Source organism: Melospiza melodia, chromosome 1 (assembly GCF_035770615.1).
Source record: "Melospiza melodia melodia isolate bMelMel2 chromosome 1, bMelMel2.pri, whole genome shotgun sequence".
Taxonomy (NCBI): domain Eukaryota; kingdom Metazoa; phylum Chordata; class Aves; order Passeriformes; family Passerellidae; genus Melospiza; species Melospiza melodia.
The window spans coordinates 70,277,081-70,348,632 of NC_086194.1; positions in this window are offsets into that span (position 1 = coordinate 70,277,081).

Genomic DNA, 71,552 nt, shown 5'->3' on the forward strand with positions numbered 1-71,552 from the left:
TATCGTAGCTTTTCAGGAGCCAGCCGGTCACTCCCAGCCATAGGCCCCCAGACACAAACCTCGGCCCGTTTCCCTGGCAAACAAAAGTAAGCTGCCCCGCTTCTGGATGGCAGATTGCAGGAGCCACTTTGCACCATCAAACTAGCCCGACTTGGCACTGGTGCCACCTCATGTCTGGGAACCATGCTGCGTATCGTGGATTCTAATTAGCCAGCCGGTCACTCCTAGCCCTAGACCCCCAGTCATAAACCTCGGCCCGTTTCCCTGGCACACAAAGGTAAGCTAACCCGCTTCAGGATGGCAGATTGCAGGAACCACTTGGCACCATCAAACCAGCCCGACGTGGCACTGGTGCCACCTTGGGTCTGGGAACCATCCTGCGTATCGTGTGTTCTAAGGAGCCAGCCGGCCACTCCCACCCACAGTCCCCCAAACACAAACAACGGCGCTTTTCCCTGGAAAACAAAACTCGCCTGCCAACTTTTTGATGGCAGATTGCAGGAGCCACTTGGTACTATCAAACCAGCCCAACTTGGCACTGGTGCCACCATGGGTCTGGTCACCATCCTGCCTATCGTAGCTTTTCAGGAGCCAGGCGGTCACTCCCAGCCATAGGCCCCCAGACACAAACCTCGGCCCGTTTCCCTGGCAAACAAAAGTAAGCTGCCCCGCTTCTGCATGGCAGATTGCAGGTGCTATTTAGTACTATCAAACCAGCCCGACCTGGCACTGGTGCCACCTCAGGTCTGGGAACCATCCTGCCCATCGTGGATTTTCAGGGGCCAGACGGCCACTATCAGCCATATGCCCCCAAAAACAAACCACGGCCCTTTTCTCTGGTAAACAAAACTCAACTGCCCCTCTTCTGGATGGCAAATTTTAGGACGCACTTTGTACTACGAAAACCGCCCGACTTGGCACTGGTGCCACCTTGGGTCAGGGAACCATCCTGCCTATCGTAGCTTTTTAAGGAGCCAGCAGGCCACGCCCAGCCATATACCCCCAAAAACAAACCACGGACCATTTCTCTTGGAAACAAAAATCCGCTGCCCCGCGTCAGGATGGCAGATTGCAGGAGCCACTTTGCACCATCAAACCACCCCGACTTGGCACTGGTGCCATCTTGGATCTGGGAACCATCCTGCGTAACGTGGATTCTAAGCAGCCACCCGGCCTCTCTGAGCCACAGGCCCCCAAACACAAACAACGGCGCTTTTCCCTGGAAAACAAAACTCGCCTGCCAACTTTTTGATGGCAGATTGCAGGAGCCACTTGGTACTATCAAACCAGCCCAACTTGGCACTGGTGCCACCTCTGGTCTGGGAACCATCCTGCCTATCGTAGCTTTTCAGGAGCCAGCCGGTCACTCCCAGCCATAGACCCCCAGACACAAACCTCGGCCCGTTTCCCTGGAAAACAAAAGTAAGTTACCCCGATTCTGGATGGCAGATTGCAGGAGCCACTTGGTACTATCAAATCAGCCCAACTTGGCACTGGTGCCACCATGGGACTGGTAAACATCCTGCCTATCGTAGCTTTTCAGGAGCCAGCCGGTCACTCCCTGCCATAGGCCCCCGGACACAAACCTCTGCCCGTTTCCCTGGCAAACAAAAGTAAGCTGCCCCGCTTCTGGATGGCATATTGCAGTACGCACTTGGTACTTACAAACCAGCCCGACTTGGCCCTGGTGCCACCTTGGCTCTGGGAACCATGCTGGGTAACGTAGATTCTACGAGGACAGGCGGCCACTCCCAGCCACAGGCCTCTAAATAAAAACAACGGCGCTTTTCCCTGGAAAACAAAACTCGCCTGCCAACTTCTTGATGGCAGATTGCAGGAGCCACTTGGTACTATCAAACCAGCCCAACTTGGCACTGGTGCCACCATGGGTCTGGTCACCATCCTGCCTATCGTAGCTTTTCAGGAGCCAGCCGCTCACTCCCAGCCATCGGCCCCCAGACAAATACCTCGGCACGTTTCCCTGGCAAACAAAAGTAGGCTGCCCCGCTTCTGGATGGCAAATTGCAGGACGCACTTGGTACTACGAAAACAGCCCGACTTGGCACTGATGCCACCTTGGGTCAGGGAACAATCCTGCGTATAGAGCTTTTTAAGGAGCCAGCCGGCCACGTCCAGTCATATACCCCCAAAAAAAAACCACGGAACTTTTCTCCAGCAAACAAAAATCCGCTGCCCCGCGTCTGGATGGCAGATTGCAGGAGCTATTTAGTATTATCAAACCAGCCCGACTTGGCACTGGTGGCACCATGAGTCTGGTAACCATCCTGCCTATCGTAGCTTTTCAGTAGTCAGCCGGTCACTCCCAGCCATAGGCCCCCAGACAAATACCTCGGCCCGTTTCCCTGGGAAACAAAAGTAAGCTGTCCCGCTTCTGGATGGCAGATTGCAGGAGCCACTTGGTACTATCAAACCAGCCCAACTTGTTCCCAGACCCAAGGTGGCACCAGTGCCAAGTGGGGCTGGTTTGATGGTGCAACGTGGCTCCTGCAATCTGCCATCCAAAAGCGGGGCAGCTTACTTTTGTTTGCCAGGGAAACGGGCCGAGGTTTGTGTCTGGGGGTCTATGGCTGGGAGTGACCGGCTGGCTCCTGAAAAGCTACGATAGGCAGGATGGTTCCCAGACAAGAGGTGCCACCAGTGCCAAGTTGGGCTGGTTTGATAGTACCAAGTGGCTCCTGCAATCTGCCATCAAAAAGTTGGCAGGCGAGTTTTGTTTTCCAGGGAAAAGCGCCGTAGTTTTTGTTTGGGGGCCTGTGGCTCAGAGTGGCCGGGTGGCTTCTTAGAATCCACGATACGCAGGATGGTTCCTAGACCCAAGGTGGCACCAGTGCCAAGTCGGGCTGGTTTGACACAACCAAGTGGCTCCTGCAATCTGCCATCCAGAATCGGGGCAGCTTAATTTTGTTTGCCAGGGAAACGGTCCGAGGTTTGTGTCTGGGAGCCTATGGCTGGGAGTGACCGGCTGGCTCCTGAAATGCTACAATAGGCAGGATGGTTCCCAGACCCATAGTGGCACCAGTGCCAAGTTGGGATGATTTGATAGTACCAAGTGGCTCCTGCAATCTGCCATCAAAAAGTTGGCAGGCGAATTTTGTTTTCCAGGGAAAAGCGCCGTTGTTTGTGTTTGGGGGCCTGTGGCTGGGAGTGGCCGGCTGGCTCCTTAGAATCCACGATATGCAGGATTGTTCCCAGACCCAAGGTGGCACCAGTGCCAAGTCGGGCTGGTTTGATGGTGCAAAGTGGCTCCGGCAATCTGCCATCCAGACGCGGGGCAGCGGATTTTTGTTTCCAAGAGAAATGGTCCGTGGTTTGTTTTTGGGGGTTTATGGCTGGGCGTGGCCGGCTGGCTCCTTAAAAAGCTCGATATGCAGGATGGTTCCCTGACACAAGGTGGCACCAGTGCCACGTCGGGCGGTTTTCGTAGTACAAAGTGCGTCCTAAAATTTGCCATCCAGAAGAGGGGCAGTTGAGTTTTGTTTGCCAGAGAAAAGGGCCGTGGTTTGTTTTTGGGGGCATATGGCTGAGAGTGGCCGGCTGGCTCCTGAAAAGCTACGATAGGCAGGATGTTTACCAGACCCATGGTGGCACCAGTGCCAAGTTGGGCTGATTTGATAGTACCAAGTGGCTCCTGCAATCTGCCATCCAGAATCGGAGTAGCTTACTTTTGTTTTCCAGGGAAACGGGCCGAGGTTTGTGTCTGGGGGTCTATGGTTGGGAGTGGCCGGCTGGCTCCTTAGAAACCACGATACGCAGCATGGTTCCCAGACAAGAGGTGCCACCAGTGCCAAGTTGGGCTGGTTTGATACTACCAAGTGGCTGCTGCAGTCTGCCATCCAGAAGCGGGGCAGCTTACTTTTGTTTGCCAGGGAAACGGACCGTTGTTTGTGTTTGGGGGCCTATGGCTGGGAATGACCGGCTGGCTCCATAAAATCCACGATACGCAGGATGGTTCCCAGACCAGAGGTGGCACCAGTGCCAAGTCGGGCTGGTTTGATAGTACCAAGTGGCTCCTGCAATCTGCCATCAAAATGTTGGCAGGCGAGTTTTGTTTGCCAGAGAAAAGGGCCGTGGTTTGTTTTTGGGGGCATGTGGCTGGGAGTGGCCGGCTGGCTCCTGAAAAGCTACGATAGGCAGGATGTTTACCAGACCCATGGTGGCACCAGTGCCAAGTTGGGCTGGTTTGATAGTAACAAGTGGTTCCTGCAATCTGCCATCAAAATGTTGGCAGGCGAGTTTTGTTTTCCAGGGAAAAGCGCCGTTGTTTTTGTTTGGGGGCCTGTGGCTGGGAGTGGCCGGCTGGCTGCTTGGAATCCACGATACGCAGGATGGTTCCCAGACCAGAGGTCGCACCACTGCCAAGTCGGGCTGGTTTGATACTACGTAGTGGATCCTGCAATCTGCCATCCAGAAGCGGGACAGCTTACTTTTTTTTGTCAGGGAAACCAGGTGAGCTTTGTGTCACGGGGCCTATTGCTGGGAGTGACCGTCTAGATCCTGAAAAGCTACGATAGGCAGGATGGTGACCAGACCCATGGTGGCACCAGTGCCAAGTTGGGCTGGTTTGATAGTACCAAGTGGCTCCTGCAATCTGCCATCAAAAAGTTGGCAGGCGAGTTTGTTATCCAGGGAAAAGCGCCGTTGTTTGTGTTTGGGGGCCTGTGGCTGGGAGTGGCCGGCTGGCTCCTTAGAATCCACGATCGGGAGGATGGTTCCCAGACCTGAGGTGGCACCAGTGCCAAGTCGGGCTAGTTTGATGGTGCAAAGTGGCTCCTGCAATCTGCCATCCAGAAGCGGGGCAGCTTACTTTTGTTTGCCAGGGAAACGGGCCGAGGTTTGTGTCTGGGGGCCTATGCCTGGGAGTGACCGGCTGGCTCCTGAAAAGCTACGATAGGCAGGATGGTGACCAGACCCATGGTGGCACCAGTGCCAAGTTGGGCTGGTTTGATAGTACCAAGTGGCTCCTGCAATCTGCCATCAAAAAGTTGGCAGGCGAGTTTTGTTTTCCAGGGAAAACGCCGTTGTTTTTGTTTGGGGGCCTGTGGCTGGGAGTGGCCGGCTGGCTCCTTAGAATCCACGATACGCAGGATGGTTCCCAGACCAGAGGTGGCACCAGTGCCAAGTCGGGCTGGTTTGATAGTACCAAGTGCGTACTGCAATCTGCCATCCAGAAGCGGGGCAGCTTACTTTTGTTTGCCAGGGAAACGGGCCGAGCTTTGTGTCTGGGGGCCTATGGCTGGGAGTGACCGGCTGGCTCCTGAAAAGCTACGATAGGCAGGATGGTGACCAGACCCATGGTGGCACCAGTGCCAAGTTGGGCTGGTTTGATAGTACCAAGTGGCTCCTGCAATCTGCCATCAAAAATTTGGCAGGCGAGTTTTGTTTTCCAGGGAATAGCGACCTTGTTTTGTTTGGGGGCCTATGGCAGGGAGTGACCGGCTGGCTAATTAGAATCCATGATACGCAGCATGGTTCCCAAACCTGAGGTGGCACCAGTGCCAAGTCGGGCTAGTTTGATGGTGCAAAGTGGCTCCTGCAATCTGCCATCCAGAAGCGGGGCAGCTTACTTTTGTTTGCCAGGGAAACGGGCCGAGGTTTGGGTCTGGGGGCCTATGGCTGGGAGTGACCGGCTGGCTCCTGAAAAGCTACGATAGGCAGGATGGTGACCAGACCCATGGCGGCACCAGTGCCAAGTTGGGCTGGTTTGATAGTACCAAGTGGCTCCTGCAATCTGCCATCAAAAAGTTGGCAGGCGAGTTTTGTTTTCCAGGGAAAAGCGCCGTTGTTTTTGTTTGGGGGCCTGTGGCTGGGAGTGGCCGGCTGGCTCCTTAGAATCCACGATACGCAGGATGGTTCCCAGACCAGAGGTGGCACCAGTGCCAAGTCGGGCTGGTTTGATAGTACCAAGTGCGTACTGCAATCTGCCATCCAGAAGCGGGGCAGCTTACTTTTGTTTGCCAGGGAAACGGGCCGAGGTTTGTGTCTGGGGGCCTATGGCTGGGAGTGACCGGCTGGCTCCTGAAAAGCTACGATAGGCAGGATGGTGACCAGACCCATGGTGGCACCAGTGCCAAGTTGGGCTGGTTTGATAGTACCAAGTGGCTCCGGCAATCTGCCATCAAAATGTTGGCAGGCGAGTTTTGTTTTCCAGCGAATAGCGCCCTTGTTTGTGTTTGGGGGGCCTATGGCAGGGAGTGACCGGCTGGCTAATTAGAATCCACGATACGCAGCATGGTTCCCAGACCTGAGGTGGCACCAGTGCCAAGTCGGGCTAGTTTGATGGTGCAAAGTGGCTCCTGCAATCTGCCATCCAGAAGCGGGGCAGCTTACTTTTGTTTGCCAGGGAAACGGGCCGAGGTTTGTGTCTGGGGGCCTATGGCTGGGAGTGACCGGCTGGCTCCTGAAAAGCTACGATAGGCAGGATGGTGACCAGACCCATGGTGGCACCAGTGCCAAGTTGGGCTGGTTTGATAGTACCAAGTGGCTCCTGCAATCTGCCATCAAAAAGTTGGCAGGCGAGTTTTGTTTTCCAGGGAAAAGCGCCGTTGTTTGTGTTTGGGGGCCTGTGGCTGGGAGTGGCCGGCTGGCTGCTTAGAATCCACGATACGCAGGATGGTTCCCAGACCAGAGGTGGCACCAGTGCCAAGTCGGGCTGGTTTGATACTACCAAGTGGATCCTGCAATCTGCCATCCAGAAGCGGGACAGCTTACTTTTGTTTGCCAGGGAAACGGGCAGAGCTTTGTGTCTGGGGGCCTATGACTGGGAGTGACCGTCTAGGTCCTGAAAAGCTACGATAGGCAGGATGGTGACCAGACCCATGGTGGCACCAGTGCCAAGTTGGGCTGGTTTGATAGTACCAAGTGGCTCCTGCAATCTGCCATCAAAAAGTTGGCAGGCGAGTTTTGTTTTCCAGGGAAAAGCGCCGTTGTTTTTGTTTGGGGGCCTGTGGCTGGGAGTGGCCGGCTGGCTCCTTAGAATCCACGATACGCAGGATGGTTCCCAGACCAGACGTTGCACCAGTGCCAAGTCGGGCTGGTTTGATAGTACCAAGTGCGTACTGCAATCTGCCATCCAGAAGCGGGGCAGCTTACTTTTGTTTGCCAGGGAAACGGGCCGAGGTTTGTGTCTGGGGGCCTATGGCTGGGAGTGACCGGCTGGCTCCTGAAAAGCTACGATAGGCAGGATGGTGACCAGACCCATGGTGGCACCAGTGCCAAGTTGGGCTGGTTTGATAGTACCAAGTGGCTCCGGCAATCTGCCATCAAAATGTTGGCAGGCGAGTTTTGTTTTCTAGCGAATAGCGCCCTTGTTTGTGTTTGGGGGCCTATGGCAGGGAGTGACCGGCTGGCTAATTAGAATCCACGATACGCAGCATGGTTCCCAGACATGAGGTGGCACCAGTGCCAAGTCGGGCTAGTTTGATGGTGCAAAGTGGCTCCTGCAATCTGCCATCCAGAAGCGGGGCAGCTTACTTTTGTTTGCCAGGGAAACGGGCCGAGGTTTGTGTCTGGGGGCCTATGGCTGGGAGTGACCGGCTGGCTCCTGAAAAGCTACGATAGGCAGGATGGTGACCAGACCCATGGTGGCACCAGTGCCAAGTTGGGCTGGTTTGATAGTACCAAGTGGCTCCTGCAATCTGCCATCAAAAAGTTGACAGGCGAGTTTTGTTTTCCAGGGAAAAGCGCCGTTGTTTGTGTTTGGGGGCCTGTGGCTGGGAGTGGCCGGCTGGCTCCTTAGAATCCACGATACGCAGGATGGTTCCCAGACCAGAGGTGGCACCAGTGCCAAGTCGGGCTGGTTTGATAGTACCAAGTGCGTACTGCAATCTGCCATCCAGAAGCGGGGCAGCTTACTTTTGTTTGCCAGGGAAACGGGCAGAGCTTTGTGTCTGGGGGCCTATGGCTGGGAGTGACCGTCTAGGTCCTGAAAAGCTACGATAGGCAGGATGGTGACCAGACCCATGGTGGCACCAGTGCCAAGTTGGGCTGGTTTGATAGTACCAAGTGGCTCCTGCAATCTGCCATAAAAATGTTGGCAGGCAAGTTTTGTTTTCCAGGGAAAAGCGCCGTTGTTTGTGTTTGGGGGCCTGTGGCTGGGAGTGGCCAGCTTGCTAATTGGAGTCCACGATACGCAGGATGGTTCCCAGACCAGAGGTGGCACCAGTGCCAAGTCGGGCTGGTTTGATAGTACCAAGTGCGTCCTGCAATCTGCCATCCACAAGCGGCGCCGCTTAGTTTTGTTTGCCACGGAAACGGGCCGAGGTTTGTGTCTGGGGGCCTATGGCTGGGAGTGACCGGCTAGGTCCTGAAAATCTACGATAGGCAGGATGGTGACCAGACCCATGGTGGCACCAGTGCCAAGTTGGGCTGGTTTGATAGTACCAAGTTGCTCCGGCAATCTGCCATCAAAATTTGGCAGGCGAGTTTTGTTTTCCAGGGAAAAGCGCCGCTGTTTGTGTTTGAGGGCCTGTGGCTGGGAGTGTCCGGCTGGCTCCTTAGAATCCACGATACGCAGGATGGTTCCCAGACCTGAGGTGGCACCAGTGCCAAGTCGGGCTAGTTTGATGGTGCAAAGTGGCTCCTGCAATCTGCCATCCAGAAGCGGGGCAGCTTACTTTTTTTTGCCAGGGAAACGGGCCGAGGTTTGTGTCTGGGGTCTATGGCTGGGAGTGACCGGCTGGCTCCTGAAAAGCTACGATAGGCAGGATGGTGACCAGACCCATGGTGGCACCAGTGCCAAGTTGGGCTGGTTTGATAGTACCAAGTGGCTCCGGCAATCTGCCATCAAAAAGTTGGCAGGCGAGTTTTGTTTTCCAGGGAAAAGCGCCGATGTTTGTGTTTGGGGGCCTGTGGCTGGGAGTGGCCGGCTGGCTCCTTAGAATCCACGATACGCAGGATGGTTCCCAGACCTGAGGTAGCACCAGTGCCAAGTCGGGCTGGTTTGATAGTACCAAGTGCGTCCTGCAATCTGCCATCCAGAAGCGGGGCAGCTTACTTTTGTTTGCCAGGGAAACGGGCCGAGGTTTGTGTCTGGGGGCCTATGGCTGGGAGTGACCGGCTGGCTCCTGAAAAGCTACGATAGGCAGGATGGTGACCAGACCCATGGTGGCACCAGTGCCAAGTTGGGCTGGTTTGATAGTACCAAGTGGCTCCTGCAATCTGCCATCAAAAGTTGGCAGGCGAGTTTTGTTTTCCAGGGAAAAGCGCCGTTGTTTGTGTCTGCGGGCCTGTGGCTGGAGTGGCCGGCTGGCTCCTTTAAACACACGATACGCCGGATGGTTCCCAGACCCAAGTTGGCACCAGTGCCAAGTTGGGCTGGTTTGATAGTACCAAGTGGTTCCTGCAATCTGCAATCAAAATGTTGGCAGGGGAGTTTTGTTTTCCAGGGAAAAGCGCCGATGTTTTTTTTTGGGGGCCTGTGGCTGGGAGTGGCCGGCTGGCTCCTTAGAATCCAAGATACGCAGGATGGTTCCCAGACCAGAGGTGGCACCAGTACCAAGTCGGGCTGGTTTGATAATAACAAGTGGATCCTGAAATCTGCCATCCAGAAGCGGGGCAGCTTACTTTTGTTTGCCAGGGAAACGGGCCGAGCTTTGTGTCTGGGGGCCTATGGCTGGGAGTGACCGGCTGGCTCCTGAAAAGCTACGATAGGCAGGATGGTGACCAGACCCATGGTGTCAGCAGTGCCAAGTTGGGCTGGTTTGATAGTACCAAGTGGCTCCTGCAATCTGCCATCAAAAAGTTGGCAGGCGAGTTTTGTTTTCCAGGGAAAAGCGCCGTTGTTTGTGTTTGGGGGCCTGTGGCTGGGAGTGGCCGTCTTGCTAATTGGAATCCACGATACGCAGGAGGGTTCCCAGACCTGAGGTGGCACCAGTGACAAGTCGGGCCAGTTTGATGGTGCAAAGTGGCTCCTGCAATCTGCCATCCAGAAGCGGGGCAGCTTACTTTTGTTTGCCAGGGAAACGGGCCGAGGTTTGTGTCTGGGTTCCTATGGCTGGGAGTGACCGGCTGGCTCCTGAAAAGCTACGATAGGCAGGATGGTGACCAGATCCATGGTGGCACCAGTGCCAAGTTGGGCTGATTTGATAGTACCAAGTGGCTCCTGCAATCTGCCATCAAAAATTTGGCAGGCGAGTTTTGTTTTCCAGGGAAAAGCGCTGTTGTTTGTATTTGGGGGCCTGTGGCTGGGAGTGGCCCGCTGGCTCCTTAGAATCCACGATACGCAGGATGGTTCCCAGACCCAAGGTGGCACCATTTCCAAGTTGGGCTGGTTTGATAGTACCAAGTGCGTACTGCAATCTGCCATCCAGAAGCGGGGCAGCTTACTTTTGTTTGCCAGGGAAACGGGCCGAGGTTTGTGTCTGGGGGCCTATGGCTGGGAGTGACCGGCTGGCTCCTGAAAAGCTACGATAGGCAGGATGGTGACCAGACCCATGGTGGCACCAGTGCCAAGTTGGGCTGATTTGATAGTACCAAGTGGCTCCTGCAATCTGCCATCAAAAAGTTGGCAGGCGAGTTTTGTTTTCCAGGGAAAAGCGCCGTTGTTTGTGTTTGGGGGCCTGTGGCTGGGAGTGGCCAGCTGGCTCCTTAGAATCCACGATACGCAGGATGGTTCCCAGACCCAAGGTGGCACCAGTGCCAAGTTGGGCTGGTTTGATAGTACCAAGTGTCTCCTGCAATCTGCCATCCAGAAGCAGGGCAGCTTACTTTTGTTTGCCAGAGAAATAGGCCTAGGTTTTTGTTTGGGGGCCTGTGGCTAGGAGTGGCCGGCTGGCTCCTAAGAATCCACGATACGCAGGATGTTTCCCAGACCCAAGGTGGCACCAGTGCCAAGTCGGGCTGGTTTGATAGTACCAAGTGGCTCCTGCAAACTCCATCAAAAAGTTGGCAGGCGTGTTTTGTTTTCCAGGGAACAGCGCCGTTGATTTTGTTTGGGGGCCTGTGGCTCAGAGTGGCCGGGTGGCTCCTTAGAATCCACGATACGCAGGATGGTTCCCAGACCCAAGGTGGCACCAGTGCCAAGTCGGGCTGGTTTGATTACACCAAGTGGCTCCTGCAATCTGCCATCCAGAAGTGAGGCAGCTAAGTTTTGTTTGCGAGAAAAAAGGGCCGTGGTTTTTGTTGGGGGCCTGTGGCTGGGAGTAGCCGGCTGGCTCCTTAAAATCCACGATAGGCAGGATGGTTCCCAGACCCAAGGTGGCACCAGTGCCAAGTCGGGCTGGTTTGATAGTACCAAGTGGCTCCTGCAATCTGCCATCCAGAAGCGGGGCAGCTGAGTTTTGTTTGCCAGAGAAAAAGGCTGTGGTTTGTGTTTGGGGGCCTGTGGCTGGCAGTGGCCGGCTGGCTCCTGAAAATCCACGATACGCAGCATGGTTCCCAGACCCAAGGTGGCACCAGTGCCAAGTGGGGCTCGTTTGACAGTGTCAAGTGCCTCCTGCAATCTCCCATCCAGAAGCGGGGCAGCTGAGTTTTTTTTGCCAGGGAAACGGACCTTTGTTTTTGATTGGGCTCTGTGGCCGAGAGTGGTTGGCTGTCTCCTGACAATCCACAATACGCAGGATGGTTCCCAGACCCAAGGTGGCACCAGTGCCAAGTCGGGCTGGTTTGATAGTACCAAGTGTCTCCTGCAATCTGCCATCCAGAAGCGGGGCAGCTGAGTTTTGTTTGCCAGAGAAAAGGGCCGTGGGTTGTGTTTGGGGGCATATGGCTGGGAGTGGCCACCTGGCTCCTTAAAATGCACGATACGCCGCATGGTAACCAGGCGCAAGGTGGCACCAGTGCCAAGTCAGGCTGTTTTTGTAGTACCCAGTGGCTCCTGCAATTTGCCATCCAGAAGCGGGGCAGTTGAATTTTGTTTGCTAGAGAAAAGGGCTGTGGTTTGTGTTTGGGGGCCTATGGCTGAGAGTGGCCGGCTGGCCCCTGAAAATCAACGATAGGCAGGATGGTTCCCAGATCCAAGGTGGCACCAGTGCCAAGTAAGGCTGGTTGTATGGTTCAAAGTAACTCCTGCAATCTGCCATCCAGAAGCGGGACAGCTGAGTTTTTTTTGCCAGAGAAAAGGTCCATGGTTTCTTTTTGGGGCATACGGCTGGGAATTGCCGGCTGGCTCCTTAAAATGCACGATACGCAGGATGGTTCCCAGAGCCAAGGTGGCACCACTGCCAAGTCGGGCTCTTTTTGTAGTACCAAGTGCGTCCTGCAATTTGCCATCCAGAAGAGGGGCAGTTGAGTTTTGTTTGCCAGAGAAAAGGGCCGTTGTTTGTGTTTGGGGGCCTGTGGCTGGGAGTGTTCGGCTGGTTCCTGAATATGTACGATACGCAGGATTGTTCCCAGATCCAAGGTGGCAGCAGTGCCATGTTGTGCTGGTGTGATAGTCCCAAGTGGCTCCTGCAATCTGCCATCCAGAAGTGGGGCAGCTGATTTTTGTTTGCCAGAGAAAAGGTCCGTGGTTTGTTTTTGGGGGCATATGGCTGAGAGTGGCCGGCTGGCCCCTGAAAATCCACGATACACAGGATGGTTCCCAGATCCAAGGTGGCACCTGTGCCAAGTCGGGCTGATTTGATAGTACTAAGTAGCTCCTGCAATCTGCCATGCAGAAGCGGGGCAGCTTACTTTTGTTTGCCAGGGAAACGGGCCGAGGTTTGTGTTTGGGGGCCTATGGCTGAGAGTGACCGGCTGGCTCCTGAAAAGCTACAATAGGCAGGATGGTGACCAGACCCATGGTGGCACCAGTGCCAAGTTGGGCTGGTTTGATAGTACCAAGTGGTTCCTGCAATCTGCCATCCAGAAGCAGGGCAGCTGAGTTTTGTTTGCCAGAGAAAAGGGCCTTGGTTTGTGTTTGGGGGCATATGGCTGGGTGTGGCCAGCTGGCTCCTTAAAATGCACGATATGCAACATGGCTCCCAGACCCAAGGTGGCACAAGTGCCAAGTTGGGCTGGTTTGATAGTACCAAGTGGCTCCTGCAATCTTCCATGATCACGTGGAGAAATACTTTCTGGTTTCAGCCTCATGCTCTTTCTTCTCTCCCTCAACTTCTCTATCACCTCTCATCTGGTTCACATGCGCTGTCTTCAAGGTCCACAGGCTACTTTTCACAGAATCTTCTGGCCTGATGAAGTAAGGATGATGAATAGAACAGAGCTGGGATCTATTTTCCAGTTTGGATAAAATGCATTCTGCACACAAATCCAAGGAGAACGGGCTGCCCCGATGCCCAGAAAATCTTTCACTCCTGCTAGTGTTCTACGTCAACCGCAACTTAGTCTGAAAGAAAAGCTTTTTCTCTGAGAGCATCTGAGAGGTTTGCATGAAGCACTGATATCTGACATATGCAATTTTGAATAGGAGAGGAAAAAGAAAATGGCAAGGAGTTTTTAATTTTAGTGGTTTCAATTTTAATTTCCGTGCACTTTTTCAAAACTTGTCAGCTCAAATGCCCATCAACATCTTTTAGTCATCTGTAAGTCAGTATTCATATAAAATGTGCTTCAAATCCAAAGAATTTCAAATTTGCACTCCAAGCTTCTATGCCTAGATTTATGATTTCCTACACATATTAGATGAAAGGAAGGCCTTTTTTACTGTGGGAGTGCTGGAACACTGGAACAGGTTGCCCAGAGAAGTTGTGGGTGTCCCATCCCTGAAAGTATTCAAGGTCACCCTGGACGGGGCTTGGAGCAGCAACAAAGGAGAAGCTTGATGGTAGAGAAACAAAGTTGGACTATAGAAGAAACTCGGATTGAAGTATAGGATCAAGTTTTCTCTCAGCTCTTGGGGTAAATTCAAAGTTGTACAAAATGACATTTATCTGTGCTATTCACTACTGTAACAGAAAGTTTCATGAAAACTGTACAGAAGATAGTAAATTTTAAAAGAGATCAGAATTACAGCATAAAATCCATGGGATAGGTTACAACATGAGACACTCTCTAAGAGAAAATCTCTGTGTTTCAGCACTTCATCGGGGTAAGATTTCATGAAGTGCCAAAGAAGGCGGCAAAATATCATTCGGGACATTATTTACTGGAATTCAGCCTGGCCATTAGTAGGAACTGCCTTTGAACATATCATGTAGATATACCACACACACTTTCCCTTCACTGAAAAATTACTGTTTACAACAAATAAGCAATTGACAATCAAAATTGATTGAAAGCATCTTAAACATGTCAAGTATTTCATTGTAGATGATCTGTGATCCAAATGCTTCTTCCACCTTCGAGAGGGACAGAAGAATTCTTCCATATCATGATGGTTTAAAATTGTATCAACCAATGTTTTCTGCTGAAAAGATATCATCTATTTTTTTCTATTTTTGGAAGAAAATATTCCTAGACATACAACAGGTGAGAACTAAGTAATTTTAAAGAAACAAATGAAATGAAAATATTCTGTAAATAGAATGAAATGAAAAGCTGTGTTTTAAATAGGAGCTAAATATTAAACAGAATTTTTGTACCAGGCATTTGAATTACTGCACCAGCTCTTTTGCCCATCAAGAGAGGCATTTAGCATTTCAGTCTTTTCCAAGGTGTTCATGATCTGCTATGCTGATCTCTGTGTGTGCCTAGGTGTGTGTGGAGGGGGGGGCATATGAAGGGGAGTGTGTATGTTTGCTTTACAATTGTTGTGGCAGATTCATGCCTCAGCTCCACATTTTGTTTTAAAAAGGTCACACCGAGTGGATATGAAGTTTACTATCAACAAGAGATCGATTCCCAAATCATCCATTTGACTCTCCCTTATAAATCATGTGCTTTGTTGCATATTTTATCAAATATACTTTCAAGCCAGATGGAGGAAGGAGGATGTGGGAATCCCTCCACCATCTTGCAACTTTTATGTAAGTAGGTTTTCAAGAAAATCATCATTTCTCTTTTAAATATGTCTGGAACAGGCATGATGGTAGTGTCAACCTGTTGGAGTTTTTGTTGCTGGAAGAAGTTGTACAAAAGGATTGGTTTTTACATTGACCAGTTACTGAATCAAGCGCAGGAATACATTGGAAATTTAGCTGGGGGTTCCTTTTCCCAGCAGACTACTTCTAGAACGAGCTTGTACACTGAAGCTGACTCTTTTGCTCTCTTTTTGTTTCTTTCCTATTTTCTTGGCTTCTTTGCCACTATCTAGACAATTTTGGAACTTTGTTCCCAACTAAAATGGTTTCAATAGTCTGATTGTGATCATACATTTTTACAAGGAATTTTTAAAATCTTTCCTCGAGTCCAGAAAGTCAAGGACTTAGATCTTTTTCTTCCCTTATCAATATTGCCATGAAATTGATAAATAAAGACCAACTCTTTATTTTTGTTTTTAACCCACGTAGATAATTCCCATCCATTAATCCATTTTGTGGACCAATAGCTGCCATTCTGATGGAAGCTGTCACTTCTTAACAATAGGCATTCTGTGACTATGTTGACAGCACTTTGGGTGAAGATCCTAACTGGTCTTAGATATACATAGGGAGAAATTTGCTCAGCCAGTGTCAGTCTTAAGCATGCGTATCAGAAGATCTTTCTAGAGCTGGGAATTTTCCCATGAAAGGGATTCAGTTAGGGAAGAGACACTTGTGCCAGAGTTTTACATTCTTCTTGAACACTGCTTAAGGAACTTAGATGCCATGTCCATTTGGATCTCTGTCTGCACAGAACTTTGTCATGCCAGTGCTTTGAAATGCATCTTGAAGAGAATTCACTAGCACAGAATGAAAGAGAGTGGAAGGGGTTGGTGGGGCTAACCAGGCCCAACCCCCCTGCCTAAACCAGGATACCTAGAGCCTCTTGCCCAGGATTCTATCTGGGTGTACTTTTAATGTCTTCAAAGATCCAGGCTCCACAATCTTTCTGGGCAGTCTGTGCCGTGGTTCAGTCACCCTGACAGTAAAGAAACATTTACTGATGTTCAAAGGCAATCTCCTGTATTTCAGTGTGTGCCCACTGCCTCTTGTCTTTTCCCTCAGCATCACTGAAAAGACACTGATTCCCTCCCCTTTGCACTATTGCTTCCATATGTATGTGTGATGCCATGTAGAGGTATGTCAAAAACCTCCCTGAAGCCCAGGCAGAAAATATTCCCTTCATCTACCAGTCAAGTTGATTCATCAGAGGAGTTTAAAGTGATGTTCAGCATGAAATTCCCCTGAAAAATCATGCTAACTACATTATTTGGTCATCTGTCATGTGCCTGGCAAGGATTTCCAGGAAGAGCTGCTTCATCAACTTCCTGGGGATAAAAAAGAGGCTGGCTGGTTTGTACTATGGCGAGTCCTCTTAATTGCCTTTTTTGAAGATGGGTGTCATTTGCTAACATCCACTCTTTAGCCTCTCTTGTCGTCTACATCTTAGCAAAACGCTTTTCCACTATGTCTGGCTAGGAAAAACTGTGCCAGCACAGAAAACATCTCCCATCGTGTTCTAGAAGTTGCACGGATGTCTGCCAAGTGTTTGGCAGGAAGAAAAGAAAAGTTGTCCAAAACAGCTTCCAATCGAATGTTCCTGTGATTGGAAAAGTCAGGAGAGTGCAAAGTACTGTTTTCTATCAGTTGGCAAGGTGCGCACACAATCCCAGTGTTGTACAGCTTGCTTCTTCACCTTCCCGAAGCTGCCGCTCTCGCCGGCTGCCGGAGCCCAAGAAGCGGCTTCTTCGCGCAAAGACGATTGTGCCGCTCACAGGGCTCTCCTTAGCGCGGCTTCTGCCGAAAGACGCCCGGCAGCGGCTCTTACCTCCGGAGAGCATCCTACCTTCGTCTTTAGCTCCTCTTCTCATCTACACCTCGGCAAAAAGCTTTTCCACTATGTCTGGCTAGGAAAAACTGTGCCAGCACAGAAAACATCTCCCATCGTGTTCTAGAAGTTGCACGGATGTCTGCCAAGTGTTTGGCAGGAAGAAAAGAAAAGTTGTCCAAAACAGCTTCCAATCGAATGTTCCTGTGATTGGAAAAGTCAGGAGAGTGCAAAGGTACTGTTTTCTATCAGTTGGCAAGGTGCGCACACAATCCCAGTGTTGTACAGCTTGCTTCTTCACCTTCCCGAAGCTGCCGCTCTCGCCGGCTGCCGGAGCCCAAGAAGCGGCTTCTTCGCGCAAAGACGATTGTGCCGCTCACAGGGCTCTCCTTAGCGCGGCTTCTGCCGAAAGACGCCCGGCAGCGGCTCTTACCTCCGGAGAGCATCCTACCTTCGTCTTTCGCGTCTTTTGTAGTCTACATCTTAGCAAAACGCTTTTCCACTATGTCTGGCTAGGAAAAACCGTGCCAGCACAGAAAACATCTCCCATCGTTTTCTAGAAGTTGCACGGATGTCTGCCAAGTGTTTGGGAGGAAGAAAAGAAAAGTTGTCCAAAACAGCTTCCAATCGAATGTTCATGTGATTGGAAAAGTCAGGAGTGCAAAGGTACTGTTTTCTATCAGTTGGCAAGGTGCGCACACAATCCCAGTGTTGTACAGCTTGCTTCTTCACCTTCCCGAAGCTGCCACTCTCAGGAGGTAAGAGCCGCTGCCGGGCGTCTTTCGGCAGAAGCCGCGCTAAGGAGAGCACTGTGAGCGGCACAATCGTCTTTGCGCGAAGAAGCCGCTTCTTGGGCTCCGGCAGCCGGCGAGAGCGGCAGCTTCGGGAAGGTGAAGAAGCAAGCTGTACAACACTGGGATTGTGTGCGCACCTTGCCAACTGATAGAAAACAGTACCTTTGCACTCTCCTGACTTTTCCAATCACAGGAACATTTGTTTGGAAGCGTTTTGGACAACTTTTCTTTTCTTCCTGCCAAACACTTGGCAGACATCCGTGCAACTTCTAGAACACGATGGGAGATGTTTTCTGTGCTGGCACAGTTTTTCCTAGCCAGACATAGTGGAAAAGCGTTTTGCTAAGATGTAGACTACAAAAGACGCGAAAGACGAAGGTAGGATGCTCTCCGGAGGTAAGAGCCGCTGCCGGGTGTCTTTCGGCAGAAGCCGCGCTAAGGAGAGCCCTGTGAGCGGCACAATCGTCTTTGCGCGAAGAAGCCGCTTCTTGGGCTCCGGCAGCCGGCGAGAGCGGCAGCTTCGGGAAGGTGAAGAAGCAAGCTGTACAACACTGGGATTGTGTGCGCACCTTGCCAACTGATAGAAAACAGTACCTTTGCACTCTCCTGACTTTTCCAATCACAGGAACATTCGATTGGAAGCTGTTTTGGACAACTTTTCTTTTCTTCCTGCCAAACACTTGGCAGACATCCGTGCAACTTCTAGAACACGATGGGAGATGTTTTCTGTGCTGGCACAGTTTTTCCTAGCCAGACATAGTGGAAAAGCGTTTTGCTAAGACGTAGACTACAAAAGACGCGAAAGACGAAGGTAGGATGCTCTCCGGAGGTAAGAGCCGCTGCCGGGCGTCTTTCGGCAGAAGCCGCGCTAAGGAGAGCCCTGTGAGCGGCACAATCGTCTTTGCGCGAAGAAGCCGCTTCTTGGGCTCCGGCAGCCGGCGAGAGCGGCAGCTTCGGGAAGGTGAAGAAGCAAGCTGTACAACACTGGGATTGTGTGCGCACCTTGCCAACTGATAGAAAACAGTACCTTTGCACTCTCCTGACTTTTCCAATCACAGGAACATTCGATTGGAAGCTGTTTTGGACAACTTTTCTTTTCTTCCTGCCAAACACTTGGCAGACATCCGTGCAACTTCTAGAACACGATGGGAGATGTTTTCTGTGCTGGCACAGTTTTTCCTAGCCAGACATAGTGGAAAAGCGTTTTGCTAAGATGTAGACTACAAAAGACGCGAAAGACGAAGGTAGGATGCTCTCCGGAGGTAAGAGCCGCTGCCGGGTGTCTTTCGGCAGAAGCCGCGCTAAGGAGAGCCCTGTGAGCGGCACAATCGTCTTTGCGCGAAGAAGCCGCTTCTTCGGCTCCGGCACCCGGCGAGAGCGGCAGCTTCGGGAAGGTGAAGAAGCAAGCTGTACAACACTGGGATTGTGTGCGCACCTTGCCAACTGATAGAAAACAGTACCTTTGCACTCTCCTGACTTTTCCAATCACAGGAACATTCGATTGGAAGCTGTTTTGGACAACTTTTCTTTTCTTCCTGCCAAACACTTGGCAGACATCCGTGCAACTTCTAGAACACGATGGGAGATGTTTTCTGTGCTGGCACAGTTTTTCCTAGCCAGACATAGTGGAAAAGCTTTTTGCCGAGGTGTAGATGAGAAGAGGAGCTAAAGACGAAGGTAGGATGCTCTCCGGAGGTAAGAGCCGCTGCCGGGCGTCTTTCGGCAGAAGCCGCGCTAAGGAGAGCCCTGTGAGAGGCACAATCGTCTTTGCGCGAAGAAGCCGCTTCTTGGGCTCCGGCAGCCGGCGAGAGCGGCAGCTTCGGGAAGGTGAAGAAGCAAGCTGTACAACACTGGGATTGTGTGCGCACCTTGCCAACTGATAGAAAACAGTACCTTTGCACTCTCCTGACTTTTCCAATCACAGGAACATTCGATTGGAAGCTGTTTTGGACAACTTTTCTTTTCTTCCTGCCAAACACTTGGCAGACATCCGTGCAACGTCTAGAACACGATGGGAGATGTTTTCTGTGCTGGCACAGTTTTTCCTAGCCAGACATAGTGGAAAAGCTTTTTGCCGAGGTGTAGATGAGAAGAGGAGCTAAAGACGAAGGTAGGATGCTCTCCGGAGGTAAGAGCCGCTGCCGGGCGTCTTTCGGCAGAAGCCGCGCTAAGGAGAGCACTGTGAGCGGCACAATCGTCTTTGCGCGAAGAAGCCGCTTCTTGGGCTCCGGCAGCAGGCGAGAGCGGCAGCTTCGGGAAGGTGAAGAAGCAAGCTGTACAACACTGGGATTGTGTGCGCACCTTGCCAACTGATAGAAAACAGTACTTTGCACTCTCCTGACTTTTCCAATCACAGGAACATTCGATTGGAAGCTGTTTTGGACAACTTTTCTTTTCTTCCTGCCAAACACTTGGCAGACATCCGTGCAACTTCTAGAACACGATGGGAGATGTTTTCTGTGCTGGCACAGTTTTTCCTAGCCAGACATAGTGGAAAAGCGTTTTGCTAAGATGTAGACGACAAGAGAGGCTAAAGAGTGGATGTTAGCAAATGACACCCATCTTCAAAAAAGGCAATTAAGAGGACTCGCCATAGTACAAACCAGCCAGCCTCTTTTTTATCCCCAGGAAGTTGATGAAGCAGCTCTTCCTGGAAATCCTTGCCAGGCACATGACAGATGACCAAATAATGTAGTTAGCATGATTTTTCAGGGGAATTTCATGCTGAACATCACTTTAAACTCCTCTGATGAATCAACTTGACTGGTAGATGAAGGGAATATTATCTGCCTGGGCTTCAGGGAGGTTTTTGACATACCTCTACATGGCATCACACATACATATGGAAGCAATAGTGCAAAGGGGAGGGAATCAGTGTCTTTTCAGTGATGCTGAGGGAAAAGACAAGAGGCAGTGGGCACACACTGAAATACAGGAGATTGCCTTTGAACATCAGTAAATGTTTCTTTACTGTCAGGGTGACTGAACCACGGCACAGACTGCCCAGAAAGATTGTGGAGCCTGGATCTTTGAAGACATTAAAAGTACACCCAGATAGAATCCTGGGCAAGAGGCTCTAGGTATCCTGGTTTAGGCAGGGGGGTTGGGCCTGGTTAGCCCCACCAACCCCTTCCACTCTCTTTCATTCTGTGCTAGTGAATTCTCTTCAAGATGCATTTCAAAGCGCTGGCATGACAAAGTTCTGTGCAGACAGAGATCCAAATGGACATGGCATCTAAGTTCCTTAAGCAGTGTTCAAGAAGAATGTAAAACTCTGGCACAAGTGTCTCTTCCCTAACTGAATCCCTTTCATGGGAAAATTCCCAGCTCTAGAAAGATCTTCTGATACGCATGCTTAAGACTGACACTGGCTGAGCAAATTTCTCCCTATGTATATCTAAGACCAGTTAGGATCTTCACCCAAAGTGCTGTCAACATAGTCACAGAATGCCTATTGTTAAGAAGTGACAGCTTCCATCAGAATGGCAGCTATTGGTCCACAAAATGGATTAATGGATGGGAATTATCTACGTGGGTTAAAAACAAAAATAAAGAGTTGGTCTTTATTTATCAATTTCATGGCAATATTGATAAGGGAAGAAAAAGATCTAAGTCCTTGACTTTCTGGACTCGAGGAAAGATTTTAAAAATTCCTTGTAAAAATGTATGATCACAATCAGACTATTGAAACCATTTTAGTTGGGAACAAAGTTCCAAAATTGTCTAGATAGTGGCAAAGAAGCCAAGAAAATAGGAAAGAAACAAAAAGAGAGCAAAAGAGTCAGCTTCAGTGTACAAGCTCGTTCTAGAAGTAGTCTGCTGGGAAAAGGAACCCCCAGCTAAATTTCCAATGTATTCCTGCGCTTGATTCAGTAACTGGTCAATGTAAAAACCAATCCTTTTGTACAACTTCTTCCAGCAACAAAAACTCCAACAGGTTGACACTACCATCATGCCTGTTCCAGACATATTTAAAAGAGAAATGATGATTTTCTTGAAAACCTACTTACATAAAAGTTGCAAGATGGTGGAGGGATTCCCACATCCTCCTTCCTCCATCTGGCTTGAAAGTATATTTGATAAAATATGCAACAAAGCACATGATTTATAAGGGAGAGTCAAATGGATGATTTGGGAATCGATCTCTTGTTGATAGTAAACTTCATATCCACTCGGTGTGACCTTTTTAAAACAAAATGTGGAGCTGAGGCATGAATCTGCCACAACAATTGTAAAGCAAACATACACACTCCCCTTCATATGCCCCCCCCTCCACACACACCTAGGCACACACAGAGATCAGCATAGCAGATCATGAACACCTTGGAAAAGACTGAAATGCTAAATGCCTCTCTTGATGGGCAAAAGAGCTGGTGCAGTAATTCAAATGCCTGGTACAAAAATTCTGTTTAATATTTAGCTCCTATTTAAAACACAGCTTTTCATTTCATTCTATTTACAGAATATTTTCATTTCATTTGTTTCTTTAAAATTACTTAGTTCTCACCTGTTGTATGTCTAGGAATATTTTCTTCCAAAAATAGAAAAAAATAGATGATATCTTTTCAGCAGAAAACATTGGTTGATACAATTTTAAACCATCATGATATGGAAGAATTCTTCTGTCCCTCTCGAAGGTGGAAGAAGCATTTGGATCACAGATCATCTACAATGAAATACTTGACATGTTTAAGATGCTTTCAATCAATTTTGATTGTCAATTGCTTATTTGTTGTAAACAGTAATTTTTCAGTGAAGGGAAAGTGTGTGTGGTATATCTACATGATATGTTCAAAGGCAGTTCCTACTAATGGCCAGGCTGAATTCCAGTAAATAATGTCCCGAATGATATTTTGCCGCCTTCTTTGGCACTTCATGAAATCTTACCCCGATGAAGTGCTGAAACACAGAGATTTTCTCTTAGAGAGTGTCTCATGTTGTAACCTATCCCATGGATTTTATGCTGTAATTCTTATCTCTTTTAAAATTTACTATCTTCTGTACAGTTTTCATGAAACTTTCTGTTACAGTAGTGAATAGCACAGATAAATGTCATTTTGTACAACTTTGAATTTACCCCAAGAGCTGAGAGAAAACTTGATCCTATACTTCAATCCGAGTTTCTTCTATAGTCCAACTTTGTTTCTCTACCATCAAGCTTCTCCTTTGTTGCTGCTCCAAGCCCCGTCCAGGGTGACCTTGAATACTTTCAGGGATGGGACACCCACAACTTCTCTGGGCAACCTGTTCCAGTGTTCCAGCACTCCCACAGTAAAAAAGGCCTTCCTTTCATCTAATATGTGTAGGAAATCATAAATCTAGGCATAGAAGCTTGGAGTGCAAATTTGAAATTCTTTGGATTTGAAGCACATTTTATATGAATACTGACTTACAGATGACTAAAAGATGTTGATGGGCATTTGAGCTGACAAGTTTTGAAAAAGTGCACGGAAATTAAAATTGAAACCACTAAAATTAAAAACTCCTTGCCATTTTCTTTTTCCTCTCCTATTCAAAATTGCATATGTCAGATATCAGTGCTTCATGCAAACCTCTCAGATGCTCTCAGAGAAAAAGCTTTTCTTTCAGACTAAGTTGCGGTTGACGTAGAACACTAGCAGGAGTGAAAGATTTTCTGGGCATCGGGGCAGCCCGTTCTCCTTGGATTTGTGTGCAGAATGCATTTTATCCAAACTGGAAAATAGATCCCAGCTCTGTTCTATTCATCATCCTTACTTCATCAGGCCAGAAGATTCTGTGAAAAGTAGCCTGTGGACCTTGAAGACAGCGCATGTGAACCAGATGAGAGGTGATAGAGAAGTTGAGGGAGAGAAGAAAGAGCATGAGGCTGAAACCAGAAAGTATTTCTCCACGTGATCATGGAAGATTGCAGGAGCCACTTGGTACTATCAAACCAGCCCAACTTGGCACTTGTGCCACCTTGGGTCTGGGAGCCATGTTGCATATCGTGCATTTTAAGGAGCCAGCTGGCCACACCCAGCCATATGCCCCCAAACACAAACCAAGGCCCTTTTCTCTGGCAAACAAAACTCAGCTGCCCTGCTTCTGGATGGCAGATTGCAGGAACCACTTGGTACTATCAAACCAGCCCAACTTGGCACTGGTGCCACCATGGGTCTGGTCACCATCCTGCCTATTGTAGCTTTTCAGGAGCCAGCCGGTCACTCTCAGCCATAGGCCCCCAAACACAAACCTCGGCCCGTTTCCCTGGCAAACAAAAGTAAGCTGCCCCGCTTCTGCATGGCAGATTGCAGGAGCTACTTAGTACTATCAAATCAGCCCGACTTGGCACAGGTGCCACCTTGGATCTGGGAACCATCCTGTGTATCGTGGATTTTCAGGGGCCAGCCGGCCACTCTCAGCCATATGCCCCCAAAAACAAACCACGGACCTTTTCTCTGGCAAACAAAAATCAGCTGCCCCACTTCTGGATGGCAGATTGCAGGAGCCACTTGGGACTATCACACCAGCACAACATGGCACTGCTGCCACCTTGGATCTGGGAACAATCCTGCGTATCGTACATATTCAGGAACCAGCCGAACACTCCCAGCCACAGGCCCCCAAACACAAACAACGGCCCTTTTCTCTGGCAAACAAAACTCAACTGCCCCTCTTCTGGATGGCAAATTGCAGGATGCACTTGGTACTACAAAAAGAGCCCGACTTGGCAGTGGTGCCACCTTGGCTCTGGGAACCATCCTGTGTATCGAGCATTTTAAGGAGCCAGCCGGCAATTCCCAGCCGTATGCCCCAAAAAGAAACCATGGACCTTTTCTCTGGCAAAAAAAACTCAGCTGTCCCGCTTCTGGATGGCAGATTGCAGGAGTTACTTTGAACCATACAACCAGCCTTACTTGGCACTGGTGCCACCTTGGATCTGGGAACCATCCTGCCTATCGTTGATTTTCAGGGGCCAGCCGGCCACTCTCAGCCATAGGCCCCCAAACACAAACCACAGCCCTTTTCTCTAGCAAACAAAATTCAACTGCCCCGCTTCTGGATGGCAAATTGCAGGAGCCACTGGGTACTACAAAAACAGCCTGACTTGGCACTGGTGCCACCTTGCGTCTGGTTACCATGCGGCGTATCGTGCATTTTAAGGAGCCAGGTGGCCACTCCCAGCCATATGCCCCCAAACACAACCCACGGCCCTTTTCTCTGGCAAACAAAACTCAGCTGCCCCGCTTCTGGATGGCAGATTGCAGGAGACACTTGGTACTATCAAACCAGCCCGACTTGGCACTGGTGCCACCTTGGGTCTGGGAACCATCCTGCGTATTGTGGATTGTCAGGAGACAGCCGACCACTCTCGGCCACAGAGCCCAATCAAAAACAAAGGTCCGTTTCCCTGGCAAAAAAAACTCAGCTGCCCCGCTTCTGGATGGGAGATTGCAGGAGGCACTTGACACTGTCAAACGAGCCCCACTTGGCACTGGTGCCACCTTGGGTCTGGGAACCATGCTGCGTATCGTGGATTTTCAGGAGCCAGCCGGCCACTGCCAGCCACAGGCCCCCAAACACAAACCACAGCCTTTTTCTCTGGCAAACAAAACTCAGCTGCCCCGCTTCTGGATGGCAGATTGCAGGAGCCACTTGGTACTATCAAACCAGCCCGACTTGGCACTGGTGCCACCTTGGGTCTGGGAACCATCCTGCGTATCGTGGATTCTAAGGAGCCAGCCGGCCACTCCCAGCCACAGGCCCCCAAACAAAATAAACGGCGCTGTTCCCTGGAAAACAAAACACGCCTGCCAAGTTTTTGATGGAGTTTGCAGGAGCCACTTGGTACTATCAAACCAGCCCGACTTGGCACTGGTGCCACTTTGGGTCTGGGAAACATCCTGCGTATCGTGGATTCTTAGGAGCCAGCCGGCCACTCCTAGCCACAGGCCCCCAAACAAAAACCTAGGCCTATTTCTCTGGCAAACAAAAGTAAGCTGCCCTGCTTCTGGATGGCAGATTACAGGAGACACTTGGTACTATCAAACCAGCCCAACTTGGCACTGGTGCCACCTTGGGTCTGGGAACCATCCTGCGTATCGTGGATTCTAAGGAGCCAGCTGGCCATTCCCAGCCACAGGCCCCCAAACACAAACAACGGCGCTTTTCCCTGGAAAACAAAACTCGCCTGCCAACTTTTTGATGGCAGATTGCAGGAGACACTTGGTACTATCAAATCAGCCCAACTTGGCACTGGTGCCACCATGGGTCTGGTCACCATCCTGCCTATCGTAGCTTTTCAGGAGCCAGCCGGTCACTCCCAGCCATAGGCCCCCAGACAAAAACCTCGGCCCGTTTCCCTGGCAAACAAAAGTAAGCTGCCCCGCTTCTGGATGGCAGATTGCAGGACGCACTTGGTACTATCAAACCAGCCCAACTTGGAAATGGTGCCACCTTGGGTCTGGGAACCATCCTGCGTATCGTGGATTCTAAGGAGCCAGCGGGCCACTCCCAGCCACAGGCCCCCAAATACAAACAACGGCGCTTTTCCCTGGAAAACAAAACTCGCCTGCCAAATTTTTGATGGCAGATTGCAGGAGCCACTTGGTACTATCAAATCAGCCCAACTTGGCACTGGTGCCACCATGGATCTGGTCACCATCCTGCCTATCGTAGCTGTTCAGGTGCCAGCCGGTCACTCCCAGCCATAGGCCCCCGGACACAAACCTCGGCCCGTTTCCCTGGCAAACAAAAGTAAGCTGCCCCGCTTCTGGATGGCAGATTGCAGGAGCCACTTTGCACCATCAAACTGGCCCGACTTGTCACTGGTGCCACCTCAGGTCTGGGAACCCTCCTGCGTATCGTGGATTCCAATTAGCAAGACGGCCACTCCCAGCACAGGCCCCCAAACACAAACAACGGCGCTTTTCCCTGGAAAACAAAACTCGCCTGCCAACTTTTTGATGGCAGATTGCAGGAGCCACTTGGTACTATCAAACCAGCCCAACTTGGCACTGCTGACACCATGGGTCTGGTCACCTTCCTGCCTATCGTAGCTTTTCAGGAGCCAGCCGGTCACTCCCAGCCATAGGCCCCCAGACACAAAGCTCGGCCCGTTTCCCTGGCAAACAAAAGTAAGCTGCCCCGCTTCTGGATGGCAGATTTCAGGATCCACTTGTTATTATCAAACCAGCCCGACTTGGTACTGGTGCCACCTCTGGTCTGGGAACCATCCTGCGTATCGTGGATTCTAAGGAGCCAGCCGGCCACTCCCAGCCACAGGCCCCCAAAAAAAAACACCGGCGCTTTTCCCTGGAAAACAAAACTCGCCTGCCAACATTTTGATGGCAGATTGCAGGAACCACTTGGTACTATCAAACCAGCCCAACTTGGCACTGGTGCCACCTTGGGTCTGGGAACCATCCGGCGTATCGTGTGTTTAAAGGAGCCAGCCGGCCACTCCAGCCACAGGCCCGCAGACACAAACAACGGCGCTTTTCCCTGGAAAACAAAGCTTGCCTGCTGACTTTTGATGGCAGATTGCAGGAGCCACTTTGTACTTTGAAATCAGCCGAACATGGCTCTGGTGCCACCATGGGTCTGGTCACCATCCTGCCTATCGTAGCTTTTCAGGAGCCAGCCGGTCACTCCCAGCCATAGGCCCCCAGACACAAACCTCGGCCCGTTTCCCTGGCAAACAAAAGTAAGCTACCCCGCTTCTGGATGGCAGATTGCAGGACGCACTTGGTACTATCAAACCAGCCCAACTTATCACTGGTGCCACCTCAGGTCAGGGAACCATCCTGCGTATTGTGGATTCTAAGGAGCCAGCCGGCCACTCCCAGCCACAGGCCCCCAAACACAAACAACGGCGCTTTTCCCTGGAAAACAAAACTCGCCTGCCAACTTTTTGATGGCAGATTGCAGGAGCCACTTGGTACTATCAAACCAGCCCAACTTGGCACTGGTGCCACCATGGGTCTGGTCACCATCCTGCCTATCGTAGCTTTTCAGGAGCCAGGCGGTCACTCCCAGCCATAGGCCCCCAGACACAAACCTTGGCCCGTTTCCCTGGCAAACAAAAGTAAGCTGCCCCGCTTCTGGATGGCAGATTGCAGGACGCACTTGGTACTATCAAACCAGCCCGACTTGGCACTGGTGCTACCTCAGGTCTGGGAACCATACTGCGTATCGTGGAGTCTAAGGAGCCAGCCGGCCACTCCCAGCCTCAGGCCCCCAAACACAAACATCGGCGCTTTTCCCTGGTAAAGAAAACTCGCCTGCCAACTTTTTGATGGCAGTTTGCCGGAGCCACTTGGTACTATCAAACCAGCCCAACTTGGCACTGGTGCCACCATGGGTCTGGTCACCATCCTGCCTATCGTAGCTTTTCAGGAGCCAGCCGGTCACTCCCAGCCATAGACCCCAGACACAAACCTCGGCCCGTTTCCCTGGCAAAAAAAAGTAAGCTGCCCCGCTTCTGGATGGCAGATTGCAGGAGCCACTTTGCACCATCAAACTAGCCCGACTTGGCACTGGTGCCACCTCAGGTCTGGGAACCATCCTGCGTATCGTGGATTCTAAGGAGCCAGCCGGACACTCCCAGCCACAGGCCCTCAAACACAAACAGCGGCGCTTTTCCCTGGAAAACAAAACTCGCCTGCCAAATTTTGATGGCAGATTGCCGGAGCAACTTGGTACTATCAAACCAGCCCAACTTGGCACTGGTGCCACCATGGGTCTGGTCACCATCCTGCCTATCGTAGCTTTTCAGGAGCCAGCCGGTCACTCCAAGCCATAGGCCCCCAGACAAAACCTCGGCCATTTTCCCTGGCAAACAAAAGTAAGCCACCCCGCTTCTGGATGGCTGATTGCAGGAGCCACTTTGCAGCATCCAACTAGCCCGACTTGGCACTGGTGCCACGTCAGGTCTGGGAACCATCCTGCGTATCGTGGATTCCAATTATAAAGCCGGCCACTCCCAGCCACAGGCCCCCAAACACAAACAACGGCGCTTTCCCCTGGAAATCAAAACTCGCCTGCCAAATTTTTGATGGCAGATTGCAGGAGCCACTTGGTACTATCAAACCAGCCCAACTTGGCACTGGTGCCACCATGGGTCTGGTCACCATCCTGCCTATCGTAGCTTTTCAGGACCTAGACGGTCACTCGCAGCCATAGGCCCCCAGACACAAAGCTCGGCCCGTTTCCCTGGCAAACGAGTAAGCTGCCCCGCTTCTGGATGGCAGATTGCAGGAACCACTTGGTACTATCAAACCAGCCCAACTTGGCACTGGTGCCACCTCAGGTCTGGGAACCATCCTGCCTATCGTGGATTCTAAGGAGCCATCCGGCCACTCCCAGCCACAGGCCCCCAAACACAAACAACGGCGCTTTTCCCTGGAAAACAAAACTCGCCTGCCAACTTTTTGATGGCGGATTGCAGGAGCCACTTGGTACTATCAAACCAGTCCAACTTGGCACTGGTGCCACCATGGATATGGTCACCATCCTGCCTATCGTAGCTTTTCAGGACCTAGCAGGTCACTCCCAGCCATAGGCCCCCAGACACAAAGCTCTGCCCGTTTTCCTGGCAAACAAAAGTAAGCTGTCCCGCTTCTGGATGGCAGATTGCAGGATCCACTAGGTATTATCAAACCTGCCCGACTTGGCACTGGTGCCACCTCTGGTCTGGGAACCATGCTGCGTATCGTGGATTCTAATTAGCCAGCCGGCCACTCCCACCCACAGGCGCCCAAACACAAACAACGGCGCTTTCCCCTGGAAAACAAAACTCGCCTGCCATCTTTTTGATGGCAGATTGCAGGAGCCACTTGGTACTATCAAACCAGCCCAACTTGGCACTGGTGCCACCATGGGTCTGGTCACCATCCTGCCTATCGTAGCTTTTCAGGAGCCAGCCTGTCACTCCAAGCCATAGGCCCCCAGACAAAAACCTCGGCCCGTTTCCCTGGCAAACAAAAGTAAGCTGCCCCGCTTCTGGATGGAAGATTGCAGGAGCCACTTGGTACTATAAAACCAGCCCTACTTGGCACTGGTGCCACCTCTGGTCTGGGAACCATGCTGCGTATCGTGGATTCTAAGGAGCCAGCCGGCCACTCCCAGCCACAGGCCCCCAAACACAAACAACGGCGCTTTTCCCTGGAAAACAAAACTCGCCTGCCAAATTTTGATGGCAGATTGCCGGAGCCACTTGGTACTATCAAACCAGCCCAACTTGACAGTGGTGCCACCATGGGTCTGGTCACCATCCTGCCTATCGTAGCTTTTCAGGAGCCAGCCTGTCACTCCCAGCCATAGGCCCCCAGACAAAAACCTCGACCCGTTTCCCTGGCAAACAAAAGTAAGTTATCCCGCATGTGGATGGCAGATTTCAGGAGCCAGTTTTCTCCATCAAATCAGCAAAACTTGGCACTGGTACCACCACTGGTCTGGGAACCATCCTCCGTATCGTGGATTCTAAGGAGCCAGCCGGCCACTCCCAGCCACAGGCCCCCAAACACAAACAACGGCGCTTTTCCCTGGATAACAAACTCGCCTGCCAACTTTTTGATGGCAGATTGCAGGAGCCACTAGGTACTATCAAACCAGCCCAACTTGGCACTGGTGCCACCATGGGTCTGGTCACCATCCTGCCTATCGTAGCTTTTCAGGAGCCAACCGGTCACTCCCAGCCATAGGCCCTTAGACACAAACCTCGGCCCGTTTCCCTGGCAAACAAAAGTTAGCTGCCCCGCTTCTGGATGGCAGATTGCAGGACGCACTTGGTACTATCAAACCAGCCCGACTTGGCACTGGTGCCACGACAAGTCTGGGAACCATCCTGCGTATCGTGGATTCTAAGGAGCCAGCCGGCCACTCCCTGCCACAGGCACCCAAACACAAACAACGGCGCTTTTCCCTGGAAAACAAAACTCGCCTGCCAACTTTTTGATGGCGGATTGCAGGAGCCACTTGGTACTATCAAACCAGCCCAACTTGGCACTGGTGCCACCATGGATGTGGTCACCATCCTGCCTATCGTAGCTTTTCAGTACCTAGCAGGTCACTCCCAGCCATAGGCGCCCAGACACAAAGCTCGGCCCGTTTCCCTGGCAAACAAAATTAAGCTGCCCCGCTTCTGGATGGCAGATTGCAGGAGCCACTTCGCACCATCAAACTAGCCCGACTTGGCACTGGTGCCACCTCAGGTCTGGGAACCATGCTGCGTATCGTGGATTCTAATTAGCCATCCGGCCACTCCCACCCACAGGCCCCCAAACACAAACAACGGCGCTTTTCCCTGGAAAACAAAACTCGCCTGCCAAATTTTGATGGCAGATTGCCGGAGCCACTTGGTACTATCAAACCAGCCCAACTTGGCACTGGTGCCACCATGGGTCTGGTCACCATCCTGCCTATCGTAGCTTTTCAGGAGCCAGCCGGCAACTCCCTGCCACAGGCCCCCAAACACAAACAACGGCGCTTTTCCCTGGATAACAAAATTCGCCTGCCAATTTTTTGATGGCAGATTGCAGGAGCCACTTGGTACTATCAAATCAGCCCAACTTGGCACTGGTGCCACCATGGGTCTGGTCACCATACTGCCTATCGTAGCTTTTCAGGAGCCAGCCGGTCACTCCCAGCCATAGGCCCCCAGACACAAACCTCGGCCCGTTTCCCTGGCAAACAAAAGTAAGCTGCCCCGCTTCTGGATGGCAGATTGCAGGAGCCACTTGGTACTATCAAACCAGCCCAACTTGGCACTGGTGCCACCTCTGGTCTGGGAACCATGCTGAGTATCGTGGATTCTAAGGAGCCATCCGGCCACTCCCAGCCACAGGCCCCCAAACACAAACAACGGCGCTTTTCCCTGGAAAACAAAACTCGCCTGCCAAGTTTTTGATGGCAGATTGCAGGAGCCACTTGGTACTATCAAACCAGCCCAACTTGGCACTGGTGCCACCATGGGTCTGGTCACCATCCTGCCTATCGTAGCTTTTCAGGAGCCAGCCGGTCACTCCCAGCCATAGGCCCCCAGACACAAAGCTCGGCCCGTTTCCCTGGCAAGGAAAAGTAAGCTGTCCCGCTTCTGGATGGCAGATTGCAGGAGCCACTTTGCACCATCAAACTAGCCCGACTTGGCACTGTTGCCACCTCAGGTCTGGGAATGAGCCTGGGTATCGTGGATTCTAAGGAGCCAGCCGGCCACGCACAGCCACAGGCCCCCAAACACAAACAACGGCGCTTTTCCCTGGAAAACAAAACTCGCCTGCCAACTTTTTGATGGCAGATTGCAGGAGCCACTTGGTACTATCAAACCAACCCAACTTGGCACTGGTGCCACCTTGGGTCTGGTCACCATCCTGCCTATCGTAGCTTTTCAGGAGCCAGCCGGTCACTCCCAGCCATAGGCCCCAGACACAAACCTCGGCCCGTTTCCCTGGCAAACAAAAGCAAGCTGCCCCGCTTCTGGATGGCAGATTGCAGGAGCCACTTTGCACCATCAAACTAGCCCGACTTGGCACTGGTGCCACCTCAGGTCTGGGAACCATGCTGCGTATCGTGGATTCTAATTAGCCATCCGGCCACTCCCAGCCACAGGCCCCCAAACAAAAACAACGGCGCTTTTCCCTGGAAAACAAAACTCGCCTGCCAAATTTTGATGGCAGACTGCCGGAGCCACTTGGTACTATCAAACCAGCCCACCTTGACACTGGTGCCACCATGGGTCTGGTCACCATCCTGCCTATCGTAGCTTTTCAGGAGCCAGCCGGTCACTCCCAGCCATAGGCCCCCAGACACAAACCTCGGCCCGTTTCCCTGGCAAACAAAAGTAAGCTGCCACGCTTCTGGATGGCAGATTGCAGGAGCCACTTTTCACCATCAAACCAGCCCAACTTGGCACTGGTGCCACCTTTGGTCTGGGAACCATGCTGAGCATCGTGGATTCTAAGGAGCCAGCCGGCCACTCCCAGCCACAGGCCCCCAAACACAAACAACGGCGCTTTTCCCTGGAAAACAAAACTCGCCTGCCAACTTTTTGATGGCAGATTGCAGGAGCCACTTGGTACTATCAAACCAGCCCAACTTGGCACTGGTGCCGTCATGGGTCTGGTCACCATCCTGCCTATCGTAGCTTTTCACGAGCCAGCCGGTCACTTCCAGGCTTAGGTCCCCAGACACAAACCTCGGACCGTTTCCCTGGCAAACAAAAGTAAGCTGCCCCGCTTCTGGATGGCAGATTGCAGGAACCACTTGGTACTATCAAACCAGCCCAACTTGGCACTGGTGCCACCATGGGTCTGGGAACCATCCTGTGTATCGTGGATTCTAATTAGCCATCCGTCCACTCCAGGCGATAGGGCCCCAGGCACAAACAACGGCGCTTTTCCCTGGATAACAAACTCGCCTGCCAACTTTTTGATGGCAGATTGCAGGAGCCACTTGGTACTATCAAACCAGCCCAACTTGGCACTGGTGCCACCATGGGTCTGGTCACCATCCTGCCTATCGTAGCTTTTCAGGAGCCAGCCGGTCACTCCCAGCCATATGCCCCGAGACACAAACCTCGGCCCGTTTCCCTGGCAAACAAAAGTAAGCTACCCCACTTCTGGATGGCAGATTGCAGGACGCACTTGGTACTATCAAACCAGCCCAACTTGGCACTGGTGCCACGTCAAGTCTAGGAACCATCCTGCGTATCGTGGATTCTAAGGAGCCAGCCGGCCACTCCCAGCCATAGGCCCCCAAACAAAAACAACGGCGCTTTTCCCTGGTAAAGAAAACTTGCCTGCCAACTTTTTGATGGCAGATTGCAGGAGCCACTTGGTACTATCAAACCAGCCCAACTTGGCACTGGTGCCACCATGGGTCTGGTCACCATCCTGCCTATCGTAGCTTTTCAGGAGCCAGCCGGTCACTCCCAGCCATAGGCCCCCAGACACAAAGCTCGGCCCGTTTCCCTGGCAAACAAAAGTAAGCTGCCCCGCTTCTGGATGGCAGATTGCAGGAGCCACTTGGTACTATCAAACCAGCCCGACTTGGCACTGGTGCCACCTCTGGTCTGGGAACCATCCTGCGTATCGTGGATTCTAAGGAGCCAGCCGACCACTCCCAGCCACAGGCCGCCAAACACAAACAACGGCGCTTTTCCCTGGAAAACAAAACTCGCCTGCCAACTTTTTGATGGCAGATTGCAGGAGCCACTTGCTACTATCAAACCAGCCCAACTTGGCACTGGTGCCGCCATGGGTCTGGTCACCATCCTGCCTATCGTAGCTTTTCACGAGCCAGCCGGTCACTCCCAGCCATAGGCCCCCAGACAAAAACCTCGGCCCGTTTCCCTGGCAAACAAAAGTAAGCTGCCCCGCTTCTGGATGGCAGATTGTAGGACGCACTTGTTACTATCTAACCCGCCCGACTTGGCACTGGTGCCACCACTGGTCTGGGAACCATCCTGCGTATCGTGGATTCTAAAGAGCCAGCCGGCCACTCCCAGCCACAGGCACCCAAACACAAACAACGGCGCTTTTCCCTGGTTAACAAAACTCGCCTGCCAACTTTTTGATGGCAGATTGCAGGAGCCACTTGGTACTATCAAACCAGCCCAACTTGGCACTGGTGCCACCATGGGTCTGGTCACCATCCTGCCTATCGTAGCTTTTCAGGAGCCAGCCGGTCACTCCCAGCCATAGGCCCCCAGACAAAAACCTCGGCCCGTTTCCCTGGCAAACAAAAGTAAGCTGCCCCGCTTCTGGATGGCAGATTGCAGGAACCACTTGGTAGTATCAAACCAGCCCAACTTGGCACTGGTGGCACCTCTTGTCTGGGAACCATGCTGCGTATCGTGGTTTCTAAGGAGCCAGCCGGCCACTCCCAACCATAGACCCCCAGACACAAACCTCGGCCCGTTTCCCTGGAAAACAAAAGTAAGCTACCCCGATTCTGGATGGCAGATTGCAGGAGCCACTTGGTACTATCAAATCAGCCCACCTTGGCACTGGTGCCACCATGGGTCTGGTAAACATCCTGCCTATCGTAGCTTTTCAGGAGCCAGCCGGCCACTCTCAGCCATATGCCCCCAAAAACAAACCACGGCCCTTTTCTCTGGCAAACAAAACTCAACTGCCCCTCTTCTGGATGGCAAATTTTAGGACGCACTTTGTACTACGAAAACCGCCCGACGTGGCACTGGTGCCACCTTGTGTCAGGGAACCATCCTGCATATCGAGCTTTTTAAGGAGCCAGCCGGCCACACCCAGCCATAAACCCCCAAAAACAAACCACGGACCATTTCTCTTGGAAACAAAAATCCGCTGCCCCGCGTCTGGATGGCAGATTGCAGGAGCCACTTTGCACCATCAAACCAGCCCGACTTGGCACTGGTGCAACCTTGTGTCTGGGAACAATCCTGCATATCGTGGATTCTAAGGAGCCAGCCGGCCACTCCCAGCCACAGGCCCCCAAACACAAACAACGGCGCTTTTCCCTGGAAAACAAAATTCGCCTGCCAAATTTTTGATGGCAGACTGCAGGAGCCACTTGGTACTATCAAATCATCCCAACTTGGCACTGGTGCCACTCTGGGTCTGGGAACCATCCTGCCTATTGTAGCATTTCAGGAGCCAGCCGGTCACTCCCAGCCATAGGCCCCCAGACACAAACCTCGGACCGTTTCCCTGGCAAACAAAATTAAGCTGCCCCGATTCTGGATGGCAGATTGCAGGAGCCACTTGGTTGTGTCAAACCAGCCCGACTTGGCACTGGTGCCACCTTGGGTCTGGGAACCATCCTGCGTATCGTGGATTCTAAGCAGCCACCCGGCCACTCTGAGCCACAGGCCCCCAAACAAAAACTACGGCGCTTTTCCCTGGAAAACAAAACTCGCCTGCCAACTTTTTGATGGCAGATTTCAGGAGCCACTTGGTACTATCAAACCAGCCCAACATTGGCACTGGTGCCACCACTGGTCTGGGAACCATCCTGCCTATCGTAGCTTTTCAGGAGCCAGCCGGTCACTCCCAGCCATAGACCCCCAGACACAAACCTCGGCCCGTTTCCCTGGCAAACAAAAGTAAGCTGCCCCGCTTTTGGATGGCAGATTGCAGGAGCCACGTTGCACCATCAAACCAGCCCCACTTGGCACTGGTGCCACCTTGGGTCTGGGAACAAGTTGGGCTGGTTTGATAGTACCAAGTGGCTCCTGCAATCTGCCATCCAGAAGCGGGACAGCTTACTTTTGTTTCCCAGGGAAACGGGCCGAGGTATTTGTCTGGGGGCCTATGGCTGGGAGTGACCGGCTGACTACTGAAAAGCTACGATAGGCAGGATGGTTACCAGACTCATGGTGCCACCAGTGCCAAGTCGGGCTGGTTTGATAATACTAAATAGCTCCTGCAATCTGCCATCCAGACGCGGGGCAGCGAATTTTTGTTTGCTGGAGGAAAGTTCCGTGGTTTTTTTTTTGGGGGTATATGACTGGACGTGGCCGGCTGGCTCCTTAAAAAGCTCTATACACAGGATTGTTCCCTGACCCAAGGTGGCATCAGTGCCAAGTCGGGCTGTTTTCGTAGTACCAAGTGCGTCCTGCAATTTGCCATCCAGAAGCGGGGCAGCCTACTTTTGTTTGCCAGGGAAACGTGCCGAGGTTTTTGTCTGGGGGCCTATGGCTGGGAGTGAGCGGCTGGCTCCTGAAAAGCTACGATAGGCAGGATGGTGACCAGACCCATGGTGGCACCAGTGCCAAGTTGGGCTGGTTTGATAGTACCAAGTGGCTCCTGCAATCTGCCATCAAGAAGTTGGCAGGCGAGTTTTGTTTTCCAGGGAAAAGCGCCATTGTTTTTGTTTAGAGGCCTGTGGCTGGGAGTGGCCGCCTGTCCTCGTAGAATCTACGTTACGCAGCATGGTTCCCAGACCAGAGGTGGCACCAGGGCCAAGTCGGGCTGGTTTGTAAGTACCAACTGCATCCTGCAATCTGCCATCCAAAAGCGGGGCAGCTTACTTTTGTTTGCCAGGGAAACGGGCCGAGGTTTGTGTCCGGGGGCCTATGGCAGGGAGTGACCGGCTGGCTCCTGAAAAGCTACGATAGGCAGGATGTTTACCAGACCCATGGTGGCACCAGTGCCAAGTTGGGCTGATTTGATAGTACCAAGTGGCTCCTGCAATCTGCCATCCAGAATCGGGGTAACTTACTTTTGTTTTCCAGGGAAACGGGCCGAGGTTTGTGTCTGGGGGTCTATGGCTGGGAGTGACCGGCTGGCTCCTGAAAAGCTACGATAGGCAGGATGGTTCCCAGACCAGAGGTGGCACCAGTGCCAAGTTGGGCTGGTTTGATAGTACCAAGTGGCTCCTGCAATCTGCCATCAAAAAGTTGGCAGGCGAGTTTTGGTTTCCAGGGAAAAGCACCGTTGTTTGTGTTTGGGGGCCTGTGGCTCAGAGTGGCCGGGTGGCTGCTTAGAATCCACGTTACGCAGGATGGTTCCCAGACCCAAGGTGGCACCAGTTCCAAGTCGGGCTGGTTTGACACAACCAAGTGGCTCCTGCAATCTGCCATCCAGAATCGGGGCAGCTTAATTTTGTTTGCCAGGGAAACGGTCCGAGGTTTGTGTCTGGGGGCCTATGGCTGGGAGTGACCGGCTGGCTCCTGAAATGCTACAATAGGCAGGATGGTTCCCAGACCCATAGTGGCACCAGTGCCAAGTTGGGATGATTTGATAGTACCAAGTGGCTCCTGCAATCTGCCATCAAAATGCTGGCAGGCGAATTTTGTTTTCCAGGGAAAAGCGCCGTTGTTTTTGTTTGGGGGCCTATGGCAGGGAGTGGCCGGCTGGCTCCTTAGAATCCACGATATGCAGGATTGTTCCCAGTCCCAAGGTGGCACCAGTGCCAAGTCGGGCTGGTTTGATGGTGCAAAGTGGCTCCTGCAATCTGCCATCCAGACGCGGGGCAGCGGATTTTTGTTTCCAAGAGAAATGGTCCGTGGTTTGTTTTTGGGGGTATATGGCTGGGCGTGGCCGGCTGGCTCCTTAAAAAGCTCGATATGCAGGATGGTTCCCTGACACAAGGTGGCACCAGTGCCACGTCGGGCGGTTTTCGTAGTACAAAGTGCGTCCTAAAATTTGCCATCCAGAAGAGGGGCAGTTGAGTTTTGTTTGCCAGAGAAAAGGGCCGTGGTTTGTTTTTGGGGGCATATGGCTGAGAGTGGCCGGCTGGCCCCTGAAAATCCACGATAGGCAGGATGGTTCCCAGACCAGAGGTGTCACCAGTGCCAAGTCGGGCTGGTTTGATAGTACTAAGTAGCTCCTGCAATCTGCCATGCAGAAGCGGGGCAGCTTACTTTTGTTTGCCAGGGAAACGGGCCGAGGTTTGTGTCTGGGGGCCTATGGCTGGGAGTGGCCGGCTGGCTCCTGAAAAGCTACGATAGGCAGGATGGTGACCAGACCCATGGTGGCACCAGTGCCAAGTTGGGCTGGTTTGATAGTACCAAGTGGCTCCTGCAATCTGCCATCAAAAAGTTGGCAGGCGAGTTTTGTTTTCCAGGGAAAAGCGCCGTTGTTTGTGTTTGGGGGCCTGTGGCTGGGAGTGGCCAGCTGGCTCCTTAGAACCCACGATAGGCAGGATGTTTCCCAGACCTGAGTTGGCACCAGTGCCAAGTTGGGCTGGTTTGATGGTACCAAGTGGCTCCTGCAATCTGCCATCCAGAAGCGGGGCAGCTTACTTTTGTTTGCCAGGGAAACGGGCCGAAATATTTGTCTGGGGGCCTCTGGCTGGGGGTGGCTGGCTGGCTCCTGAAAAGCTACGATAGGCAGGATGGTGACCAGACCCATGGTGGCACCAGTGCCAAGTTGGGCTGGTTTGATAATACCAAGTGGCTCCTGCAATCTGCCATCAAAAGTTTGGCAGGCGAGTTTTGTTTTCCAGGGAAAAGCACCGTTGTGTGTGTTTTGGGGCCTGTGGCTGGGAGTGGCCAGCTGGCTCCTTAGAATCCACGATACGCCGGATGGTTCCCAGACCCAAGGTGGCATCAGTGCCAAGTCGGGCTGGTTTGTTAGTACCAAGTGGTTCCTGCAATCTGCCATCCAGAAGCGGGGCAGCTGAATTTTGTTTGCCATAGAAAAAGGCTCTTGTTTGTGTTTCGGGGCCTGTGGCTGGCAGTGGCCGGCTGGCTCCTGAAAATCCATGATACGCAGCATGGTTCCCAGACCCAAGGTGGCATCAGTGCCAAGTAGGGCTGGTTTCATAGTACCCAGTGGCTCCTGCAATCTCCCATCCAGAAGCGGGGCAGCTGAGTTTTGTTTGCCTGTGAAACGGGCCGTTGTTTTTAATTGGGGTCTGTGGCCGAGAGTGTTCGGCTGGCTCCTGACAACCCACAATACGCAGGATGGTTCCCAGACCCAAGGTGGCACCAGTGCCAAGTCGGGCTGGTTTGATAGTACCAAGTGGCTCCTGCAATCTGCCATCCAGAAGCGGTGCAGTTGAGTTTTGTTTGCCAGAGAAAAGGGCCGTGGGTTGTGTTTGGGGGCATATGGCTGGGAGTGGCCGGCTGTCTCATTAAAAAGATCGATACGCAGGATGGTTCCCAGACCCAAGGGGGCACCAGTGCCAAGTCGGGCTGTTTTTATAGTACCAAGTGCGTCCTGCAATTTGCCATCCAGAAGATGGGCAGTTGAGTTTTGTTTGCCAGAGAATAGCGCCGTTGTTTGTGTTTGGGGGCTTGTGGCTCGTAGTGGCCGACTGGCGCCTTAGAATCTGTGTTACGCAGCATGGTTCCCAGACCCAAGGTGGCACCATTGCCAAGTTGGGCTGGTTTGATAGTACCAAGTGGTCCTGCAATCTGCCATCCAGAAGCGGGGTAGCTTACTTTTGTTTGCCAGGGAAACGGGCCGAGGTTTGTGACTGGGGACCTATGGCTGGGAGTGACCGGCTGGCTCCTGGAAAGCTACGATAGGCAGGATGGTTACCAGACCCATGGTGGCACCAGTGCCAAGTTGGGCTGGTTTGATAGTACCAAGTGGCTCCTGCAATCTGCCATCAAAAAGTTGGCAGGCGAGTTTTGTTTTCCAGGGAAAAGCGACATTGTTTGTATTTGGGGGCCTGTGGCTGGGAGTGACCGGCTGGCTCCTTAGACTCCACGATACGCAGGATGGTTCCCAGACCCAAGGTGGCACCAGTGCCAAGTCGGGCTGGTTTGATACTACCAAGTGCGTCCTGCAATCTGCCATCCAGAAGCGGGGCAGCTTAATTTTGTTTGCCAGGGAAACGGGCCGTGGGTTTTGTTTGGGGGCATATAGCTGAGAGTGGCCGGCTGGCTCCTGAAAATCCACGCTAGGCAGCATGGTTCCCAGATGCAATGTGGCACCAGTGCCAAGTCGGGCTGGTTTGATGGTGCAAAGTGGCTCCTGCAATCTGCCATCCAGAAGCGAGGCAGCTGATTTTTGTTTGCCAGAGGAAAATTCCGTGGATTGTTTTTGGGGGCATATTGCTGGGAGTGGCCGGCTGGCTCCTTAAAATGCTCGATACGCATGATGATTCCCAGGCCCAAGGTGTCACCACTACCAAGTCGGCCTGCGGTTTTAGTATCAAGTTCATCCTGCAATTTGCCATCCAGAAGAGGGGCAGTTGAGTTTTGTTTGCCAGAGAAACGGGCCGAGGTTTCTGTTTGGGGACATATGGCTGAGAGCGGCCGGCTGGCCCCTGAATATCCACGATACAGAGCATGGTTCCCAGATCCAAGGTGGCACCAGTGCCAAGTTGGGCTGGTTTGATAGTACCAAGTGTCTCCTGCAATCTGCCATCCAGAAGCAGGGCAGCTTACTTTTGTTTGCCAGAGAAATAGGCCTAGGTTTTTGTTTGGGGGCCTGTGGCTAGGAGTGGCCGGCTGGCTCCTTAGAATCCACGATACGCAGGATGGTTCCCAGACCCAAGGTGGCACCAGTGCCAAGTCGGGCTGGTTTGATAGTACCAAGTGGCTCCTGCAAACTCCATCAAAAAGTTGGCAGGCGTGTTTTGTTTTCCAGGGAACAGCGCCGTTGATTTTGTTTGGGGGCCTGTGGCTAGGAGTGGCCGGCTGGCTCCTTAGAATCCACGATACGCAGGATGGTTCCCAGACCCAAGGTGGCACCAGTGCCAAGTCGGGCTGGTTTGATTACACCAAGTGGCTCCTGCAATCTGCCATCCAGAAGTGAGGCAGCTAAGTTTTGTTTGCGAGAAAAAAGGGCCGTGGTTTTTGTTGGGGGCCTGTGGCTGGGAGTAGCCGGCTGGCTCCTTAAAATCCACGATAGGCAGGATGGTTCCCAGACCCAAGGTGGCACCAGTGCCAAGTCGGGCTGGTTTGATAGTACCAAGTGGCTCCTGCAATCTGCCATCCAGAAGCGGGGCAGCTGAGTTTTGTTTGCCAGAGAAAAAGGCTGTGGTTTGTGTTTGGGGGCCTGTGGCTGGCAGTGGCCGGCTGGCTCCTGAAAATCCACGATACGCAGCATGGTTCCCAGACCCAAGGTGGCACCAGTGCCAAGCGGGGCTCGTTTGACAGTGTCAAGTGCCTCCTGCAATCTCCCATCCAGAAGCGGGGCAGCTGAGTTTTTTTTGCCAGGGAAACGGACCTTTGTTTTTGATTGGGCTCTGTGGCCGAGAGTGGTCGGCTGTCTCCTGACAATCCACAATACGCAGGATGGTTCCCAGACCCAAGGTGGCACCAGTGCCAAGTCGGGCTGGTTTGATAGTACCAAGTGTCTCCTGCAATCTGCCATCCAGAAGCGGGGCAGCTGAGTTTTGTTTGCCAGAGAAAAGGGCCGTGGGTTGTGTTTGGGGGCATATGGCTGGGAGTGGCCACCTGGCTCCTTAAAATGCACGATACGCCGCATGGTAACCAGGCGCAAGGTGGCACCAGTGCCAAGTCAGGCTGTTTTTGTAGTACCCAGTGGCTCCTGCAATTTGCCATCCAGAAGCGGGGCAGTTGAATTTTGTTTGCTAGAGAAAAGGGCTGTGGTTTGTGTTTGGGGGCCTATGGCTGAGAGTGGCCGGCTGGCCCCTGAAAATCAACGATAGGCAGGATGGTTCCCAGATCCAAGGTGGCACCAGTGCCAAGTAAGGCTGGTTGTATGGTTCAAAGTAACTCCTGCAATCTGCCATCCAGAAGCGGGACAGCTGAGTTTTTTTTGCCAGAGAAAAGGTCCATGGTTTCTTTTTGGGGCATACGGCTGGGAATTGCCGGCTGGCTCCTTAAAATGCTCGATACGCAGGATGGTTCCCAGAGCCAAGGTGGCACCACTGCCAAGTCGGGCTCTTTTTGTAGTACCAAGTGCGTCCTGCAATTTGCCATCCAGAAGAGGGGCAGTTGAGTTTTGTTTGCCAGAGAAAAGGGCCGTTGTTTGTGTTTGGGGGCCTGTGGCTGGGAGTGTTCGGCTGGTTCCTGAATATGTACGATACGCAGGATTGTTCCCAGATCCAAGGTGGCAGCAGTGCCATGTTGTGCTGGTGTGATAGTCCCAAGTGGCTCCTGCAATCTGCCATCCAGAAGTGGGGCAGCTGATTTTTGTTTGCCAGAGAAAAGGTCCGTGGTTTGTTTTTGGGGGCATATGGCTGAGAGTGGCCGGCTGGCCCCTGAAAATCCACGATACACAGGATGGTTCCCAGATCCAAGGTGGCACCTGTGCCAAGTCGGGCTGATTTGATAGTACTAAGTAGCTCCTGCAATCTGCCATCCAGAAGCGGGGCAGCTTACTTTTGTTTGCCAGGGAAACGGGCCGAGGTTTGTGTTTGGGGGCCTATGGCTGAGAGTGACCGGCTGGCTCCTGAAAAGCTACGATAGGCAGGATGGTGACCAGACCCATGGTGGCACCAGTGCCAAGTTGGGCTGGTTTGATAGTACCAAGTGGTTCCTGCAATCTGCCATCCAGAAGCAGGGCAGCTGAGTTTTGTTTGCCAGAGAAAAGGGCCTTGGTTTGTGTTTGGGGGCATATGGCTGGGTGTGGCCAGCTGGCTCCTTAAAATGCACGATATGCAACATGGCTCCCAGACCCAAGGTGGCACAAGTGCCAAGTTGGGCTGGTTTGATAGTACCAAGTGGCTCCTGCAATCTTCCATGATCACGTGGAGAAATACTTTCTGGTTTCAGCCTCATGCTCTTTCTTCTCTCCCTCAACTTCTCTATCACCTCTCATCTGGTTCACATGCGCTGTCTTCAAGGTCCACAGGCTACTTTTCACAGAATCTTCTGGCCTGATGAAGTAAGGATGATGAATAGAACAGAGCTGGGATCTATTTTCCAGTTTGGATAAAATGCATTCTGCACACAAATCCAAGGAGAACGGGCTGCCCCGATGCCCAGAAAATCTTTCACTCCTGCTAGTGTTCTATGTCAACCGCAACTTAGTCTGAAAGAAAAGCTTTTTCTCTGAGAGCATCTGAGAGGTTTGCATGAAGCACTGATATCTGACATATGCAATTTTGAATAGGAGAGGAAAAAGAAAATGGCAAGGAGTTTTTAATTTTAGTGGTTTCAATTTAATTTCCGTGCACTTTTTCAAAACTTGTCAGCTCAAATGCCCATCAACATCTTTTAGTCATCTGTAAGTCAGTATTCATATAAAATGTGCTTCAAATCCAAAGAATTTCAAATTTGCACTCCAAGCTTCTATGCCTAGATTTATGATTTCCTACACATATTAGATGAAAGGAAGGCCTTTTTTACTGTGGGAGTGCTGGAACACTGGAACAGGTTGCCCAGAGAAGTTGTGGGTGTCCCATCCCTGAAAGTATTCAAGGTCACCCTGGACGGGGCTTGGAGCAGCAACAAAGGAGAAGCTTGATGGTAGAGAAACAAAGTTGGACTATAGAAGAAACTCGGATTGAAGTATAGGATCAAGTTTTCTCTCAGCTCTTGGGGTAAATTCAAAGTTGTACAAAATGACATTTATCTGTGCTATTCACTACTGTAACAGAAAGTTTCATGAAAACTGTACAGAAGATAGTAAATTTTAAAAGAGATAAGAATTACAGCATAAAATCCATGGGATAGGTTACAACATGAGACACTCTCTAAGAGAAAATCTCTGTGTTTCAGCACTTCATCGGGGTAAGATTTCATGAAGTGCCAAAGAAGGCGGCAAAATATCATTCGGGACATTATTTACTGGAATTCAGCCTGGCCATTAGTAGGAACTGCCTTTGAACATATCATGTAGATATACCACACACACTTTCCCTTCACTGAAAAATTACTGTTTACAACAAATAAGCAATTGACAATCAAAATTGATTGAAAGCATCTTAAACATGTCAAGTATTTCATTGTAGATGATCTGTGATCCAAATGCTTCTTCCACCTTTGAGAGGGACAGAAGAATTCTTCCATATCATGATGGTTTAAAATTGTATCAACCAATGTTTTCTGCTGAAAAGATATCATCTATTTTTTTCTATTTTTGGAAGAAAATATTCCTAGACATACAACAGGTGAGAACTAAGTAATTTTAAAGAAACAAATGAAATGAAAATATTCTGTAAATAGAATGAAATGAAAAGCTGTGTTTTAAATAGGAGCTAAATATTAAACAGAATTTTTGTACCAGGCATTTGAATTACTGCACCAGCTCTTTTGCCCATCAAGAGAGGCATTTAGCATTTCAGTCTTTTCCAAGGTGTTCATGATCTGCTATACTGATCTCTGTGTGTGCCTAGGTGTGTGTGGAGGGGGGGGCATATGAAGGGGAGTGTGTATGTTTGCTTTACAATTGTTGTGGCAGATTCATGCCTCAGCTCCACATTTTGTTTTAAAAAGGTCACACCGAGTGGATATGAAGTTTACTATCAACAAGAGATCGATTCCCAAATCATCCATTTGACTCTCCCTTATAAATCATGTGCTTTGTTGCATATTTTATCAAATATACTTTCAAGCCAGATGGAGGAAGGAGGATGTGGGAATCCCTCCACCATCTTGCAACTTTTATGTAAGTAGGTTTTCAAGAAAATCATCATTTCTCTTTTAAATATGTCTGGAACAGGCATGATGGTAGTGTCAACCTGTTGGAGTTTTTGTTGCTGGAAGAAGTTGTACAAAAGGATTGGTTTTTACATTGACCAGTTACTGAATCAAGCGCAGGAATACATTGGAAATTTAGCTGGGGGTTCCTTTTCCCAGCAGACTACTTCTAGAACGAGCTTGTACACTGAAGCTGACTCTTTTGCTCTCTTTTTGTTTCTTTCCTATTTTCTTGGCTTCTTTGTCACTATCTAGACAATTTTGGAACTTTGTTCCCAACTAAAATGGTTTCAATAGTCTGATTGTGATCATACATTTTTACAAGGAATTTTTAAAATCTTTCCTCGAGTCCAGAAAGTCAAGGACTTAGATCTTTTTCTTCCCTTATCAATATTGCCATGAAATTGATAAATAAAGACCAACTCTTTATTTTTGTTTTTAACCCACGTAGATAATTCCCATCCATTAATCCATTTTGTGGACCAATAGCTGCCATTCTGATGGAAGCTGTCACTTCTTAACAATAGGCATTCTGTGACTATGTTGACAGCACTTTGGGTGAAGATCCTAACTGGTCTTAGATATACATAGGGAGAAATTTGCTCAGCCAGTGTCAGTCTTAAGCATGCGTATCAGAAGATCTTTCTAGAGCTGGGAATTTTCCCATGAAAGGGATTCAGTTAGGGAAGAGACACTTGTGCCAGAGTTTTACATTCTTCTTGAACACTGCTTAAGGAACTTAGATGCCATGTCCATTTGGATCTCTGTCTGCACAGAACTTTGTCATGCCAGTGCTTTGAAATGCATCTTGAAGAGAATTCACTAGCACAGAATGAAAGAGAGTGGAAGGGGTTGGTGGGGCTAACCAGGCCCAACCCCCCTGCCTAAACCAGGATACCTAGAGCCTCTTGCCCAGGATTCTATCTGGGTGTACTTTTAATGTCTTCAAAGATCCAGGCTCCACAATCTTTCTGGGCAGTCTGTGCCGTGGTTCAGTCACCCTGACAGTAAAGAAACATTTACTGATGTTCAAAGGCAATCTCCTGTATTTCAGTGTGTGCCCACTGCCTCTTGTCTTTTCCCTCAGCATCACTGAAAAGACACTGATTCCCTCCCCTTTGCACTATTGCTTCCATATGTATGTGTGATGCCATGTAGAGGTATGTCAAAAACCTCCCTGAAGCCCAGGCAGATAATATTCCCTTCATCTACCAGTCAAGTTGATTCATCAGAGGAGTTTAAAGTGATGTTCAGCATGAAATTCCCCTGAAAAATCATGCTAACTACATTATTTGGTCATCTGTCATGTGCCTGGCAAGGATTTCCAGGAAGAGCTGCTTCATCAACTTCCTGGGGATAAAAAAGAGGCTGGCTGGTTTGTACTATGGCGAGTCCTCTTAATTGCCTTTTTTGAAGATGGGTGTCATTTGCTAACATCCACTCTTTAGCCTCTCTTGTCGTCTACATCTTAGCAAAACGCTTTTCCACTATGTCTGGCTAGGAAAAACTGTGCCAGCACAGAAAACATCTCCCATCGTGTTCTAGAAGTTGCACGGATGTCTGCCAAGTGTTTGGCAAGAAGAAAAGAAAAGTTGTCCAAAACAGCTTCCAATCGAATGTTCCTGTGATTGGAAAAGTCAGGAGAGTGCAAAGGTACTGTTTTCTATCAGTTGGCAAGGTGCGCACACAATCCCAGTGTTGTACAGCTTGCTTCTTCACCTTCCCGAAGCTGCCGCTCTCCGCCGGCTGCCGGAGCCCAAGAAGCGGCTTCTTCGCGCAAAGACGATTGTGCCGCTCACAGGGCTCTCCTTAGCGCGGCTTCTGCCGAAAGACGCCCGGCAGCGGCTCTTACCTCCGGAGAGCATCCTACCTTCGTCTTTAGCTCCTCTTCTCATCTACACCTCGGCAAAAAGCTTTTCCACTATGTCTGGCTAGGAAAAACTGTGCCAGCACAGAAAACATCTCCCATCGTGTTCTAGAAGTTGCACGGATGTCTGCCAAGTGTTTGGCAGGAAGAAAAGAAAAGTTGTCCAAAACAGCTTCCAATCGAATGTTCCTGTGATTGGAAAAGTCAGGAGAGTGCAAAGGTACTGTTTTCTATCAGTTGGCAAGGTGCGCACACAATCCCAGTGTTGTACAGCTTGCTTCTTCACCTTCCCGAAGCTGCCGCTCTCGCCGGCTGCCGGAGCCCAAGAAGCGGCTTCTTCGCGCAAAGACGATTGTGCCGCTCACAGTGCTCTTGCTCTCCTTAGCGCGGCTTCTGCCGAAAGACGCCCGGCAGCGGCTCTTACCTCCGGAGAGCATCCTACCTTCGTCTTTCGCGTCTTTTGTAGTCTACATCTTAGCAAAACGCTTTTCCACTATGTCTGGCTAGTAAAAACTGTGCCAGCACAGAAAACATCTCCCATCGTGTTCTAGAAGTTGCACGGATGTCTGCCAAGTGTTTGGCAGGAAGAAAAGAAAAGTTGTCCAAAACAGCTTCCAATCGAATGTTCCTGTGATTGGAAAAGTCAGGAGAGTGCAAAGGTACTGTTTTCTATCAGTGGCAAGGTGCGCACACAATCCCAGTGTTGTACAGCTTGCTTCTTCACCTTCCGAAGCTGCCGCTCTCGCCGGCTGCCGGAGCCCAAGAAGCGGCTTCTTCGCGCAAAGACGATTGTGCCGCTCACAGTGCTCTCCTTAGCGCGGCTTCTGCCGAAAGACGCCCGGCAGCGGCTCTTACCTCCGGAGAGCATCCTACCTTCGTCTTTCGCGTCTTTTGTAGTCTACATCTTAGCAAAACGCTTTTCCACTATGTCTGGCTAGGAAAACCCGTGCCAGCACAGAAAACATCTCCCATCGTTTTCTAGAAGTTGCACGGATGTCTGCCAAGTGTTTGGCAGGAAGAAAAGAAAAGTTGTCCAAAACAGCTTCCAATCGAATGTTCCTGTGATTGGAAAAGTCAGGAGAGTGCAAAGGTACTGTTTTCTATCAGTTGGCAAGGTGCGCACACAATCCAGTGTTGTACAGCTTGCTTCTTCACCTTCCCGAAGCTGCCACTCTCAGGAGGTAAGAGCCGCTGCCGGGCGTCTTTCGGCAGAAGCTGCGCTAAGGAGAGCACTGGTGAGCGGCACAATCGTCTTTGCGCGAAGAAGCCGCTTCTTGGGCTCCGGCAGCCGGCGAGAGCGGGCAGCTTCGGGAAGGTGAAGAAGCAAGCTGTACAACACTGGGATTGTGTGCGCACCTTGCCAATTGATAGAAAAACAGTACCTTTGCACTCTCCTGACTTTTCCAATCACAGGAACATTCGATGGAAGCTGTTTTGGACAACTTTTCTTTTCTTCCTGCCAACACTTGGCAGACATCCGTGCAACTTCTAGAACACGATGGGAGATGTTTTCTGTGCTGGCACAGTTTTTCCTAGCAGACATAGTGGAAAAGCGTTTTGCTAAGATGTAGACTACAAAAGACGCGAAAGACGAAGGTAGGATGCTCTCCGGAGGTAAGAGCCGCTGCCGGGCGTCTTTCGGCAGAAGCCGCGCTAAGGAGAGCCCTGTGAGCGGCACAATCGTCTTTGCGCGAAGAAGCCGCTTCTTGGGCTCCGGCAGCCGGCGAGAGCGGCAGCTTCGGGAAGGTGAAGAAGCAAGCTGTACAACACTGGGATTGTGTGCGCACCTTGCCAACTGATAGAAACAGTACCTTTGCACTCTCCTGACTTTTCCAATCACAGGAACATTCGATTGGAAGCTGTTTTGGACAACTTTTCTTTTCTTCCTGCCAAACACTTGGCAGACATCCGTGCAACTTCTAGAACACGATGGGAGATGTTTTCTGTGCTGGCACAGTTTTTCCTAGCCAGACATAGTGGAAAAGCGTTTTGCTAAGATGTAGACTACAAAAGACGCGAAAGACGAAGGTAGGATGCTCTCCGGAGGTAAGAGCCGCTGCCGGGCGTCTTTCGGCAGAAGCCGCGCTAAGGAGAGCCCTGTGAGCGGCACAATCGTCTTTGCGCGAAGAAGCCGCTTCTTGGGCTCCGGCAGCCGGCGAGAGCGGCAGCTTCGGGAAGGTGAAGAAGCAAGCTGTACAACACTGGGATTGTGTGCGCACCTTGCCAACTGATAGAAAACAGTACCTTTGCACTCTCCTGACTTTTCAATCACAGGAACATTCGATTGGAAGCTGTTTGGACAACTTTTCTTTTCTTCCTGCCAAACACTTGGCAGACATCCGTGCAACTTCTAGAACACGATGGAGATGTTTTCTGTGCTGGCACAGTTTTTCCTAGCCAGACATAGTGGAAAAGCGTTTTGCTAAGATGTAGACTACAAAAGACGCGAAAGACGAAGGTAGGATGCTCTCCGGAGGTAAGAGCCGCTGCCGGGCGTCTTTCGGCAGAAGCCGCGCTAAGGAGAGCCCTGTGAGCGGCACAATCGTCTTTGCGCGAAGAAGCCGCTTCTTGGGCTCCGGCAGCCGGCGAGAGCGGCAGCTTCGGGAAGGTGAAGAAGCAAGCTGTACAACACTGGGATTGTGTGCGCACCTTGCAAAACAGTACCTTTGCACTCTCCTGACTTTTCCAATCACAGGAACATTCGATTGGAAGCTGTTTTGGACAACTTTTCTTTTCTTCCTGCCAAACACTTGGCAGACATCCGTGCAACTTCTAGAACACGATGGGAGATGTTTTCTGTGCTGGCACAGTTTTTCCTAGCCAGACATAGTGGAAAAGCGTTTTGCTAAGATGTAGACTACAAAAGACGCGAAAGACGAAGGTAGGATGCTCTCCGGAGGTAAGAGCCGCTGCCGGGCGTCTTTCGGCAGAAGCCGCGCTAAAGTGAGCACTGTGAGCGGCACAATCGTCTTTGCGCGAAGAAGCCGCTTCTTAGGCTCCGGCAGCCGGCGAGAGCGGCAGCTTCGGGAAGGTGAAGAAGCAAGCTGTACAACACTGGGATTGTGTGCGCACCTTGCCAACTGATAGAAAACAGTACCTTTGCACTCTCCTGACTTTTCCAATCACAGGAACATTCGATTGGAAGCTGTTTTGGACAACTTTTCTTTTCTTCCTGCCAAACACTTGGCAGACATCCGTGCAACTTCTAGAACACGATGGGAGATGTTTTCTGTGCTGGCACAGTTTTTCCTAGCCAGACATAGTGGAAAAGCTTTTTGCCGAGGTGTAGATGAGAAGAGGAGCTAAAGACGAAGGTAGGATGCTCTCCGGAGGTAAGAGCCGCTGCCGGGCGTCTTTCGGCAGAAGCCGCGCTAAGGAGAGCCCTGTGAGCGGCACAATCGTCTTTGCGCGAAGAAGCCGCTTCTTGGGCTCCGGCAGCCGGCGAGAGCGGCAGCTTCGGGAAGGTGAAGAAGCAAGCTGTACAACACTGGGATTGTGTGCGCACCTTGCCAACTGATAGAAAACAGTACCTTTGCACTCTCCTGACTTTTCCAATCACAGGAACATTCGATTGGAAGCTGTTTTGGACAACTTTTCTTTTCTTCCTGCCAAACACTTGGCAGACATCCGTGCAACTTCTAGAACACGATGGGAGATGTTTTCTGTGCTGGCACAGTTTTTCCTAGCCAGACATAGTGGAAAAGCGTTTTGCTAAGATGTAGACGACAAGAGAGGCTAAAGAGTGGATGTTAGCAAATGACACCCATCTTCAAAAAAGGCAATTAAGAGGACTCGCCATAGTACAAACCAGCCAGCCTCTTTTTTATCCCCAGGAAGTTGATGAAGCAGCTCTTCCTGGAAATCCTTGCCAGGCACATGACAGATGACCAAATAATGTAGTTAGCATGATTTTTCAGGGGAATTTCATGCTGAACATCACTTTAAACTCCTCTGATGAATCAACTTGACTGGTAGATGAAGGGAATATTATCTGCCTGGGCTTCAGGGAGGTTTTTGACATACCTCTACATGGCATCACACATACATATGGAAGCAATAGTGCAAAGGGGAGGGAATCAGTGTCTTTTCAGTGATGCTGAGGGAAAAGACAAGAGGCAGTGGGCACACACTGAAATACAGGAGATTGCCTTTGAACATCAGTAAATGTTTCTTTACTGTCAGGGTGACTGAACCACGGCACAGACTGCCCAGAAAGATTGTGGAGCCTGGATCTTTGAAGACATTAAAAGTACACCCAGATAGAATCCTGGGCAAGAGGCTCTAGGTATCCTGGTTTAGGCAGGGGGGTTGGGCCTGGTTAGCCCCACCAACCCCTTCCACTCTCTTTCATTCTGTGCTAGTGAATTCTCTTCAAGATGCATTTCAAAGCACTGGCATGACAAAGTTCTGTGCAGACAGAGATCCAAATGGACATGGCATCTAAGTTCCTTAAGCAGTGTTCAAGAAGAATGTAAAACTCTGGCACAAGTGTCTCTTCCCTAACTGAATCCCTTTCATGGGAAAATTCCCAGCTCTAGAAAGATCTTCTGATACGCATGCTTAAGACTGACACTGGCTGAGCAAATTTCTCCCTATGTATATCTAAGACCAGTTAGGATCTTCACCCAAAGTGCTGTCAACATAGTCACAGAATGCCTATTGTTAAGAAGTGACAGCTTCCATCAGAATGGCAGCTATTGGTCCACAAAATGGATTAATGGATGGGAATTATCTACGTGGGTTAAAAACAAAAATAAAGAGTTGGTCTTTATTTATCAATTTCATGGCAATATTGATAAGGGAAGAAAAAGATCTAAGTCCTTGACTTTCTGGACTCGAGGAAAGATTTTAAAAATTCCTTGTAAAAATGTATGATCACAATCAGACTATTGAAACCATTTTAGTTGGGAACAAAGTTCCAAAATTGTCTAGATAGTGGCAAAGAAGCCAAGAAAATAGGAAAGAAACAAAAAGAGAGCAAAAGAGTCAGCTTCAGTGTACAAGCTCGTTCTAGAAGTAGTCTGCTGGGAAAAGGAACCCCCAGCTAAATTTCCAATGTATTCCTGCGCTTGATTCAGTAACTGGTCAATGTAAAAACCAATCCTTTTGTACAACTTCTTCCAGCAACAAAAACTCCAACAGGTTGACACTACCATCATGCCTGTTCCAGACATATTTAAAAGAGAAATGATGATTTTCTTGAAAACCTACTTACATAAAAGTTGCAAGATGGTGGAGGGATTCCCACATCCTCCTTCCTCCATCTGGCTTGAAAGTATATTTGATAAAATATGCAACAAAGCACATGATTTATAAGGGAGAGTCAAATGGATGATTTGGGAATCGATCTCTTGTTGATAGTAAACTTCATATCCACTCGGTGTGACCTTTTTAAAACAAAATGTGGAGCTGAGGCATGAATCTGCCACAACAATTGTAAAGCAAACATACACACTCCCCTTCATATGCCCCCCCCTCCACACACACCTAGGCACACACAGAGATCAGCATAGCAGATCATGAACACCTTGGAAAAGACTGAAATGCTAAATGCCTCTCTTGATGGGCAAAAGAGCTGGTGCAGTAATTCAAATGCCTGGTACAAAAATTCTGTTTAATATTTAGCTCCTATTTAAAACACAGCTTTTCATTTCATTCTATTTACAGAATATTTTCATTTCATTTGTTTCTTTAAAATTACTTAGTTCTCACCTGTTGTATGTCTAGGAATATTTTCTTCCAAAAATAGAAAAAAATAGATGATATCTTTTCAGCAGAAAACATTGGTTGATACAATTTTAAACCATCATGATATGGAAGAATTCTTCTGTCCCTCTCGAAGGTGGAAGAAGCATTTGGATCACAGATCATCTACAATGAAATACTTGACATGTTTAAGATGCTTTCAATCAATTTTGATTGTCAATTGCTTATTTGTTGTAAACAGTAATTTTTCAGTGAAGGGAAAGTGTGTGTGGTATATCTACATGATATGTTCAAAGGCAGTTCCTACTAATGGCCAGGCTGAATTCCAGTAAATAATGTCCCGAATGATATTTTGCCGCCTTCTTTGGCACTTCATGAAATCTTACCCCGATGAAGTGCTGAAACACAGAGATTTTCTCTTAGAGAGTGTCTCATGTTGTAACCTATCCCATGGATTTTATGCTGTAATTCTTATCTCTTTTAAAATTTACTATCTTCTGTACAGTTTTCATGAAACTTTCTGTTACAGTAGTGAATAGCACAGATAAATGTCATTTTGTACAACTTTGAATTTACCCCAAGAGCTGAGAGAAAACTTGATCCTATACTTCAATCCGAGTTTCTTCTATAGTCCAACTTTGTTTCTCTACCATCAAGCTTCTCCTTTGTTGCTGCTCCAAGCCCCGTCCAGGGTGACCTTGAATACTTTCAGGGATGGGACACCCACAACTTCTCTGGGCAACCTGTTCCAGTGTTCCAGCACTCCCACAGTAAAAAAGGCCTTCCTTTCATCTAATATGTGTAGGAAATCATAAATCTAGGCATAGAAGCTTGGAGTGCAAATTTGAAATTCTTTGGATTTGAAGCACATTTTATATGAATACTGACTTACAGATGACTAAAAGATGTTGATGGGCATTTGAGCTGACAAGTTTTGAAAAAGTGCACGGAAATTAAAATTGAAACCACTAAAATTAAAAACTCCTTGCCATTTTCTTTTTCCTCTCCTATTCAAAATTGCATATGTCAGATATCAGTGCTTCATGCAAACCTCTCAGATGCTCTCAGAGAAAAAGCTTTTCTTTCAGACTAAGTTGCGGTTGACGTAGAACACTAGCAGGAGTGAAAGATTTTCTGGGCATCGGGGCAGCCCGTTCTCCTTGGATTTGTGTGCAGAATGCATTTTATCCAAACTGGAAAATAGATCCCAGCTCTGTTCTATTCATCATCCTTACTTCATCAGGCCAGAAGATTCTGTGAAAAGTAGCCTGTGGACCTTGAAGACAGCGCATGTGAACCAGATGAGAGGTGATAGAGAAGTTGAGGGAGAGAAGAAAGAGCATGAGGCTGAAACCAGAAAGTATTTCTCCACGTGATCATGGAAGATTGCAGGAGCCACTTGGTACTATCAAACCAGCCCAACTTGGCACTTGTGCCACCTTGGGTCTGGGAGCCATGTTGCATATCGTGCATTTTAAGGAGCCAGCTGGCCACACCCAGCCATATGCCCCCAAACACAAACCAAGGCCCTTTTCTCTGGCAAACAAAACTCAGCTGCCCTGCTTCTGGATGGCAGATTGCAGGAACCACTTGGTACTATCAAACCAGCCCAACTTGGCACTGGTGCCACCATGGGTCTGGTCACCATCCTGCCTATTGTAGCTTTTCAGGAGCCAGCCGGTCACTCTCAGCCATAGGCCCCCAAACACAAACCTCGGCCCGTTTCCCTGGCAAACAAAAGTAAGCTGCCCCGCTTCTGCATGGCAGATTGCAGGAGCTACTTAGTACTATCAAATCAGCCCGACCTGGCACAGGTGCCACCTTGGATCTGGGAACCATCCTGTGTATCGTGGATTTTCAGGGGCCAGCCGGCCACTCTCAGCCATATGCCCCCAAAAACAAACCACGGACCTTTCCTCTGGCAAACAAAAATCAGCTGCCCCACTTCTGGATGGCAGATTGCAGGAGCCACTTGGGACTATCACACCAGCACAACATGGCACTGCTGCCACCTTGGATCTGGGAACAATCCTGCGTATCGTACATATTCAGGAACCAGCAGAACACTCCCAGCCACAGGCCCCCAAACACAAACAACGGCCCTTTTCTCTGGCAAACAAACTCAACTGCCCCTCTTCTGGATGGCAAATTGCAGGACGCACTTGGTACTACAAAAAGAGCCCGACTTGGCAGTGGTGCCACCTTGGCTCTGGGAACCATCCTGCGTATCGAGCATTTTAAGGAGCCAGCCGGCAATTCCCAGCCGTATGCCCCAAAAAGAAACCATGGACCTTTTCTCTGGCAAAAAAAACTCAGCTGTCCCGCTTCTGGATGGCAGATTGCAGGAGTTACTTTGAACCATACAACCAGCCTTACTTGGCACTGGTGCCACCTTGGATCTGGGAACCATCCTGCCTATCGTTGATTTTCAGGGGCCAGCCGGCCACTCTCAGCCATAGGCCCCCAAACACAAACCACAGCCCTTTTCTCTAGCAAACAAAATTCAACTGCCCCGCTTCTGGATGGCAAATTGCAGGAGCCACTGGGTACTACAAAAACAGCCTGACTTGGCACTGGTGCCACCTTGCGTCTGGTTACCATGCGGCGTATCGTGCATTTTAAGGAGCCAGGTGGCCACTCCCAGCCATATGCCCCCAAACACAACCCACGGCCCTTTTCTCTGGCAAACAAAACTCAGCTGCCCCGCTTCTGGATGGCAGATTGCAGGAGACACTTGGTACTATCAAACCAGCCCGACTTGGCACTGGTGCCACCTTGGGTCTGGGAACCATCCTGCGTATTGTGGATTGTCAGGAGACAGCCGACCACTCTCGGCCACAGAGCCCAATCAAAAACAAAGGTCCGTTTCCCTGGCAAAAAAAACTCAGCTGCCCCGCTTCTGGATGGGAGATTGCAGGAGGCACTTGACACTGTCAAACGAGCCCACTTGGCACTGGTGCCACCTTGGGTCTGGGAACCATGCTGCGTATCGTGGATTTTCAGGAGCCAGCCGGCCACTGCCAGCCACAGGCCCCCAAACACAAACCACAGCCTTTTTCTCTGGCAAACAAAACTCAGCTGCCCCGCTTCTGGATGGCAGATTGCAGGAGCCACTTGGTACTATCAAACCAGCCCGACTTGGCACTGGTGCCACCTTGGGTCTGGGAACCATCCTGCCTATCGTGGATTTTAAGGAGCCAGCCGGCTACTCCCAGCCACAGGCCCCCAACAAAAACCACGGCCCTTTTTTCTCGCAAACAAAACTTAGCTGCCTCACTTCTGGATGGCAGATTGCAGGAGCCACTTGGTGTAATCAAACCAGCCCGACTTGGCACTGGTGCCACCTTGGGTCTGGGAACCATCCTGCGTATCGTGGATTCTTAGGAGCCACCCGGCCACTCTGAGCCACAGGCCCCCAAACAAAATCAACGGCGCTGTTCCCTGGAAAACAAAACACGCCTGCCAACTTTTTGATGGAGTTTGCAGGAGCCACTTGGTACTATCAAACCAGCCCGACTTGGCACTGGTGCCACCTTGGGTCTGGGAAACATCCTGCGTATCGTGGATTCTTAGGAGCCAGCCGGCCACTCCTAGCCACAGGCCCCCAAACAAAAACCTAGGCCTATTTCTCTGGCAAACAAAAGTAAGCTGCCCTGCTTCTGGATGGCAGATTGCAGGAGACACTTGGTACTATCAAACCAGCCCAACTTGGCACTGGTGCCACCTTGGGTCTGGGAACCATCCTGCGTATCGTGGATTCTAAGGAGCCAGCTGGCCACTCCCAGCCACAGGCCCCCAAACACAAACAACGGCACTTTTCCCTGGAAAACAAAACTCGCCTGCCAACTTTTTGATGGCAGATTGCAGGAGCCACTTGGTACTATCAAATCAGCCCAACTTGGCACTGGTGCCACCATGGGTCTGGTCACCATCCTGCGTATCGTAGCTTTTCAGGAGCCAGCCGGTCACTCCCAGCCATAGGCCCCCAGACACAAACCTCGGCCCGTTTCCCTGGCAAACAAAAGTAAGCTGCCCCGCTTCTGGATGGCAGATTGCAGTACGCACTTGGTACTATCAAACCAGCCCAACTTGGAAATGGTGCCACCTTGGGTCTGGGAACCATCCTGCGTATCGTGGATTCTAAGGAGCCAGCGGGCCACTCCCAGCCACAGGCCCCCAAATACAAACAACGGCGCTTTTCCCTGGAAAACAAAACTCGCCTGCCAAATTTTTGATGGCAGATTGCAGGAGCCACTTGGTACTATCAAATCAGCCCAACTTGGCACTGGTGCCACCATGGATCTGGTCACCATCCTGCCTATCGTAGCTTTTCAGGTGCCAGCCGGTCACTCCCAGCCATAGGAACCCAGACACAAACCTCGGCCCGTTTCCCTGGCAAACAAAAGTAAGCTGCCCCGCTTCTGGATGGCAGATTGCAGGAGCCACTTTGCACCATCAAACTGGCCCGACTTGTCACTGGTGCCACCTCAGGTCTGGGAACCCTCCTGCGTATCGTGGATTCCAATTAGCAAGACGGCCACTCCCAGCCACAGGCCCCCAAACACAAACAACGGCGCTTTTCCCTGGAAAACAAAACTCGCCTGCCAAATTTTGATGGCAGATTGCAGGAGCCACTTGGTACTATCAAACCAGCCCAACTTGGCACTGCTGACACCATGGGTCTGGTCACCATCCTGCCTATCGTAGCTTTTCAGGAGCCAGCCGGTCACTCCCAGCCATAGGCCCCCAGACACAAAGCTCGGCCCGTTTCCCTGGCAAACAAAAGTAAGCTGCCCCGCTTCTGGATGGCAGATTTCAGGATCCACTTGTTATTATCAAACCAGCCCGACTTGGTACTGGTGCCACCTCTGGTCTGGGAACCATCCTGCGTATCTTGGATTCTAAGGAGCCAGCCGGCCACTCCCAGCCACAGGCCCCCAAAAAAAAACATCGGCGCTTTTCCCTGGAAAACAAAACTCGCCTGCCAACATTTTGATTGCAGATTGCAGGAACCACTTGGTACTATCAAACCAGCCCAACTTGGCACTGGTGCCAACTTGGGTCTGGGAACCATCCGGCGTATCGTGTGTTTAAAGGAGCCAGCCGGCCACTCCAGCCACAGGCCCGCAGACACAAACAACGGCGCTATTCCCTGGAAAACAAAACTCGCCTGCCAACTTTTGATGGCAGATTGCAGGAGCCACTTGGTACTATCAAACCAGCCCAACTTGGCACTGGTGCCACCATGGGTCTGGTCACCATCCTGCCTATCGTAGCTTTTCAGGAGCCAGCCGGTCACTCCCAGCCATAGGCCCCCAGACACAAACCTCGGCCCGTTTCCCTGGCAAACAAAAGTAAGCTGCCCCGCTTCTGGATGGCAGATTGCAGGACGCACTTGGTACTATCAAACCAGCCCGACTTGGCACTGGTGCTACCTCAGGTCTGGGAACCATCCTGCGTATTGTGGATTCTAAGGAGCCAGCCGGCCACTCCCAGCCACAGGCCCCCAAACACAAACATCGGCGCTTTTCCCTGGAAAACAAAACTCGCCTGCCAACTTTTTGATGGCAGATTGCCGGAGCCACTTGGTACTATCAAACCAGCCCAACTTGGCACTGGTGCCACCATGGGTCTGGTCACCATCCTGCCTATCGCAGCTTTTCAGGAGCCAGCCGGTCACTCCCAGCCATAGACCCCAGACACAAACCTCGGCCCGTTTCCCTGGCAAAAAAAAGTAAGCTGCCCCGCTTCTGGATGGCAGATTGCAGGAGCCACTTTGCACCATCAAACTAGCCCGACTTGGCACTGGTGCCACCTCAGGTCTGGGAACCATCCTGCGTATCGTGGATTCTAAGGAGCCAGCCGGACACTCCCAGCCACAGGCCCTCAAACACAAACAGCGGCGCTTTTCCCTGGAAAACAAAACTCGCCTGCCAAATTTTGATGGCAGATTGCCGGAGCAACTTGGTACTATCAAACCAGCCCAACTTGGCACTGGTGCCACCATGGGTCTGGTCACCATCCTGCCTATCGTAGATTTTCAGGACCTAGCCGGTCACTCCCAGCCATAGGCCCCCACACACAAACCTCGGCCCGTTTCCGTGGCAAACAAAACTAAGCGGCGCCGCTTGTGGATGGCAGATTGCAGGACGCACTTGGTACTATCAAACCAGCCCGACTTGGCACTGGTGCCACCTCTGGTCTGGGAACCATCCTGCGTATCGTGGATTCCAATTAGCAAGCTGGCCACTCCCAGCCACAGGCCCCCAAACACAAACAACGGCGCTTTTCCCTGGAAAACAAAACTCGCCTGCCAACATTTTGATGGCAGATTGCAGGAGCCACTTGGTACTATCAAATCAGCCCAACATGGCACTGGTGCCACCATGGGTCTTGGAACCATCCTGCCTATCGTAGCTGTTCAGGCGCCAGCCGGTCACTCCCAGCCATAGGCCCCCAGAGAAAAACCTCGGCCCTTTTCCCTGGAAAACAAAAGTAAGCTGCCCCGCTTCTGGATGGCAGATTGCAGGAGCCACTTTGCACCATCAAACTGGCCCGACTTGTCACTGGTGCCACCTAAGGTCTGGGAACCATCCGGCGTATCGTGGATTCCAATTAGAAGCTGGCCACTCCCAGCCACAGGCCCCCAAACACAAACAACGGCGCTTTTCCCTGGAAAACAAAACTCGCCTGCCAACATTTTGATGGCAGATTGCAGGAGCCACTTGGTACTATCAAACCAGCCCAACTTGGCACTGGTGCCACCATGGGTCTGGTCACCATCCTGCCTATCGTAGCTTTTCAGGACCTAGACGGTCACTCCCAGCCATAGGCCCCCAGACACAAAGCTCTGCCCGTTTCCCTGGCAAACAAAAGTAAGCTGTCCCGCTTCTGGATGGCAGATTGCAGGATCCACTTGGTAGTATCAAACCAGCCCGACTTGGCACTGGTGCCACCTCTGGTCTGGGAACCATCCTGCGTATCGTGGATTCTAAGCAGCCAGCCGGCCACTCCCAGCCACAGGCCCCCAAACACAAACAACGGCGCTTTTCCCTGGAAAACAAAACTCGCCTGCCAACTTTTTGATGGCAGATTGCAGGAGCCACTTGGTACTATCAAACCAGCCCAACTTGGCACTGGTGCCACCATGGGTCTGGTCACCATCCTGCCTATCGTAGCTTTTCAGGAGCCAGCCGGTCACTCCCAGCCATAGGCCCCCAGACACAAACCTCGGCCCGTTTCCCTGGCAAACAAAAGTAAGCTGCCCCGCTTCTGGATGGCAGATTGCAGGAGCCACTTTGCACCATCAAACTAGCCCGACTTGGCACTGGTGCCACCTCAGGTCTGGGAACCATGCTGCGTATCGTGGATTCTAATTAGCCAGCCGGTCAGTCCCTGCCATAGGCCCCCAAACACAAACAACGGCGCTATTCGCTGGAAAACAAAACTCGCCTGCCAACATTTTGATGGCAGATTGCCGGAGCCACTTGGTACTATCAAACCAGCCCAACTTGGCACTGGTGCCACCATGGGTCTGGTCACCATCCTGCCTATCGTAGCTTTTCAGGAGCCAGCCGGTCACTCCCAGCCATAGGCCCCCAGACACAAACCTCGGCCCGTTTCCCTGGCAAACAAAAGTAAGCTGCCCCGCTTCTGGATGGCAGATTGCAGTACGCACTTGGTACTATCAAACCAGCCCGACTTGGCACTGGTGCCACCTTGGGTCTGGGAACCATCCTGCGTATCGTAGATTCTAAGGAGCCAGCCGGCCACTCCCAGCCACAGGCCCCCAAACAAAAACAACGGCGCTTTTCCCTGGAAAACAAAACTCGCCTGCCAACTTTTTGATGGCAGATTGCAGGAGCCACTTGGTACTATCAAACCAGCCCAACTTGGCACTGGTGCCACCATGGGTCTGGTCACCATCCTGCCTATCGTAGCTTTTCAGGACCTAGACGGTCACTCCCAGTCATAGGCCCCCAGACACAAAGCTCTGCCCGTTTCCCTGGCAAACAAAAGTAAGCTGTCCCGCTTCTGGATGGCAGACTGCAGGATCCACTTGGTAGTATCAAACCAGCCCGACTTGGCACTGGTGCCACCTCTGGTCTGGGAAACATCCTGCGTATCGTGGATTCTAAGCAGCCAGCCGGCCACTCCCAGCCACAGGCCCCCAAACAAAAACAACGGCGCTTTTCCCTGGAAAACAAAACTCGCCTGCCAACTTTTTGATGGCAGATTGCAGGAGCCACTTGGTACTATCAAACCAGCCCAACTTGGCACTGGTGCCACCATGGGTCTGGTCACCATCCTGCCTATCGTAGCTTTTCAGGAGCCAGCCGGTCACTCCCAGCCATAGGCCCCCAGACACAAACCTCGGCCCGTTTCCCTGGCAAACAAAAGTAAGCTGCCCCGCTTCTGGATGGCAGATTGCAGGAGCCACTTTGCACCATCAAACTAGCCCGACTTGGCACTCGTGCCACCTCAGGTCTGGGAACCATGCTGCGTATCGTGGATTCTAATTAGCCAGCCGGTCACTCCCTGCCATAGGCCCCCAAACACAAACAAGGGCGCTATTCGCTGGAAAACAAAACTCGCCTGCCAAGTTTTTGATGGCAGATTGCAGGAGCCACTTGGTACTATCAAACCAGCCCAACTTGGCACTGGTGCCACCATGGGTCTGGTAACCATCCTGCCTATCGTAGCTTTTCAGGAGCCAGCCGGTCACTCCCAGCCATAGGCCCCCAGACACAAACCTCGGCCCGTTTCCCTGGCAAACAAAAGTAAGCTGCCCCGCTTCTGGATGGCAGATTGCAGTACGCACTTGGTACTATCAAACCAGCCCGACTTGGCACTGGTGCCACCTCTGGTCTGGGAACCATCCTGCGTATCGTGGATTCTAAGCAGCCAGCCGGCCACTCCCAGCCACAGGCCCCCAAACAAAAACAACGGCGCTTTTCCCTGGAAAACAAAACTCGCCTGCCAACTTTTTGATGGCAGATTGCAGGAGCCACTTGGTACTATCAAACCAGCCCAACTTGGCACTGGTGCCGCCATGGGTCTGGTCACCATCCTGCCTATCGTAGCTTTTCAGGAGCCAGCCGGTCACTCCCAGCCATAGGCCCCCAGACACAAACCTCGGCCCGTTTCCCTGGCAAACAAAAGTAAGCTGCCCCGCTTCTGGATGGCAGATTGCAGGAGCCACTTTGCACCATCAAACTAGCCCGACTTGGCACTGGTGCCACCTCAGGTTTGGGAACCAGGCTGCGTATCATGGATTCTAATTAGCCAGCCGGTCACTCCCTGCCATAGGCCCCCAAACACAAACAAGGTCGCTATTCACTGGAAAACAAAACTCGCCTGCCAAATTTTGATGGCAGATTGCCGGAGCCACTTGGTACTATCAAACCAGCCCAACTTGACACTGGTGCCACCATGGGTCTGGTCACCATCCTGCCTATCGTAGCTTTTCAGGAGCCAGCCGGTCACTCCCAGCCATAGGCCCCCAGACACAAACCTCGGCCCGTTTCCCGGGCAAACAAAAGTAAGCTGCCCCGCTTCTGGATGGCAGATTGCAGTACGCACTTGGTACTATCAAACCAGCCCGACTTGGCACTGGTGCCACCTCTGGTCTGGGAACCATCCTGCGTATCGTGGATTCTAAGGAGCCAGCCGGCCACTCCCAGCCACAGGCCCCCAAACAAAAACAACGGCGCTTTTCCCTGGAAAACAAAACTCGCCTGCCAACTTCTTGATGGCAGATTGCAGGAGCCACTTGGTACTATCAAACCAGCCCAACTTGGCACTGGTGCCACCATGGGTCTGGTCACCATCCTGCCTATCGTAGCTTTTCAGGAGCCAGCCGGTCACTCCCAGGCATAGGCCCCCAGACACAAACCTCGGCCCGTTTCCCGGGCAAACAAAAGTAAGCTGCCCCGCTTCTGGATGGCAGATTGCAGGAGCCACTTTGCACCATCAAACCAGCCCGACTTGGCACTGGTGCCACCTCAGGTCTGGGAACCATCCTCCCGATCGTGGATTCTAAGGAGCCAGCCGGCCACTCCCAGCCACAGGCCCCCAAACACAAACAACGGTGCTTTTCCCTGGATAACAAACTCGCCTGCCAACTTTTTGATGGCAGATTGCAGGAGCCACTTGGTACTATCAAACCAGCCCAACTTGGCACTGGTGCCACCATGGGTCTGGTCACCATCCTGCCTATCGTAGCTTTTCAGGATCTAGACGGTCACTCCCAGCAATAGGCCCCGTGACACAAAGCTCAGCCGGTTTCCCTGACAAAAAAAAGTAAGCTGTCCCGCTTCTGGATGGCAGATTGCAGGATCCACTAGGTAGTATCAAACCAGCCCGACTTGGCACTGGTGCGACCTCTGGTCTGGGAACCATCCTGCGTATCGTGGATTCTAAGCATCCAGCCGGCCACTCCCAGCCACAGGCCCCCAAACAAAAACAACGGCGCTTTTCCCTGGAAAACAAAACTCGCCTGCCAACATTTTGATGGCAGATTGCAGGAACCACTTGTTACTATCAAACCAGCCCAACTTGGCACTGGTGCCACCATGGGTCTGGTCACCATCCTGCCTATCGTAGCTTTTCAGGAGCCAGCCGGTCACTCCCTGCCATAGGCCCCGAGACACAAACCTCGGCCCGTTTCCCTGGCAAACAAAAGTAAGCTGCCCCGCTTCTGGATGGCAGATTGCAGGAGCCACTTGGTACTATCAAACCAGCCCGACTTGGCACTGGTGCCACCTCTGGTCTGGGAACCATCCTGCGTATCGTGGATTTTATGGAGCCAGCCGGGCATTCCCAGCCATAGGCCCCCAAACACAAACAACGGTCCGTTTCCCTGGCAAACAAAAGTAAGCTGCCCCGCTTCTGGATGGCAGATTGCAGCAGCCACTTGGTAGTATCAAACCAGCCCAACTTGGCACTGGTGGCACCTCTTGTCTGGGAACCATGCTGCGTATCGTGGTTTCTAAGGAGCCAGCCGGCCACTCCCAACCATAGACCCCCAGACACAAACCTCGGCCCGTTTCCCTGGAAAACAAAAGTAAGCTACTCCGATTCTGGATGGCAGATTGCAGGAGCCACTTGGTACTATCAAATCAGCCCAACTTGGCACTGGTGCCACCATGGGTCTGGTAAACATCCTGCCTATCGTAGCTTTTCAGGAGCCAGCCGGCCACTCTCAGCCATATGCCCCCAAAAACAAACCACGGCCCTTTTCTCTGGCAAACAAAACTCACCTGCCCCTCTTCTGGATGGCAAATTTTAGGACGCACTTTGTACTACGAAAACCGCCCGACGTGGCACTGGTGCCACCTTGTGTCAGGGAACCATCCTGCATATCGAGCTTTTTAAGGAGCCAGCCGGCCACGCCCAGCCATAAACCCCCAAAAACAAACCACGGACCATTTCTCTTGGAAACAAAAATCCGCTGCCCCGCGTCTGGATGGCAGATTGCCGGAGCCACTTTGCACCATCAAACCAGCCCGACTTGGCACTGGTGCCACCTTGGGTCTGGGAACAATCCTGCATATCGTGGATTCTAAGGAGCCAGCCGGCCACTCCCAGCCACAGGCCCCCAAACACAAACAACGGCGCTTTTCCCTGGAAAACAAAATTCGCCTGCCAGCATTTTGATGGCAGATTGCAGGAGCCACTTGGTACTATCAAATCAGCCCAACTTGGCACTGGTGCCACTATGGGTCTGGGAACCATCCTGCCTATTGTAGCATTTCAGGAGCCAGCCGGTCACTCCCAGCCATAGGCTCCCAGACACAAACCTCGGACCGTTTCCCTGGCAAACAAAATTAAGCTGCCCCGATTCTGGATGGCAGATTGCAGGAGCCACTTGGTTGTGTCAAACCAGCCCGACTTGGCACTGGTGCCACCTTGGGTCTAGGAACCATCCTGCGTATCGTGGATTCTAAGAAGCCACCCGGCCACTCTGAGCCACAGGCCCCCAAACAAAAACTACGGCGCTTTTCCCTGGAAAACAAAACTCGCCTGCCAACTTTTTGATGGCAGATTGCAGGAGCCACTTGGTACTATCAAACCAGCCCAACTTGGCTCTGGTGGCACCTCTTGTCTGGGAACCATCCTGCCTATCGTAGCTTTTCAGGAGCCAGCCGGTCACTCCCAGCCATAGACCCCCAGACACAAACCTCGGCCCGTTTCCCTGGCAAACAAAAGTAAGCTGCCCCGCTTTTGGATGGCAGATTGCAGGAGCCACGTTGCACCATCAAACCAGCCCCACTTGGCACTGGTGCCACCTTGGGTCTGGGAACAAGTTGGGCTGGTTTGATAGTACCAAGTGGCTCCTGCAATCTGCCATCCAGAAGCGGGACAGCTTACTTTTGTTTCCCAGGGAAACGGGCCGAGGTATTTGTCTGGGGGCCTATGGCTGGGAGTGACCGGCTGACTACTGAAAAGCTACGATAGGCAGGATGGTTACCAGACTCATGGTGCCACCAGTGCCAAGTCGGGCTGGTTTGATAATACTAAATAGCTCCTGCAATCTGCCATCCAGACGCGGGGCAGCGGATTTTTGTTTGCTGGAGAAAAGTTCCGTGGTTTTTTTTTGGGGGTATATGACTGGACGTGGCCGGCTGGCTCCTTAAAAAGCTCTATACGCAGGATTGTTCCCTGACCCAAGGTGGCATCAGTGCCAAGTCGGGCTGTTTTCGTAGTACCAAGTGCGTCCTGCAATTTGCCATCCAGAAGCGGGGCAGCCTACTTTTGTTTGCCAGGGAAACGTGCCGAGGTATTTGTCTGGGGGCCTATGGCTGCGAGTGAGCGGCTGGCTCCTGAAAAGCTACGATAGGCAGGATGGTGACCAGACCCATGGTGGCACCAGTGCCAAGTTGGGCTGGTTTGATAGTACCAAGTGGCTCCTGCAATCTGCCATCAAGAAGTTGGCAGGCGAGTTTTGTTTTCCAGGGAAAAGCGCCGTTGATTTTATTTAGAGGCCTGTGGCTGGGAGTGGCCGCCTGTCCTCGTAGAATCTACGTTACCCAGCATGGTTCCCAGAGCCAAGGTGGCACCAGGGCCAAGTCGGGCTGGTTTGTAAGTACCAAGTGCATCCTGCAATCTGCCATCCAAAAGCGGGGCAGCTTACTTTTGTTTGCCAGGGAAACGGGCAGAGGTTTGTGTCCGGGGGCCTATGGCAGGGAGTGACCGGCTGGCTCCTGAAAAGCTACGATAGGCAGGATGTTTACCAGTCCCATGGTGGCACCAGTGCCAAGTTGGGCTGATTTGATAGTACCAAGTGGCTCCTGCAATCTGCCATCCAGAATCGGGGTAACTTACTTTTGTTTTCCAGGGAAACGGGCCGAGGTTTGTGTCTGGGGGTCTATGGCTGGGAGTGACCGGCTGGCTCCTGAAAAGCTACGATAGGCAGGATGGTTCCCAGACCAGAGGTGGCACCAGTGCCAAGCTGGGCTGGTTTGATAGTACCAAGTGGCTCCTGCAATCTGCCATCAAAAAGTTGGCAGGCGAGTTTTGTTTTCCAGGGAAAAGCGCCGTTGTTTGTGTTTGGGGGCCTGTGGCTCAGAGAGGCCGGGTGGCTGCTTAGAATCCACGTTACGCAGGATGGTTCCCAGACCTGAGTTGGCACCAGTGCCAAGTTGGGCTGGTTTGATGGTGCAAAGTGGCTCCTGCAATCTGCCATCCAGAAGCGGGGCAGCTTACTTTTGTTTGCCAGGGAAACGGGCCGAAATATTTGTCTGGGGGCCTCTGGCTGGGGGAGGCTGGCTGGCTCCTGAAAAGCTACGATAGGCAGGATGGTGACCAGACCCATGGTGGCACCAGTGCCAAGTTGGGCTGGTTTGATAATACCAAGTGGCTCCTGCAATCTGCCATCAAAAGTTTGGCAGGCGAGTTTTGTTTTCCAGGGAAAAGCACCGTTGTGTGTGTTTTGGGGCCTGTGGCTGGGAGTGGCCAGCTTGCTAATTGGAATCCACGATACGCCGGATGGTTCCCTGACCTGAGGTGGCACCAGTGCCAAGTCGGGCTGGTTTGTTAGTACCAAGTGGTTCCTGCAATCTGCCATCCAGAAGCGGGGCAGCTGAATTTTGTTTGCCAGAGAAAAAGGCTGTTGTTTGTGTTTCGGGGCCTGTGGCTGGCAGTGCCCGGCTGGCTTCTGAAAATCCATGATACGCAGCATGGTTCCCAGACCTGAGGTGGCATCAGTGCCAAGTAGGGCTGGTTTGATAGTACCAAGTGGTTCCTGCAATCTGCCATCCAGAAGCGGGGCAGCTTACTTTTGTTTGCCAGGGAAACGGTCCGAGGTTTGTGTCTGGGGGCCTAAGCCTGGAAGTGACCGGCTGGCTCGTGAAAAGCTACGATAGGCAGGATGGTGACCAGACCCATGACGGCACCAGTGCCAAGTTGGGCTGGTTTGATAGTACCAAGTGGCTCCTGTAATCTGCCATCAAAAAGTTGGCAGGCGAGTTTTGTTTTCCAGGGAAAAGCGCCGTTGTTTGTGTTTGGGGGCCTGTGGCTGGGAGTGGCCGGCTGGCTCCTTAGAATCCACGATACTCAGCATGGTTCCCAGACCAGAGGTGGCACCAGTGCCAAGTTGGGCTGGTTTGATAGTACCAAGTGGCTCCTGCAATCTGCCATCAAAAAGTTGGCAGGCAAGTTTTGTTTTCCAGGGAAAAGTGCCGTTGTTTTTGTTTGGGGGCCTATGGCTGGGAGTGGCCGGCTGGCTCCTTAGAATCCACGATACGCAGGATGGTTCCCAGACCTGAGGTGGCACCAGTGCCAAGTTGGGCTGGTTTGATAGTACCAAGTGCGTCCTGCAATCTGCCATCCAGAAGCGGGGTAGCTTACTTTTGTTTACCAGGGAAACGGGCCGAGGTTTGTGTCTCGGGGCCTATGGCTGGGAGTGACCGGCTGCCTCCTGAAAAGCTACGATAGGCAGGATGGTGACCAGACCCATGGTGGCACCAGTGCCAAGTTGGGCTGGTTTGATAGTACCAAGTGGCTCCTGCAATCTGCCATCAAAAACTTGGCAGGCGAGTTTGTTATCCAGGGAAAAGCGCCGTTGTTTGTGTTTGGGGGCCTGTGGCTGGGAGTGGCCGGCTGGCTCCTTAGAATCCATGATACGCAGGATGGTTCCCAGACCAGAGGTGGCACCAGTGCCAAGTCGGGCTGGTTTGATGGTGAAAAGTGGCTCCTGCAATCTGCCATCCAGAAGCGGGATAACTTACTTTTGTTTGCCAGGGAAACGGGCCGAGGTTTGTGTCTGGGGGCCTATGGCTGGGAGTGACCGGCTGGCTCCTGAAAAGCTACGATAGGCAGGATGGTGACCAGACCCATGGTGGCACCAGTGTCAAGTTGGGCTGGTTTGATAGTACCAAGTGGCTCCGGCAATCTGCCATCAAAATTTTGCAGGCGACTTTTGTTTTCCAGGGAAAAGCGCCGTTGTTTGTGTTTGGGGGCCTGTGGCTGGGAGTGGCCGGCTAGCTGCTTAGAATCCACGACACGCAGGATGGTTCCCTGACGTGAGGTGGCGCCAGTGCCAAGTCGGGCTGGTTTGATACTACCAAGTGCGTCCTGCAATCTGCCATCCAGAAGCGGGACAGCTTACTTATTTTTGTCAGGGAAACGGGCTGAGCTTTGTGTCACGAGGCCTATGGCTGGGAGTGACCGTCTAGGTCCTGAAAAGCTACGATAGGCAGGATGGTGACCAGACCCATGGTGGCACCAGTGCCAAGTTGGGCTGGTTTGATAGTACCAAGTGGCTCCTGCAATCTGCCATCAAAAATTTGGCAGGCGAGTTTTGTTTTCCAGGGAAAAGCGCCGTTGTTTGTGTTTGTGGGCTTTGGCTGGGAGTGGCCAGCTTGCTAATAGGAATCCACGATACGCAGGATGGTTCCCAGACTTGAGGTGGCACCAGTGACAAGTCGGGCCAGTTTGATGGTGCAAAGTGGCTCCTGCAATCTGCCATCCAGAAGCGGGGTAGCTTACTTTTCTTTGCCAGGGAAAAGGGCCGAGGTTTTTCTCTGGGGGCCTATGGCTGGGAGTGACCATGTGGCTCCTGAAAAGCTACGATAGGCAGGATGGTGACCAGACCCAAGGTGGCAGCAGTGCCAAGTTGGGCTGATTTGATAGTACCAAGTGGCTCCTGCAATCTGCCATCAAAATGTTGGCAGGCGAGTTTTGTTTTCCAGGGAAAAGCGCTGTTATTTGTGTTTGGGGGCCTGTGGCTGGGAGTGACCAGCTGGCTCCTTAGAATCCACGATACGCAGGATGGTTCCCAGACCAGAGGTGGCACCAGTGCCAAGTCGGGCTGGTTTTATAGTACCAAGTGGTTCGTGCAATATGCCATCCAGAAGCGGGGCAGCTTAATTTTGTTTCCCAGGGAAACGGGCCGAGCTTTGTGTCTGGGGGCCTATGGCTGGGAGTGACCTGCTAGGTACTGAAAAGCTACGATAGGCAGGATGGTGACCACATCCATGGTGGCACCAGTGCCAAGTTGGGCTGGTTTGATAGTACCAAGTGGCTCCTGCAATCTGCCATCAAAAAGTTGGCAGGCGAGTTTTGTTTTTCCAGGGAAAAGCGCCGTTGTTTGTGTTTGAGGGCCTGTGGCAGGGAGTGGCCGGCTGGCTCCTTAGAATCCACGATACGCAGGATGGTTCCCAGACCCAAGGTGGCACCAGTGCCAAGTTGGGCTGGTTTGATACTCCCAAGTGCGTCCTGCAATCTGCCATCCAGAAGCGGGGTAGCTTACTTTTTTTTGCCAGGGAAACGGGCCGAGCTTTTTGTCTCGGGGTATATGGCTGGGGGTGACCGGCTGGCTCCTGAAAAGCTACGATAGGCAGGATGGTGACCAGACCCATGGTGGCACCAGTGCCAAGTTGGGCTCGTTTGATAGTACCAAGTGGCTCCTGCAATCTGCCATCAAAAATTTGGCAGGTGAGTTTTGTTTTCCAGGGAAAAGCACCGTTGTTTGTGTTTGGGGGCCTGTGGCTGGAGTGGCCGGCTGGCTGCTTAGAATCCACGATACGCAGGATGGTCCCAGACCAGAGGTGACACCAGTGACAAGTCGGGCTGGTTTGATACTACCAAGTGCGTCCTGCAATCTGCCATCCAGAAGCGGGGTAGCTTACTTTTGTTTGCCAGGGAAACGGGCCGAGGTTTGTGTCTGGGGGCCTATGGCTGGGAGTGACCGGCTGGCTCCTGAAAAGCTACGATAGGCAGGATGGTGACCAGACCCATGGTGGCACCAGTGCCAAGTTGGGCTGGTTTGATAGTACCAAGTGGCTCCTGCAATCTGCCCTCAAAATTTGGCAGGCGAGTTTTGTTTTCCAGGGAAAAGCGCCGTTGTTTGTGTTTGGGTGCCTGTGGCACGGAGTGGCCGGCTGGCTGCTTAGAATCCACGATACGCAGGATGGTTCCCAGACGTGAGGTGGCACCAGTGCCAAGTTGGGCTGGTTTGATACTACCAAGTGCGTCCTGCAATCTGCCATCCAGAAGCGGGGTAGCTTACTTTTTTTTGCCAGGGAAACGGGCCGAGGTTTTTGTCTCGGGGCCTGTGGCTGGGGGTGACCGGCTGGCTCCTGAAAAGCTACGATAGGCAGGATGGTGACCAGACCCATGGTGGCACCAGTGCCAAGTTGGGCTGATTTGATAGTACCAAGTGGCTCCTGCAATCTGCCATCAAAAATTTGGCAGGCGAGTTTTGTTTTCCAGGGAAAAGCGCCGTTGTTTGTGTTTGGGGGCCTGTGGATGGGAGTGGCCGGCTGGCTAATTAGAATCAACGATACGCAGGATGGTTCCCAGACCAGAGGTGGCACCAGTGACAAGTCGGTCTGGTTTGATACTACCAAGTGCGTCCTGCAATCTGCAATCCAGAAGCGGGGCAGCTTACTTTTGTTTGCTAGGGAAACGGGCCGAGGTTTGTGTCTGGGGGCCTATGGCTGGGAGTGACCGGCAGGCTCCTGAAAATCTACGATAGGCAGGATGGTGACCAGACCCATGGTGGCACCAGTGCCAAGTTGGGCTGGTTTGATAGTACCAAGTGGCTCCTGTAATCTGCCATCAAAAAGTTGGCAGGCGAGTTTTGTTTTCCAGGGAAAAGCGCCGTTGTTTTTGTTTGGGGGCCTGTGGCTGGGAGTGGCCGGCTGGCTCCTTAGAATCCACGATACGCAGGATGGTTCCCAGACCAGACGTTGCACCAGTGCCAAGTCGGGCTAGTTTGATGGTGCAAAGTGACTCCTGCAATCTGCCATCCAGAAGCGGGGTAGCTTAATTTTGTTTGCCAGGGAAACGGGCCGAGCTTTGTGTCTGGGGGCCTATGGCTGGGAGTGACCGGCTGGCTCCTGAAAAGCTATGATAGGCAGGATGGTGACCAGACCCAAGGTGGCACCAGTGCCAAGTTGGGCTGATTTGATAGTACCAAGTGGCTCCTGCAATCTGCCATCAAAAAGTTGGCAGGCGAGTTTTGTTTTCCAGGGAAAAGCGCCGTTGTTTGTGTTTTGGGGCCTGTGGCTGGGAGTGGCCGGCTGGCTCCTTAGAATCCACGATACGCAGCATGGTTCCCAGACCAGAGGTGGCACCAGTGCCAAGTTGGGCTGGTTTGATAGTACCAAGTGCGTCCTGCAATCTGCCATCCAGAAGCGGGGCAGCTTACTTTTGTTTTCCAGGGAAACGGGCCGAGGTTTGTGTCTCAGGGCCTATGGCTGGGAGTGACCGGTTGGCTCCTGAAAAGCTACGATAGGCAGGATGGTGACCAGACCCATGGTGGCACCAGTGCCAAGTTGGGCTGGTTTGATAGTACCAAGTGACTCCTGCAATCTGCCATCAAAAAGTTGGCAGGCGAGTTTGTTATCCAGGGAAAAGCGCCGTTGTTTTTGTTTGGGGGCCTGTGGCTGGGAGTGGCCGGCTGGCTCCTTAGAATCCACGATACGGAGGATGGTTCCCAGACCAGAGGTGGCACCAGTGCCAAGTTTTGCTGGTTTGATGGTGCAAAGTGGCTCCTGCAATCTGCCATCCACATGCGGGATAACTTAGTTTTGTTTGCCAGGGAAACGGGCCGAGGTTTGTGTCTGGGGGCCTATGGCAGGGAGTGACCGGCTGGCTCCTGAAAAGCTACGATAGGCAGGATGGTGACCAGACCCATGGTGGCACCAGTGCCAAGTTGGGCTGGTTTGATAGTACCAAGTGGCTCCTGCAATCTGCCATCAAAAAGCTTGCAGGCGAGTTTTGTTTTCCAGGGAAAAGCGCCGTTGTTTGTATTTGGGGGCCTGTGGCTGGGAGTGGCCGCCTGGCGCCTTAGAATCTACGTTACGCAGCATGGTTCCCAGACCCAAAGTGGCACCAGTGTCAAGTTGGGCTGGTTTGATAGTACCAAGTGGCTCCTGCAATCTGCCATCCAGAAGCGGGGTAGCTTACCTTTGTTTGCCAGGGAAACGGGCAGAGCTTTCTGTCTGGGGGCCTATGGTTGGGAGTAACCGGCTGGCTCCTGAAAAGC